The following is a 72,089-nucleotide window of genomic DNA, read 5'->3' as shown; positions in this document are numbered from 1 at the left end:
CCTAGTGTACTATGGACTACGGTGCGTCTCCCGGCATTGAGAACCGGAAAGCAGGAACGCCGCGGGGCCTGGCGTGGGAGAAGCCCCACCTTCAATCGGCCGGGAAAGGAGCAACCCCGGCTTCAATCGTTCGTGCCGAGCTTCTGCGCACAAGCATGCACGTCTGTGGCGCGTTAGCAGGCAGGGGACTCTTCTGGAGACCATGCTGCGGCGACGCCTGGGTGTCACCCGCGCCTCTCTTAACCCCAAGAGCAGAAGTTGCTCCCCCACCCCGCCCAGCGCAAGGGTGCAGGGCGCAGGCGAGGCTTGGTCCTACTCCCGCAGGCCACACTACGCAAATTCGGCTCTGTGACTCGGAAGGAGTGAAGTCACTTGCTCTCTCCAATTTCCATTCCTTTAAAACCGGGCTTAGAGCGGAACTCTCTAAGCTGGCTGTGAAGCTGCGGGAGCACAGGAGAAAGAACGGGATGAGTTTGCTGGCTAACCGCTCTGCGGATCGGCGGTGCTCATCTGCAGGAGCCCCGGGTGCTCTCCAGGCAGCTGCAGTACACCGGGGGTCCAGAGGCTGGGCTCCTCAGTGCCCAAGTCAATCCGCCCCCAGCAGAGCTTTTCACTCACAGCTTCTAGTTTATCTGACAGCAGAGGCAAACGGACCCAGGCCAGGGTGTGGTCAACACTCAAGAAGTCGGAAACCGCTTCATGCAAAGTAACCCCCCCCACAGCCCCTGGGGTGTTGTGATGAGCGGAAAATCACTCCTGCTTTACCCAGGAGAAGCAGACTCAAGGCTGTCAGTGGGTGACTCAATTAGGATTCAAAATTGTCTACTCAATGCCAACCAAGTTGAATCTCCCCAATCTAGCTGGTTGCTCCCCTTAACCTGCATTTTTGCATGTGTTTTTCCTCGCTAAACGTTTCCTTACTCGTTTCTGATGATGTATTCATTCTAAAAATAGCTTCTCTGAACCCAGAGAAGTCAAAGAAAGTACGCAAACCTAGTGATGTTCTGGAGGGTTGACAATGCAGCAGACACACTCAGGCCACTCAGTTGAAACTAAACCTAGTGAAGAAAAGATAATAATAATAATCAACGAACTTTGTGTGCTTACACATAGGAAGGGAAGGCAAGGTGGTAGAGGCCCACTAGGTTCAGAGATAAAATAGTGCTCTTCAGTCTGAGATGCAAAGAAACGACCCCAAGGAAAACACTTTCCCTCCAGGTTTAGCTTTCACAAGTGTGAAAAAGAAACCAGCGCTCAACTACCTGCACAGTGGAGGACGAGCGCCACCTAGTGAGCATCCTTCCTAGATGCCGAAGTACCCACAGGACAGGTATCTATCTACCTGACTTAAGGAGAGCCCCACAGAAAAGATCCATTTGTTGGCAAATTAATTTAGACTGCCCTGGTCTCTCGTTCAGTAGCGGAGACATTCTATTTTTAAAGTGATTCGAGACACGTCAACATCCTGCTTGAATACATACATATATTCAGAAACAAGAATTTTGAGATTCTGTAATTATTATTTTTTTTAATTTTAAAGAAACCTCAATGCCAATTTTCAAAATGGCTACACCATTTTACATTCCTACCTACAGAACATTAAAATTCGAATTTTCGTTGTTTTCTGTCTTTGTGATAGTAGCCATTCTAATGAGCAAGTCCTGGCAGAATGCTGTTACAGTGCTTTGCATTTCTTTAGGAATGGATGATGTGATTACTGCTCACATGTAATCTTGGAGAAATGCTTTTTTATGTTTTTGCTTCATTTGGAAGTGGGCTGTTACTTTGTGGCTGAATTCCTGAAGTTCTTTATACATTGTAGATACTGGCTGCTTTATAGGACAGGTGATTTGCCACCACCTTTTCCCATCCCATCTGTCAGCATTCTCCAAGGACCCAATGGATTGGATGGAGTTGCAAAGGGGAAGTAATCCCAGGCGTGTTCCGGATCTAACCTCAGGGAGCTAAGAGGAGGTGGCAAGGAAGTCATTCAGTTTCAGATGTATTACATCTTACATAACTTTTAGAAATTCAGGCCCCAAATACTGAGGGAATGGGTGACTGTCTTAGTGTTCTAATGCTATGAAGAGACACCATGACCTTGGCAACTCTTATAAAAGAAAGGGGCTTGCTTACAGTTTCAGAGGTTAATCCATTATTATTATTGCAGGGAGCATGCAGTCACATGTGTTTGAGAGCTCTGCATCCGGATCCACAGGCACCAGGAAGAAAGAGCCACTGGGCCTGGCTTGGGTTTTTGAAACCTCCAGGCCCACTCCCAGTGACATACTTCCTCCAACAAGGCCTCTCTCCTAATGCTTTTAAGTAGGGCCATTCCATAAGCATTCAAATAGATGAACCTGTGGAGGCCATTCCTATCCGAAGCGCCACAGTGATAATATTTGTAAGTCATGTACTGAGAAGGGCCAATGGGCTGGTGTGAAATGAGCAGTGAAGAGAGCATTTCAAGAACACACTGAAGTAGAAACAGAGTACAGGGAACAGTCAGTTGGAGGGAGGTATTGGCAGAGCTGGAGGGAGTAAACTAGAAAGTAATGAACGCCACAACAAACACCATGGGCTTCACCAATACACTCAAATGGAACTGTGGAGAGACAGAGTCCCCCAGAGAAACTGGGACGAACCAAGGAAGGGTGGTACTTGAGAAATGAAGAAAATAATACATTGTCGCCGTCAAGTCAAGCAATATGAGTCGGAGATACTGCCCTTGAGCTTGGCCACATGCAGACATGAGCCTCCTCCATAAGGAGCCGTGCTGCAGGGTGACTGGCAAAGGCCAGGAGGTTTTACACTTTGTGGTACTGGGAATGGAGCCCCAGGCCTATCACATGCTAGATAAGCATTCTACAACCTTGGCCTGGGAAGAAACCAGTTGGAATTTTTATTAGATATGTTTCTGTTCCTGTGATAAGATACTCTGACAAAACAAACAAAACAAAAAAACAAGTTAAGCAAGAAAGGGTTTATTTTGGCTTTGCGTCCCAGAGGAGACAAAGCCCAGGGTGGTAGAAAAGGTGTGCAGCAGGAATGTGAGGCCCGCCCGGCATGGCACTCAGGATGCACAGCGATCACACGTCATCTGCACAGAAGAAGCAGGAGGGCTAGAAAACCCAAAGGCACCTTCTTCCAGTGCTGTACTTCCTCCAGGAACGTTCATCTTCCTAAAGGTCCCATTGCCTGTCACCAACTGGGGATCGAGTGTTCAAATATATGAGCCTAGGGTGGACGTTTAAACTACCACAGAACTCATGGTGGAGGGAAGAAGCAGAGATGATGAACACAGTCCTGTTCTAAGAAGCCTGGCACACCGGGTCCTCTTCCGTCCCCTCCACTTGCCTTCCTGGCTCCCCAGTGCACTCTGCAGCTGGTTCCTTTTCCTCCTCCTCCGGTCAGTTGTCCCCATTGTCCTCCCATCTCCTTCCACCCCTGTCTACTGTCCTATGGCACATATTCCGTTACACTCTCTACTTGCTGTTTTAGGACTTCTGTGTACCTATATGTACACCTACATAGATACCAAGAAGTGCAAATGTGAGACCTGGGAGCTGGAGCTCAGTGATAAAGTGCCTGACTAGCATGCATGGGGTCCAAAGTTCAGTTCCCAGGACTGACAGGAAAATAAAAAAGGAAACCATTGTCTTTTTTTTTTTCCTTATTTTTATTTTTTGATAATTCTCTAAATTTAAATTTGAAACAAGCTTGTTTTAGTTGTCAATCCCAATTTTCTCACCCTCCCCTCTTCTCCTATCACCCCCCCCACCAACCCCCATCCCTTTTCTGCTCCCCAGGGAGGGTGAGGCCTTCCATGGGGGATCTTTAAAGTCTATCATATCCTTTGGAGCAGGGCCTTGGCCCTCCCCCATGTGTCTAGGCTGAGAGAGCATCCTCTGTGTGGAATGGGCTCCCAAACACCATTCGAAACCATTGTCTTGATGTTGCCTTGACAATACTTTAAAGCTCAGTGGTTCAGCAGTTGCCTAAATAAGTACACATGTATGTATGTACGAATGTATGTATGTATATATGTATAATTTTAAATCTAGGTTCTTCATATGGAGGAAAACAGTGTTTGATGAGGTGATAACAGGTGTGGTTGGTGCGTACTGAGTATTAAAGTAGGTACCATTCAAGGTCTTTAGACATGTTAAATGCTCTTCATTACCATTCTTTCAACAAATATGAGGCAGCTGGGCATGAAGGACAGGCAGGCAGAACTAAAGGTAGCACATATTTCAACAATATGAAAGATGAGGAAGGAAGGATTAGGGGAATACAGTGTGGGTTTGCGTGCAGGGTACACCTGTAATCCCTGAACTGACTCGAGGACATTCACTTGTACTCTAGTTATAGTTCACTCTAGGTAAGGCCCACGTTTAGTGCTCCCCCCAGGGGAGCTGGCCTCCCAAAGTTGGACCTTACAGAGAACAAAAACTCCCTGGGATTTAAGGCTGTGTGAGAGGGATTTGTAAGCATAGACCTGTGGTCCATAAAATAGGTCTGTGCAAGACATAGCAGCCCGAGAAGCAGGACTGATAGTTTCAGGTTGATAGTGGGTTAGTTTTTCTGGAGGAAGAAGAAAAGGAGGAGGAGGAGGAGAAATCACCATTGGAGCATAAATACTGGGGAGGTGAATAGGAAGTAGGATGTTCAGAGAGCTGGGAACTTAGTGGTGGGTACAGAGGGCTCTCAAGGTGTCATTGATACTGAAGCCAAGGTTGACAGACTGCTGGCGCTGTCCTGTCTCCTGCTGCCCGGTTCCTTACACAGCCAGTGATTCCTGGTGCTTATGTGAAACCCCTCACAGCCTTATTATGGTCTATTCCTGCCATGTATCCACTCCATTATTCCTCCTCTGGGGTCTCACTGACTCAAGGTCTGGCCAACTGCAATGGATGCTTGAAAATGTGATGCTTTAAAAAGTCACAGAGGGGGTTGAGAGATGGCTCAATGGTCAAGAGCACTGGCTGCTCTTCCAGAGGTCCCGAGTTCGATTCCTGGCAACCATCTATAATGAGATCTGGTGCCTTCTTCTGGCATGCAGGCAGAACACTATACACATAATAAGTAAATAAATCTTTTTAGAAAACAGTCCCTGTGTCCCCCTTGCCATCTCCTTTCCTGCACTACCGTTTGGACTCTCCCGTCCCTCCTTTCATATTTAACCCGTTCTTTTGGAAAGGAAGGAAGTCATAGCTTCACAGCTGCACACAGCCGGATCACTGTCTTCAACTGACTAGTGCATGTAGTGAGATATTCACTTTGCCTGCATCTGTGGCACTGACCACGCCCATTGGAGGTGGGGACAGAGGCTGACCTTACCTGGGGGGAACTAAGTCTGAGGAGGGGGCCCCAGAGCTCTCTTACTGGCAGCACAGGGGCAGAAGAGGATTCGGAGGCATCCTTGGGACCAGGAACCTGCTGGTGTTCATCTGTCTATGTTGTGAGTTATTTCTCCTTGAATAAACATTTGGCCTATTTCTCCTGATCCTAATTAAACCACGATATGATACGTGCGGGCAAGTTTCTCTTCATGATAACAAAGATGCTTTCAATCAAAAGGGTGACTTTTTCAGAGTAGATCACCTTGGATTTTAGTCTTCACATATCCCCTTTTACATCTTTACCGCCTGTATGTTTCTACCTATTATCACAATTAATTTAATAACTTTACTTAAATGACTTATGTCTAACTCAAAACGCTTTACACCCAAATCTTTTGTATTAGAAATGTACAAGCAATATCAATCAATGTATTTACAAATATTTAAGTTAAAGACTAGTAACATTGTGGTGGTTTGGAAGAAAATGGTTCCCAAAAGGTGTGGCACTATTAGGAGGTGTGGCTTTGTTGGAGGAAGTGTGTCACTGTGGGGCGGGCTTTGAGGTCTCTTCTCAGGTGTCACTCAGCGTGACAGCCCGTGAACTTCCTGTTGCCTGAAAGATGTAGAGCTCTCAGCTCCAGCACAGTCTGCCTGCCTGCTGCCCACGCCCCCTTAGTGGTCATGACGGAACTGAATCTTTGAAACTGTAAGCGAGCCTCCCTCAATTAAATGTTTTCTTTATAATAGTTTCTGTTGTCATGTATAGCCCTTCCTTACATAAACACACACACACACACACACACACACACACACACACACACACACACACGCACGCAGATAAAACAATGAAAGCTCACAATGGGATGAAGGTGTCTCCTGTTCTGAGGACTCCTTAACAAGGCTACAGAGTTGCAACATCCTACCAGCACCAACCTAAGACTTTCTGGCATAGTTAGACATACTAAAACTACTGGATGGAAATGCCTACATACAGCTGCCAAGGCATGCCATAGTGTTTACATCTTTATTATTGATTTTTGCAACGACGAATCTTACAAACTGTGATGGCTAATATTCATTGCTCAATTCCCTGGAATTAAAATCACATAGGAGAAAGGAAGAAATCTCCAGAGATGGATCTTATACACTCAATGCTTTCCACGAGTCGCTACCACACCCCCGCGTGCTGAGTGGTCCCGGTGCATGTAGGCTCTTAGCGAATGTTTATTGGATGAATGGTCTCATTTAACCCTCAGTTCAGCCCTTTGAGGCCAGCAGGGCAAGCATCAGGTTTCTTTTCCCAGATGAGGAACTTAAGACAGAGAAAAGCCACATGATTTGTTCCAGGTCATCCGGATCATGGGTGCTCACCAGGATGTCTGTCACAGAGCCTGCCTAGTGAAATGTGTGTTAGCTCAACGTCACGCCAAGTCACCCAACTCTTCCCTTAGCCTTTTTAGCACAAATAACATATTTCAGTTTCTTTTGTTGTTGTTAAATCATCTTCTGCGATCTAACTTGGAGATGTTTATTTCCATGATGGGACATTTTGGACCAGGTTCCGAAAGGGAAAAGGCTGGAGGGCCATGCCTTAAGAGAATGAGGTTTAAGGTAGGGAGAAAGCTCATCTGAGAGATTTATGGCTAGGAATTACGGCAAGCGCTGTCATTTGGTCTGAGTAAGTGTGACTAGCAACAGGAAGGGGAAAACAGGATCCTGTGGTAGAACAAGGCTTAATGGAATGTCAGAGGAACAGATGGGAAGGAGCTGTCCTGGGAACTATCAAAGGAAGCAGTTGGAAGAGGCTTTGGAGGAATCCCTGTGACATGCAGGTGAACCAGGATGGTGACACATGCTTCCTGTAAATGAGAAATGGAAAAGGCAGACATAGGTATCTTCTGCAAGCTGCTTCTAGAAAAAGTCTGTACCAGGTCAGAATAGATGGGGGCCCAGGTATGGAGGGCAGACAAATCTCCCAGATATGCCTGGAGAGATGACTCCTCAGTTAGAAGCACTTACAGAGGATCTGGGTTCAATTTCCAACCTCTACCTTGGGTGGTTAACTCTAGTTCCAGTGTGAGCACTGAACATGTGTGGTACACACACGAGCAGGCACACAAATGTACACAGATGAAAAGAAAAAGAAATAAATTGAAAGTGGGCTGGAGAGATGGTTTAGTGGTTAGGGGCACTGACTGCTCTTCTGGCTTCAATACCCAACATCCAGGTGGGAGCTCACAACTATCTGTAGCTCCCAACTCCAATTCCAGATGATCTTACATCTTCATAGACATACATGCAGGCAAAATACTAATGCGCATAAAATAATCATAAAAACCCCGATCATCGGTTATCTCCTTTTAAATTCTAACAATCTTTGCTGGAGAAAGAAGTTCCTGAAGGGCCAGAGAGCAACTTTTGGGAGTTGGTTCTCTCCTTGCATTGTGGGTTCTAGAGACTGAACCAGGCTTGCACACCAAGTCCTTCTACCCGTGGAGCCATCTGCATGGCCTGAAGTTTGAATATCAATGGAGATGAGTTAGATGTAGAGCCAGGATATGGCTTGTTCTAATTCTTAAACCATTATATCTGAGACTCAATCTTTAGTCTTTCTTTCTATATTCTGCCTTGGGTATGAGGCCAAGGGCACTAAAACCCACCTCTCTCTTTTGCTAGCAGGCTTCCAGTAAGCTCCATCTAGGGAGGATTATTAAACTGACTTCTCCATCCCTGCTTATGGAAGTTGGTGCCAAACAAACTGTTGGCTGAAGAACTTGCCATGACGATAGCCTGGCTTAGTGCAAGCCCATAGGCATTTAGTAAATAAGGAAGCTGATGGGCAGCTCTCACTGAAGACCTGAGAACTCTGTGAGAGGCCGATGGAGTCTTAGAGCCAAGGACATGTACTTTTTCATTTTTTTCTCCCTACCTTGCTAACTGGATGGTACCTGCCCACATGGAGGACAAATGTTCTCTGTGTAGTCCACTCAAACTTACACAATAATCTCTTCGCAGACAAATGCAAAATTTGCTTCACCAAGTTTCTAGGGATGTCTACATCCAGTGAGCAGGACATCTAAACACTGTGACTTCCCTGTTATGAACACCGCTTTAATCTTCACAGTATACAAATGAAAGGATGACAGGCAACAGCCCCACCAAGTACGTTGCCAACCATTCCAACCATCAAAGTGAACCAGTCTAACCCCCAGAACAGGAGACAGGTGTTGACTGTTCCTTGATACCTTGTGACTAAAATGTTAATTATATAAATTAATAATGCTTAAGTAGTGATAGGAAGTCCACCTGCCTTATAACAATTAAGAGCAGAGGGAATGCTCGGGGAATTGCTTAACATACATACATGGATGTGTTCTTAACAAAATAGGGAGGGAATATTCATGACTGCCCTCACTTCTGTGACTGGTTATGAGCCCACAGTTCATATTTATGAGTACATTTTCCCCACTTATTCTATAATCTGTGCCTACAGTGAGTATCTTGGCTCATCACTGCTCTTACCTTGACAGTTGACTCAAACCTTCCTTCCTTCCTTCCATCCTTCCTTCTTTCTGTCCTTCTTCCTTCTCTCCCTCCCTTCATCCCTCTCTCCCTCCATTCTTTTTCTTTTCTTTTTTTTTTTTTTGTTTTTGATTTTGTTTTTGTTTTTCAAGATAGGGTTTCTCTGTAGCTTCAGATCCTGTCCTGGAACTTGCTCTGTAGACTAGGCTGGCCTAGAACTCACAGAGATCATTGCCTCCCTGGTACTGGAACTAATGATTTGAACCACCATCACCTGGCTCAGACCTTCATTAGTGAAGTGTCTCTAAGCCTTAGTAGTTGTGTTTAAATTGGATTGTTATAGTTTCCCACTGGACTTAATCAGCAGGTATGGGATATTAAGGGATATCCTAGGGAATAGCTTGTATCCTAGACATACTCTCTCTTATATTCTTATATAGGGTAGTAGAATAGTTCTAAGTAGTCTTGATCAGTTACCCCAAGTAATACACTACTCCTTTAGCCAGTTGCTAGGTAGGATAGGATCCTCAGGTTACCTTGTCTTCTAGCTCAATGCAAATTCAATGGGTTTCATAGAGGTATAAACCCACAGAAGCTGGAATCAAAACTTCTACTAATGGGTCATTAGCAGTAAAGTTCAATGATAGTTCTTCTAGAAACACCAAGAAAAATAAAACAAAACCCAAAAACCAGTTATCAGTGGGTAATGGTGCCATGGCTTTGAAAATCTCAAGTGCCTATGCTATATGCCTGCCAAAGCCTCCAGGTAGCATTCCTGTCTACCAAAGTTCTTCCAAAACAACAGACTACTGATCATCATATTTCTCAAGTAGCACAGCAGCCTGTACAGTCACAGGATTTGTGAGTCTTCCTTCTGTTCTAGGCTTCACTCAAAGCAAGAAGCTTAGGTCACTTGTACTGTGGGCAGATGAAAATGCCACAGTAGGCCTAAATCCAAAACCGAAAGAGGCCTACCAGGCATTATCTATGTTTCTTGGTTGTTGTGGAATAATCTTTTTGTACACTGTGAAGATGTGTCTTTGCCAACATGTCTCTGATTGGTTTAATAAAGACCTGAATGACCAATAGCTAGGCAGGAAGAAGTCAGGTGGGACTCCAGGCAGAGAGAGATGGAGAGGAGATGAATCCAGGTGCAAGAGACACTCCAGAGAGCATGGAGAAGAAATAGGAGGTGCAAGGTGAAAGAGACGTAAAAAGCCATGAGGCAAAACATAGATTAATATAAACAGGTTAATTTAAGGTATAAGAGAGAATGGGAGAAGCCCAAGCTACAAGTTAAGATTTTAATAATAATTAAGAATAAGTCTCCATGTTGTTGTTGTTTGTTTGTTTGTTTTTTGAGCTGGTGACCCAAAGAAAATCCATTTGGTTTTCTTGTCAGATGTATCAGGGTATCCTCTACCTTACATGGCATATCTTCACATATCTACATCACTAGATCCTAGAAATTTCACTGAGGGAAAAAGACCCTGCTTATTCCCTAGCTTCTGACGTAACAAAACCTCACCAAAATCCAGGATACTCACCACTTCTTATCATTAGGCCTCAGTGCCATGATGTTATTGATACAACAGAACGGTGTGTTGTCTTGTGGAAGGGAAGAATGAGCAAGGTACAAGCAAAGCAAATAGTGCATAGGGATGAAATGTTGGTGCACTATTGTGACACCATGCTCCTGGCCTCAACAGATGAGAGCAAGCTGCTATGGGTGGGTCACAGGCGAAGTGATGAAAGAAGGGCATGGTCCAGGTCAATGGCTGCATATGGATCGGGCGCCAGCACTGAAGTAGTGAAAGTATATCAAGTATTGTCACAGGCTCCTAGACCTTAGCAGGTCCCCAGATGCTGTGATAGAAACACCATTCTGACTCCTGGAACGTAGCAATAGGCCCCCAACATGGCATGCATGGACAATACTAACCACACAAGTATAAGGTGGAGTAATAAGCTTGATTGTGGTCATTTTACAATGAATGCATGTACCAAATCATTTTATGGTATCTCTCAAAGCTACAGTCTTTATTTATAACTTCAATTTAAAAAAGCATAATTTTCCCGAAGAACAAAAAACAATACCGTGGTCAGGTGGCTTGCCATTGTGGCTAATAAGGTGATCAGTCAGCAGACAATATAGTTCTCAGTGTGCCTGCAGATGTGACTGCATGTGAGGGGGTGCAGGAGAGAAACTGTCATGACCGCTCCATTATTGGGGAGAAGGTTTTCACCGTGAATGAGAGAGAGAAAACATCCAGAGGCATCTAGAGACGCCTCAAGCAGAGACAGAAAGCAGGGCTAGGGAAGCAGGGGAGTGAGCCAGAATAGTGGGGACAGTGATATAGCAATATCTACAGAGAGGTAGAGAGAGAGAGAGAGAGGGAGAGAGAGAGAGAGAGAGAGGGAGAGAGAGAGAGGAGTGCAAACGTATATCAAGACCTAGAGTATACCAAGAGGGAGAGAATAGCAAGGGATTGAGGGAGGGACAGACTAATGGGGTGGAAATCTCATGCGGACTATGAGGAGCTGGGGGGAGGGAAGGGCCTAGATGCCAGTGTGGAGATTAAAATGTATAACAGGCACTCGTGGTACTGAGGGAGCCTAGAGGCCAGTGTGGGCTCTGATATGCCAATATCACACGTGCATATGTCAATGGAGAATTAAGGACCTGAGGAATACTGGCTTTTATCTAACCACCAAAAATCCTTCTATAGTCCAGCTTCAGCTTATTTCCGGATATATGAACAGCTTGCGATCTAACAATTATACACAAATTATATTAGGACACTAGTGAGTTTGGAAAGCTCTGCCTTGAAAAAAATTCAAACACACACACACACACACACACACACACACACACACACACAACTCCCCCCCCCCTTTGTAATACACAGGGTTCTCTGTATAGCCTTGGTTGTCCTGGAACTTGCTTTGTAGACTAGGTTGGACTTAAATGCATAGAGATCTGCCTCTGCCTCCCCAGTGCTGGGATTAAAGGCATGTGGTCCCCCTCACTAAATGTTTATTCTTTAACTGGGGAACAACCTAAGGACTAATGTACTAACTAATTTTATGTGTATTTTTCACAAGCTAAAGTCTCCAGAAAGGAAGGTGCCTCAATTGAGGGAATGACTCCATAAGATCTGGCTGTAAAGCATTTTTTTTTAGTATCAGTGTGGGAGGGACCACACCAATGTGGGTGGTGCCATCCTGGGTTCTATGTGAAAGCAGGCTTAGCAAGCCATGGGCAGCAAGCAAGAAAGCAGCGTCCCTCCACGCTTCTGCATCAGCTTCGGCCTCCAGGATCCTGTCCTGTTTGAGTTGCAGCCCTGGCTTCCATCGATGATGAACAACAATGTGGAAGTATACGTCAAATAAATTACTCTTCCCTCCACAATTTGATTTTTGGTCATGGTGTTTCATGGCAGCTATAGAAGTCCCAAGTAAGACAGTTAATAACAGGCAAATGACCCAGAATGCATGACGAATTGTAATGGGATACCTAACTGGGGCTACATATAGTTAACATAAATTAATGATGCCACACAATGCAAATACTCCAAAGTTAGAATATGATATAGGGAATGTATATATGTGTAGCGAAGTGAGTTGACACCATTTGCCTTTGAGGACTGCTTGGAGTGACTTTCTTCTTTGCTTGCTGACCTCTACTTTTTTCCAATTCAGACACAACTTGATGCTTTAAGTACTTAAATGTTAACATTCTATAAAAGCCGTTTTCTTAAAAAAAAAAAAAAAAGTCAAGCCCATTGCAAGAGAATGAAAGAAATACTATATAGTTCATTGTGGGCACTGGTTGGATGAGATGGAGGAAGCCCTAAACACAACAGAGACGATGTTGATGCTAGGCCCACTCATGCGAGCAAGCTATTTGATCACCATGCATCCCAGTTCTTCCTACTGCGAAATGTGGAATCTGCTAACCATCCACAGGGGCTACTGTGAGTCTCTGTATTGAGGGTTTTCAAGGCGATACACTGTATTGATTGAATGTTGTCAGGTTCCCTGGGTGTTAGGGAAGAATGCTGTGTTAACCAGATTCCTCTTAGGGATTTAAAAAAATTATTTTTAATTATGCATATCTGTGTGGGTATTTGCCATAAATGCAGTGCTTATAGAGGCTAGAGGTGTTGAAGTTACCAGGAGCTGGAGGTAGATGATTGTGAGCTACCTGACATGGTGTTGAGAGCCAAATTCTGGTCCTTATATTCACTCTTGAGCCCTTCAGCCTGTCACATTTTGTTCTTGTTTCTGAAACAGGGTCTATTTATGTAGCCCTGGCTATCCTGGAACTCCCTATGTAGACCACGCTGACCTCAAACTAACAGACCTGCCTGTTTCTGCTGCTGAGTACTAGGATTAAAGGTGTACGCTATTATTTCATGTAACTTTGAAGTGGAGGGACTCTTGAAAGCATTATCTCCTGGAACCAGTGTTTTATGCTATTATTCTCTGCCTCCTCCAGCAAGTTTTCTAAAAAGTTGATGTGGTGATAAACGCAGCACCTTCGTCTCATCTCCCAGCTCAACTTCCAAAATGCTCTTTTCTCTGGGTCCAAATTTGCTTAAAGCATTTTATACTGAAAACCTGAACTGCATAGTTGGCCAAGAGTTAATCCTTTGCCCCTTGCTGTGTTCTACAGATGTATCTGTACCAACAGTTGTGGCTCATCCTTGCCACTCCCTAAGCCACGAGTTCATGATGCATCTCTGGTGTGGGCAAAGTCCTGGAAAGACATCTACTTCCCCGAACGGCAGTTTCGGTGGAAAGATACCTGCTGTAATATTTCCTTATCCTGAGCGTGTTAATGTAGGTTTAAAGCCGACTGAGCAATTATTTTTAGAAAACGTGGTGTGTGCTTTCTTCAGGATGAACAATTAAACACAAACAAAGCAAACTTTTTTTTAGTCTTTCTATCAGTTAATACTTTCTCTTGGGCTCTCATGTTGAGTTGGGTTTCCATCTTTTGCAAGGATGTCAGAAGAAAGCTCAGCCACAGCTGGACCTCCTGACATAAGGGAATCCACATCAAGTTTAGCACCTCCTTCCTACGGGCAAAGGAAACAACCTTCTGGACAGGGGCTTGGAGACAAATGTGACTTCCAGTTTGCAAAAGCTCACTATGAGAGATCCCATTAGGAGAGTGGTGCTTCCTGCTGGCCATGCCTTCTGTGACTGGGGTCTGCTATTCAGGAACCCTGAATGGTGGGAGCTAAGTGTGAGAATCTCAGGAGAGGCCAGAAGCAGAGATGGAGAATTGTGGAAGGTCAAGAGAAAGCAGGTGTCCTCAGCAGGCCACAGCACCCTGGCATCTTCAGTCATAGGGTAACTCCATTAAGTTTGACTCATTACAGTTGTGATGGAGAAGCTGATGGATAAGGCTTCTCAAGTAGTGGGATGGTGGCAACATTAAGGCCAGGAAAGTGACAACTGGAGACAGTCTGTGTTTCGTAGTAGGTTAGTAGGAGAAAGCCACAGGCATTTTGAGTTGGGTGTTTTTTTTTAGTGTGTATGAGTGTTTTGCTTGCATTTATATGTGTATGCATGTTCACCATGAGCAATTCCCATGAATGAGCACCAGATCCCTGGAACTGGAGGATGGATGGAGACTGGGGCTTCTGAAAGAACAAGTAGTCTTAACCGCTGATGTATCTATCCAGCCTGAGCCAGGTGGCCCTTAGGATTCTGGGGTTACTGATGTGAACTAGCATGTCTCATGCTCTGAGTTCCTCCATTCTGCTAATTCTTTCATTATCAAATCATGACTGAGACCTGCTTCTTCATAGCTGCAGTATCTCTCACCCCAGGGCCGTTTCTCTACTCAACATGGGCTTCTGAACCCAGCTCACTACCCCCCCCCCCCCAGAGCACGGCTGATACAGTTCTACTGCTCGGCTCCACATTCATTAGGAGGCAGCTTTTCCTTATGGATCCAACTCAGTCCCCAGGCATCTCTAAACTAGTGAGTGCTGGCTTCACAAAGGGATTGTGTTCAGGTGTGCACTGCTAATGAACCCATGAACTTAATACTAATACTCTAGGAAGCAGGACTGTTGGAATCCATGCTCACTTCTAATTGGCTTTTAACAATAAGGAAAAAAAAATCTTGTCACTCAAGTTGTAGGGAAACATTTTATAATTTATATATAAAATTTCAGTAAGAAACAATGTAAAATGACAAGAATATCCACCTTACAGTAAGAGTCAAAGCAATAAAATAAACCCAAATTTAAAAAAAAAAAGACAAAAAAAAAAAGAACCCCCCCAAACAAACCCCAAAACAATGAAAAACCCACACACAATGAATGTAAATTTTAATTATAAAACAAGAGTATGAACAGAGCATTTAAAATGATCTCAATCATTTGGCAACTCATCATATCATTGCAAGAAACAGATCTGATCTTAAGAAAACGTTATTTTATGAAAAACTTAAGTTGGACAGTTTGTTCATTATGGGAGTTAAAACATGTTTAAAAAAGAACCTGGTGATAAGCCAGTTTCTACCCTGAAATAACTGTATAAAACAACATGACATCTTGAAGCTGAACAGACTGGTGCAATCCCATCTTCAAGCGTTTCTCTTCACTGAAACTGGACAGCATGGAGATGGTGGCAGAGGCGTGGGAACAGCACACAGGAGAGGGATGAACCCGCAGACGGTGCAGGGTGCAACTTTACGTTAATGGAGCTCATGGGAAAGCCACGGAGGCAAGCGTTATGAAAAACAAGTTACATTCTTAAAAAACAGTCACGACTGTGGACGGAAAGCAGCGCAGTCCGTTCTTCACCTAAACTACTTTACTTGGATGCATGCGTGAATTTCTGTTTCCTGCCAGGCCGTATGCAGATAGTTACAGGGCAGGCAGAGTCCTAGAACTCTTCTACTAATGACTGCATAGCATTTAAAACCCTCTTTGCATTTAAAAAAAATAATAAAATAAAATAAACAGATATATAGTAAAGTTCACAGATAAGATTTCTCTGTAAAATAAATAAAGTGTTCATTGATTAGCATCATACATTGAGTAAAATACAGCCTATTTTTTACATGTTTATATACTATACACAGATCTCCAGGGGGCAGCCTGGTGTCTGATGGGCTGGAAGGATTGCATTAGTGATGTGTCACATTGGGAAACCCCAATTTCCACTGTTAAAATATACACCTACTTTGCTGAGTTCAGATACAAAGTAAACTTATTTTCCTTTACCTGAAGTGAATGTACATTAATACCGTCTATGAACAATAGTTTATAAAGCTGTTTAAAACATAATAAGAACAAGCTTGCACCTAGGAACTTACAGCACATGCAAATCCTTTTCTTGTTTAAAAAAGAAAAGCCCATGGGGTGAGGCTTGTCCCTTATCTCTCCACTGGGTTGTTCATCAGGAACAGGTCAGGGCAGTCAGCATTATCGCTTTGCCTTTTTCAGAGGGGTTTCGTCCACTCTCTGCTGGCCTCTTGTTCGAGCTCCAGGTGGGCTGACTTCTCTCTTGCGTTTGACAGATGGGGAGAGCTGTGCCTTTGATCTGTATTGAACAAAAGCCAAGACAATAAAGAGAGGTAAAATCAGTTGCTTCAAGTAACATGGGAGTTCTCTGAAACATGACACCAGAGAACACCCACAGTATTTAACACTAGAAGTTGCTGGGAAGGTCTGGTTCTTTACCAACAACCTTGAACAGAACACAGAAGCCTGCACTCTGTCCCAGCCCTACCTAAGGTGCTGACCGTAGTCTTGTTAGCATCCTTTCCTAGACCCTTGTTCTGCTGATAAACACACAGTCTCCACTTGAAACAATGAGCAAGAACACAGCAGGACTTCAACCCAGCATCTGACAGAGTCAAAACCATGCTGCAGAGTAGTTTTAGAGAAGCCAGATGAATGTAGGAGGTTTACAGGAGGATGGTACCCGACCTCAATCACGTCACCATGCTCAGACATGTACAGCTCTTGTTGGCTCTCTGAAGCTTCTGGGACAAATGGTCTGGAGCACAGTGCACGTCTTTACACCCCAGCTCTCTACTTTCAGCACTCTGGACTGCAATGCTGTACAAATACTGCTATGCTCAAAAAATAACTCATCTCTCTCTCCATGTTTTGGCAAGTGATTTCTTTTTCCTTTTTGAGATAAAGTGTCATGCAGCCTAGGCGGACTTTGAACTCCCTATGTAGCATAGGATGACTTTGAACTTCTGATCTTCCAGCCTCTGATGGTGATATGGTTGCATGCACACACCATCATGCCCAGTTTATGCAGTGCTGGGAATTTAACCAAGGACTTCATGCCCTCCAGGCAAGCACTCCACCAAGTGAGCTACATGCCCAGTTCTTCCTTTTTTCTACTCACCCTATCTGACCAAATTTCTTCCTTTCTTCCTTCCTTCCTTCCTTCCTTTTTTTTTTTTTTTTCCCAGCACCAGTTCAAAAGCCTCCTCTGGGAAGCCTCCTATAACACAAAGCAAGTGGCTTGCTCCCTAGAAACTATACAGTGTTTTAGACTTTTACCATAGCACTTACCCATTTTAACTTAACCACTATGCTTTTTCAGACTGCAGGTTACAATCAATATTTTAAAGCAATGTGGTAACAGATGATGACAGAATATGTCACTGTCACCATACCTATAAAGTTTTATTAGTGAAGATTTTGTCTGTTACAACAGCTAGAATTTGAGCACCAGTTGTATTATGAAACATTAACTGTAGGTTGCTATCAAAACTTTGAAATTCTTATGCACATTCACTTCTGTCATTAGAAGGATATTTCTCTATGCAGCTGCTATGATTAATCATGTTATTTAGATATATTACCAATATCTGTTCAACATATGGTAAGCAAGCAGCAAAATTTTATAGGTGAATTAAAGAGTTGGAAAACTAAAGCTGCAGGATAGGAAAGCTGCAAAGACATGCTTATAGTCCTTCTGACAGCAAACGAAAACACACTGAGTTGGATAGTGTTGCAGATGATATGGTTCTTACAGGTTACCTAGGAATGAGCTGAGAACAGCTAAGGAAGATGTCTGTTAATAACTCATTCCAAGTTGTGCTATGGACAGCCACTGGCCACAGGGAGCATTAAGTTACTGTAGAATGCTGTGCAACAGGAGTCAGTGTTGTGCTATGAGCTGTTAGCAAGGAGCAGACTTCAGTCAGGCTCCTCCTCTCTTATGTGGGAGCTTGGTAGCTTGACCAAGTCCCTTCCTTATACCCAGAAGCCTCCTGGGAGTACAGACTCCATCTACCATGCAATTCCTCTGCACATTCAATTCTGTGAAACATGCATCCGGACTGTCCTGATACTGTGACACACACATAGAAAACAAGGATGACTATTTCATCTCACCAAACAAGGATGAAAGAATTTTCTTCCTTCCTAAGATTGGTGGATAAGAGTACACACATATTACAAGTAGAGTGCAGAACAATCTTTGTATTCATAGAATCATATTTTGCTTATGCATGTTACCATAAACAAAGAGCAAGACAAGTTCCTGACATCAAGGAAGAAACTTAACAGTTCAGGGGGAGAAGCAAAATTAGGCTACCTACACCACCGCCACCTGCCATTACCCACTGTTTAGTGCTGATTGCAGATGCAATAGGAAGGAGATGAGAACGGGCTGCAGCACAGAGGAGGCCCTGCAGGAGAGGGGCTTGAAGAAAGGAAGGACTTTGACTCACCGAGGCAGGTGGTGAGCACCCACTGCCATAGCACAGCAGAGGCAAAGGAGGAGGACTGTGGGAGCACAGGTGAATGAGGCTGCAGTGGAAGGTGCAAGCTGCAGGTGGCTGTCTGAGAGTGCTCTTGTTCTGTACTCGAAACTAGGAAAGGACTCCAAGCTGTGACATGCTTCACCACACTGTGCAGAATGAACTACGCATTCAGACATGCAATCACTTGAGAAGAAACATGACTGACTTCACCAGTCCTTGTACGTGAGAGTTGGCCTGAAGGCTCACAAGAGTTAAGGACAAGTTTGTATGGCTGGGCTACATGGCAAAGCCACTGATGACTTATTTTAGGCCTTCCTGTTCCTAGAAACCCATGATTCCCCCAAGACAGCTTTTTGGTGACAGATAGTCTTAAGAAAATAGGAAAAGCATTACTTGGGAGTTAAACAACTTGAAGCACAGGCAGGGACTTACCTTCCTAATGGGGGAGATTTACTAACTTTTTCGCTGGTAGGTAACTTCTCTTTTGCTAACTTTTGGCGATTTCTAGGAGAAACTGTTTCTGGGATGCCAAGTTTGGATGTTGCACGTGTAGATGGCTTGCTATGATGCTTTCTGAAACACATTATAGAGACACTGGGCAATGGTAGCACTGGATTTTCTAGGCCACGGGACCACTGGAAAAGAAGAGACTTCTCATGGGCAAGACAGCTATTACTACTCAAAGAATAAAGGGGCTGGGTCTCTTGATCATTGCTAGTAAAGACTTGTGTCAGCCAGTGCTAACTCTACCTCCAGGATACTGTCTCTGTGTTTCCTATGCAGTTTACCACAACTGAGAAGATAACTCTGAAAAGAGCAAATATATTGGCTGACAAGGATACCAGTTTATCAAAACAGAGTAAGAAATGGAAGTTACTGAAGGCATGACTCAGTGCTAAATGCTGATGCTCCAAGTAGTCATTTACACAAGAAAGAAATCAGATTAGAAAGAGATGACTTCCAGAGAAAGGAAGAAAAAAAGACTTATTTAGTATATGATGTGGCACAGGAGTCAGTGTGAAACAACTCTAATTTGGATGCATAGTGAAAATGAATATTTATAGGATACATACAGAACAACATTCTTGATTATTCGGTCCATACCTGGTGTGGCACATTTGTTTCTTAGAGAGGGTATAGACTAGAGAGCAAACAATGATAAGATCACAGGGAAGCTCAGGATAAGAAGACCTGGAAACTGCCCTCAAATACTTCAGGGAATTATTATGAGGTACCAAGAGATGAATGTGAAACAAGAGCAAAGTCATAGAGAGGCTGGCTTCTATAGCGCACAGGAAGAGAAGGCCAGGGAGGGAGAGGTTCGCCTACCCCGGAGGTCTGTATAAGAACAGGCCCATATAGAAGAGCTGCTGTGGCTTAAGGTGCCCGAGGTTAGCAGTATTAGGATCACAGAGTGCACATCCAACACCGAGGACCTAGGACACCACACAGATACCAGAGCCCTCGGACCAATCAACAAATGTTGAGAAATTTAAACCAAACAGAAAGGCATCTGTTAGAAACAGCTGACCTGAGCAAATGGGAGCTCATCGATCCCAGTTTGGCATCTGGGAAGCCAGCATAGGACAGAACCAGGCCCCCTGAATGTGGGTTTCAGTTGGGGAGGGGGGGCCTGGGCAGGCTACTGGGCCTCCGGAAGTGGAAACAGTATTTATCCCTAGTGCATGCATGGGCTTTGGGAGCCCATTCCCTATGGAGGGATACTCTCTCAATCTAGACACGCAGGGGAGAGCCTAGGTCCTGCCCCAAATGACTTCGGAGGCCTCATTCTTCTTGGGGAGTGGATAGAGGGTGGGAGGGGGGATGGAGGAGGGAAACTGGAGGACAGGAGGGACGAGAACTGGGATTGGTATATAAAATAGAATTGTTTTTAATTTAAATAAAAATTGAAAAATAAAAAGCATCTGTTAATAAATCACATGTTCAAGTACATTGACAACACAGATAACTCAAGTGATGACTAACCTATAAATTACATGTCTTATTCTTTTAAAAATGTATTTTCCTTATTCTTACACAACACTATACATGTATGTAATCCATTTTGGCTATTATTTTGAAAGGCAAGCCTGCTTGTGATTGTTGGATCCACTCTGGAAGACAGAGAGTCCAAGGAACTTTCTGTAGCTGAGCCCCACTACACAGGGTTTCTAGGACTGTGTGGAGGGAAGCAGAGGTACTAAGGAGGTAGGGAGCTGCACGCTGGCATGCTCACTCTCTCTGCAGGACTCCTGGCTCAGTGGCTCAATCATCTCAGCTGTCCCTCCTCTCCAACTCCTCTCCTCCAAAGCCCAAACTTTGGGTGAGCTTCTTGATTTTGTCTTTTGTCTTTAAATAATCTCACTCTTCTGAGAAATCAAACGATGTCACCGAAGGCTAGTAATGTCTGAGTTTGGATGCTGTAGAAATGTGTTGAATTTAAACTTTTCGTAAACACGATACAATATTATTATTTTATTATGGGGAGAGGTATTAATGGTAATACTTTCAAAGTAAATATTTTGGACCCCTTTGATTAACTTTGCGGAATGAAAATTACAGAGGATTATGTCAAGATAAACAGTGTGTGAATGGCACCGACCACGGGAAGTACTCCTGCTCTGGAAAACGTTGGTGGGCGCTAGGGAGACCTGTGCAGTGCAGCCACACACCATCTCTCAAAGTACACACAAGAAGGGACCTGCTGGTGTTAACAGGTGCAGTGACATGGGGGGAGTGAGGGAGGAGTCTCGTGGGCAAATACTACAACAAGTTTCCTTCCTTTAGGACTTTGCCAAGCCTAAACTATTTCAAAGGGAACTTACTGCTTTCTTCAAGCTCATGTGACCACAGGCCCAGTCCCCGCCTCCCGCTCCCCCACCCTCAAAGTTTTGTGCCTCTACTAGGGTTTTTGAGAACATACTTTAGGGGACATATACATGCAGGCAGTTCATCAGGATCAGCACAGGTGGTGGCTGTGTGTGAGCCTCTGGGCTCTCCCATGGTCCTGAGCACACAGTGTCTGAGAAAAGAGATGCTTAAACATGTCTGGAGAGAGCTGATAGGTTTCATCAAATGAGCACTTAAACCAGGCAAAGACTTTGAAGTAATCTCCCAGGAACTGAGACAGAAAACGTATTCAGAGAGGACACAGTCAAGGAGAGAACATGGGAAGGAAATGGCTTCAAGAGAGTCCCCTGACACCCAGAGCTGCTTCCAGACGGAGCAGCTGCTCCAGGCCTCTGGAGCCTCTTGGTTGTTCCCGTTACCTCTGTGCCTCCGATCTGGTGGTGGATCTCGTGGTGGCTCCCAAGGGCTCATCCTCCTCCTCCTCTTCCTCTTCCTCATCAGACTCCTGATCTTTTTTGTCCTCAGACGTTTCAGAAACTGATTTCTGGCGCTTTCTTTCTGGCTCTGAGGACTCTGTCGAGACAGAAGGATAACACCTGGACTATACAATTCCCAAAGACACTTCCAAAGGACAGTCAGGGAGGAGAACTTAGGACGTTAGCAACTTGGAAGCAGAAGAAGCGCTTTTCCACTTCCTTTTGGTTTCAGTACTTGCAATTCACAACTGTTTACCCTAATCTCAAACACATCTGGGATAGTTTACTTATGCAGTTCACAGCCAGCATTTGCAAAAAATTCACACGAGCTCACAAAAGCATCTGGGATGTGCCATTTCTGGCAGGGATTAGAGCAATTTCACACACATTTATGCAACATTAATTCTAGTTACACCCGGCTACATTTTTCTTCATCCAAAAAAAGATTCTTTAGAAAAGTGTAATTTTTGAAATAATAAGGCTGTAATTAAGAATGTACAGATGTTTCTTCTGCTTTTCATTCCCCCCCTATTTGTTTTGTTCCATTTTTTAAAATAAATAAGCTTATTTATTTATTTTATATCCCAAAGTTTCCCGTCCCTCCTCTCCTCTCCCTCCTCTCCTCCTCTCCCTCCTCTCCCCCTCCCTCCTCTCAGCTCCTTCCGCCTCTGTCCCCACCTCGCATCCCACTCCTCCTCCACTCTGTTCAGGAAAGCACAGGCCTCCCACAGCTGTCAACCAAACATGGCATACCAAGTGGCAGTAAGACTAAGCACTCCCCAGGCTGGCTTGTTTTGTTTTTGCTTTAAAGTGACCTGTTTTCTAAAGAGAGACAGACGGACAGACAGACAGACTGACTCATACCGGCATCATCTGATGACGTCAACGAGCGCTTGGCCTTTCTCCCTCTCAGACGCATACTTGCTATTTTGTCTTCACTATCATCCTAGGAGCAACAGAATTCAAGATAAAAGGCCGGGTAGCTGAGCACCGATTACGTTCATTTCTAGAAGATACAGCTTAATAAGAAAACTAGCACTTACATTGCTTTCACTTTTTTCTTGTGGGTCAGCCGTTTCTTTATTGGACTCATCTTAAAAAAAAAAAACAAAAAACAAACAGAAATTAAACTTCCATAGTAGGTCTGGCCTGTTTTATCTGTCATTACTCCAGTGCTAAAACAGTGCTATATACTTAGTTAGTTTGGATTTTTTTTTTTTTTCCCCACCCAGATTTGGGACTATCAGCAAATACTATAATGAAAGATCTTAGGAAGGTGATGCACATGTAAACATAAACCTTGGGGTTTGGGGACACAGCTAACTCAGTCAGTGAAAGGCCTGACTTGAGAGCATGAGAATCCAATTTCAGACCCTTGAATCAACATGCTGCTGAGGTGGGAATCACGGCCAGCAGTCTATCCCAGCTGATGATTTCCAAGCTGATGAGAGCCTGTCTCAAAGGAGGCAGATGACATTCCTGACAATGACCCCCGAGGCTTTCCTGTGACCTCCACATGCAGGTGCAGACATACATGCACACACGCTTATCACCTGTCCTACTCTCACATATACATATTACAAAAACAGACATAAAATACACCTGTATTTCATGTATACCTCATTCACATGGCCAGGAGGTAATATAATGCAATATTTTTAGTGCATCTGTATTCTGAGAGCAATCCACAGGGCAGCTATGGAAATTTCCACTTTATCATGTCAACACTGGAAAAGTTTGGATTCTGAAGCTTTTCAGATTTTTGAACAGAGATGCTTCTTTTAAATCTCTGCACTGCTCTATAAATACTTCAACCTCAGTTTACAGTTTGGAAAAAGCAGCTTGAATAACTTCATTTCTACAATTTGTTTGGTCACATGATGACTGAACAGAGTGGTATTTGGACTCTTTTCACTCCAGATACACTATCAGTGAAACAAGCAACAAACAAATACATTATAAGTCTGTTGATAGACTTACATTTTATTTTTGTAACATCTATAAATGTTACAATTTTCTGAGAACATGTTGTGGTAAGGAAAATAAAGACAACATAATATATTATTTAAATATAAAATTATGGGCAAGTACTCAAAAAACTCAAGAGTATTTTTTTGGGGGGTGGGGGGATCTAATTTTGTACCCTAGACCACACACTGGGCTTCAAAGGTTATCAGAGATGAAGAGGGCAGTATTTTCTCTTTTCTGAAGGATCACTACAGTAATGAACATGGAAAAGTTAATCCAACAAATTCAAAGCTGTCTGTCCTAAGCTGGTCATCATTACCCAGACTCAAAAAATAACCAAAAGCAAAACCACCACATAATTACATAGATTACAATCTTTACAGTGAGTTCAAAAAAGCAGGCTAAAGATCAGGCAGAAACAGATTCTTCCTTGATGAGCAAAATAAAAACATCAAAAGCCCCCAGCCAAAGAACCCCAAACAACAAAACAACCTTAACTTCCTAAGAGACAAGAAAAAATATGAAGCTCAAAAGCTTCTAGATAGTTACATGTGTAAACACTGTATACAAGTTTGTATACTTCTCTATCTTGCTGACCAGAACATATGCTTTCCCAAGTTATATAAACAGCTGTCATATTCATCCTTTTCTCATATTTTCAATCTTTTAAGTCTGCTAATAGTTTTTTCTTTCATTTAAATAGCCTTAAGCTAGGAGGTTAAAATGTACAAACCATTAAAAGTCTGGAAAAGGCAGACTAAATGATAAGGCAACCATTATCAGAGTTCCCCCCCCCCCCCCTTTGGAATGAGGACAAAATACTTGAAATGACTTCATCTTTTTAAGACTCAGGGTAGGGTAAGAGGGTTCTTTCACAGAGCAAGGTCTTGGGATGAGCCTCTGCTTCCATTTCACCTAACACAAACGCAACAGTCCACAGACTGGACACTGCAGGGACTTATCTCCAGCCTCCACTATTCTGCTTTCTACTGCCTTGTTCTTTTGTGATGACAGTATCCTGCACCGAAACTCAGACTAAAGAAAAAAAAAAAAAAAAAAAAAAAAAACAGTAAATATATGCAACTTTCTTTTTTAACCAAAAGCCAATTAATTCATTTCATGGAGAAACAAAAAATTCTAAGATCTCCCCTAACATCCAGGCTAGGTTCCCTGCTCAATTAGGAAAAACCTTTTATTTAGAAAACCACTCTGGACAGTTAAGTGTATTAACTGAAAACACAGCAACTCCTGAGATCATAGGCAGAGGAATTCTTCGTACATACCCGCTTGGATGGCTTTCAGTTTGCTGCTAGGTGAAGACTGTTCTACCTAAGTTTAAATGAGCAGAAATTAAAATGAACAGTTTGTCATTATCATACATTAAGGCAACCAGGAATTTTAGGATCTTTACTTAATACATAATTAGAACAATGGGGACCTATTTTCTGTGGTTGGTTAAGCACAGCCAGCAGGTGTGGGTGCCTGTCCATGCTTCTGAACCGTCTCTGACGAGTATCTTCCCATAACTGTGCTGCAATTTTGGAGACTGAATGCCAGGGCAGTGAAACTTCAAAGCTGTCAGTTTTCGCTGAGGCCAACAAGCCCTTTCACATGTGGTTCTCTGACTTTGCAGTGTTACAGTACTGGGGGGAAGTACTTTAGGTACTATGGCACAGTGCTTCTTCACAGACAAGAAAGCAGGCTCGAAGGGTTACAGGACTGGCTACAGGCCATAGGTCTGGGAGGAAGTGACAAAGCTCAGGTTTAAATCCAAGTGAAGTTTTCTAGGCCACTGCTCACTGCCAGTGAAGTATGTGGAATGAAACCCTCATATGATGATTTCACTGGGTAGGTTCTTCAGAGTCAAAGTAGCAGTACTGGGAGATGGATCATTTAATAAAAGCCTGCTCCATCGCTTGGGATCCTAGCACCTGTGTAAAAAGCTAGGTACAGTGTGAATACTTGAAACCCAGAGTTGGTGGGAGAGGCAAGTGGATGTAGAGTTCACTGGTCAGCTAACCCATCTGAATCATGAGCTACATACAGGTTAACGGAGAGACCCTGCCTCAAAAAATAAAGTGGAGAGTTATAAGGAAGGCACATGATATCAACCTCTGGCCTTCATGTGCATATGCACACAGATGAACACCCACACCCACACAAATGGCACTGATGATTCCCCTGCTCTGGAAGCAGTGTATGACTGAGTATAAAAACAACTCAAAAGAAAATCACAAGGCAGCAAAGGTCATCAGAAGCTTCACTTTGCAAGTCACTACTCAAAAATCACACAACTCAGAGAACTTCTGCATTGTAACCAAGGCTCTCTAATTTTACATAACTCAACATCTAGGTATGGATGGAACAGGCTTAGTAAGTTATTAAAACTCTGTCCATAGGAAGATACTACTAATCAAGGCAGTTTCAAATGGCTAGCTCATATTTTAAGAAAGTCTTCTGAAGTACTTAAATAAAACAGAGTAGTTTGCAACATTAGATGCTGCTCAGAGGCCAAGAGCACATATCTGAATGGTTCTTTTCTCGTCACTTGCAATTACTTACAGTGCTAATGTCAGTCTCTGTTTTGAAGTCTTCTTCTAAAAAACAATAATAAAAAATTACTTATATAGTCAATTCAGAAAGTTCTTGAGTATGACTTGAAAATGAGCCAAACACCTACTTGTTTTCAAGGCAGTTTCTGTAGGGTATTTGCGAGGTCTTCCTCTTTTCCTTTTAATAATGATTGGCTGATCGTCCTGAGAAGGTAATGAAAGAAAATACCCAACAATACTGAATAATGTACCTCCGACAGTTCAGTTCCCTTACTAATAGGAATGAATCCAGCTTAGGCATGATGATGGAAATCTTGCATTGATTCTCACTGCGGTCCCCTTGCTTAGTGATATTCACAGTCCCAAGAGTCTGGAGTTCCATGGGGGTAAAATGGCTTACTGAATCTTGTCTCAGAGAAGAACTACATCTGCCCATTCAAATTGGGATTTGATTTGAGCTACTTGTGGCCAAATGTTATCTCCTACAAAAACTAAATAAATTTAGTGAATTTCTCCCAGGAAACCGTTAAAACCTTGCATTTAGAGGGCTGGGCTGTTTGGGCCACTGTCATTCTCTGCCCCAGAAGCCCCCTGTGGATGACTGGGCTGGAAGCAGGCATGGCTGGTGAAAATGCAGCCTCCTGCAAACCCTTGACTTTGCCCCCCCAAGCTGGGTCTCCCCGGGCCCTCCTGCTGCGGCTTCCACATCCTCACTTTCTCTTGCAGTGCTACAGCTGCTAGGCCAGGTACCTGACCGACGGTGCCCCTGCTGAGCAGAGCGCTGGACTGACCCTATGCGATGATGACATAGGTAGGTTTCAGATAAATACTTGACAAAATTAATCAGAATGACATTAATAAAGCATACTGTTTAGAACAGTGTCCCACTGCACTAAAATTGGCTAAAAAGTACTTAGGGAAAACTCTTGTAGAGGCACAGAAGATACAAGTGGAAGTTATTTTGAGAGAATCAATGGGAAAACCAATTCTCACCTCCTGTGACTTGACACTGTCATCTTCATTCAGCTCAGTCCTTTCGCCTGTACCCTCACTGCTGCTGAAGTCATCTGGGGAAAAGACAGAGCTCAATGAATGCTGGTGACCAGATAAGCTGCCATCATGCACCAGAGGATGTGCAGTCCCAGGCATGCAACATGCACACTTCATTTGCATGCCTTTTTTATTAAAACCAATGAGCCTGATTATAGTTAACTAAGAAATAGCGTATTTTGAGAGGAGAATCCAGCTTAAAAATAATCTCCAACTTTACCCACTTAAAGCAGAATGTACTGTGCTATATGGGGAGCAAATGGGCAAAAGGACATTCCAGCAGGTGAAGCTTAGTGTTGACTCAGCCCCCAACACCCACATGCAGGGCTGTCCTTCACCTCTGTCGTCCAGGGCAATGCTGTCTGTCCTTGACCTTGTTTTACAGTACTCCTCCAGATCTCCAAAGTTTTCTTCCTGTGGAGAAGTTGAACAAGACCAGAGGCTTAATTTTCAAATTTAACTTTGCGTCCATTCATACTCCCCTGAGTTTCTCTCAGTAACAATTACCTAGTTGTTATTTAGAATAGTTTGATAAATGTTTTTTAATTTTTCTTTTTGATGTTTTTAAAAACAACCATTATTGCAGTTAGTGGAATTGTTAAACAGAGATAAAAAAAAAAAAATTGAAGGCAGAAAAGCAAGTTTAGATATAAAACACCAAGGTCACCGTTATTTTATTTTCTTCCTCCAAAATGTTTCTTTTTAAGAGAAACTTCAAAAGAAGAATTATTCTAAATTACATTTCTTTATGGAGCAGTAGAGGAGAGAGGTATAGGGAAGGAATAAGAGGGAATACACCAAAAAGAACATCTGGGGATCCAGAGGAGCTAATTTAGAGTAGTAATTCCTAACAGTTAAATTATTAACCATTAGTTAATAATTTTGAGTATGAAACATCAAGTAAACCCTGCCAGCTACAATAATGACAAGTCGTGGCAAGACATGGCCATGACTTTAACAGTGGCATGAACATCATGGAAGCAATCAACCAAGTTCTGATTAAAATTCCACTCTACAGGATGAAACTCATAACTATTGCTGGGCCAAGAACCTGTCACTGCAGAACCCATTATGTCAGCTGAATGGACACAGTATTAAAGTGACTTTCAGTGACTTATTGTTACACCCATAGATGCATCTCTTAACACACGCCAGAGAAGCTTCTATTTGTAGTAGACGGAGATTAGCCCAGAGATCCACAACTGGTCAAGATGCAGAAAATAAAAGACTGCTGACTGCTCAGGGTTAAATGGGACGTCTACATCACATCCCCTCCTCCCAAGGCCAGGGGTCTTCACCAAAGAAGGGGCAGAAAGACTAAGCCAGAGGTGGTGGATGACTACAGGAAACAGTGTCCATTGGACACAGCAGGTAAGCGTCACATATAAACTCACAGTGACTGTGACAGTACGTACAAGCCCTGTGGTGCAAATTCAGGCCAGACCGAATCTCACCATAGAGAAGGTAGATGGATCTGAAGTCTCAACGCTAGCGGAGGAGTTAGTGGTAACTGAAAGTTACTGGGAGAGGGAGAGTCAGTTTCCTTTAAAGTGTTTCGCCTGGTAAGTTTATCACACTCCAGTGGAAGGGCACACATCCAAGAATATACGGGTAGTACAAACTTAACTTGACGGGTGAAGAAAATAGTTGTGTCTGGTGAGTATGAAAGGGAGAGGAACAAAAAAATATATTTCTAACATGTGTTTTGAAAATGTCTTCTGTCTGATTAGTCAATGATTCTGGTGTTATACTGCACAGTAGCATGACTACAGATAGTGGCAATATATTATAGTAAAAATTGGAAGACAGAATGTTGTGTTTTCTACCACAATGAAGCAATAATATTTAAAGAAACAAATAAGCTTATTTTTATTTGAACACTGCATTTATATATGTACCATGATATATACATATGAATATTATATATATTATATCCTACCATATATATGATGCATATATTATATATATTATTTATATATACACACACATAGTTTTTGTCAACTAAAACCTAAATTAAAGTTAAAAAAGCAAAAAAATTTCATAAAATGTTTATAACACTAACATACTTAATAAAACAGATGAAGTAGGAGACCAAGATACAAAAATTTGTTTCAATTTTATTGCTTTAATTATCTTTTTATATACTACAAGTAATTTCCATTATTTTAAATTTTACTTAAATTACTTTTTAATGGCCATTATAATCCTTATCTATTTCCTTTCTTTTCCTTTGTGATAATAACGGGCCTAGGATTGCCTTCAGTGTCCCCTCGCCAGTGCCCCTGGGTGTTTTATCTTAGTGATTTACTTTTAGCATGTGCTTGAGTGCATGCCATGGCACATGTATGGAGGTCAGAGGACTTATCAGGAATCACTTCTTCCCTTCCACTGTGTGGGTCCCAGGATTTGAACTCAGGCTGTCAGACTGGCCAGCAGTGCCTTTATCTACTAAACCATCTTTTTGGCCCACTTTTCAGGGACTTAAGGAGGTATAAATATAAAGCAAAAATATCAACATCACATCACTTTTTGGCCTACTTTGAGGCAGATTCTCTCTGTAATGAGGTTGCCGAGGAGCTTATGTTATCTTCTAGTATTAGTGGTGTGAGCTCAGGCATTTCTCATTAGTCTGTGACTGCGTAATGAATGCTTTCTCTGTAGGAGCCCCTAGCATCCAGTGCAGAAGGTAACTCCAGTTAACACAAAGCTAACAGATTCTGTAAGCTCACTGAACTGATTTTCTGTAAACTCTGATCACATGAAGCTGAAACCCAGGGGTCATTCTCAAGTCCTCTCATCTGCGGGACTCCCAGCTTTACCTAGGCTATCTTGAAAGCACTACACAACCAGGACCATGTAATTCTGCAGATACCAGGACTAGTTTCTATATTATTTATAGAGAACTTTAGAACGATTTTAAGAGTCTCATGCTCTACTGACTAAACTTGCCGGGCTTTTAGAATAATTTTAAATAAAACGTAGAATTTAAAAGTAGTTTTGCCATTTAATTAATATTCTAGAGCAGTAATTCTCAACCTTCCTAATGCTGTGACCCTTATGTGTTCCTTATGTGGTGACCTCAACCACAAAATTATTTTCATTGCTACTTCATAACTGTAATTTTGCTACTGTTATGAATCATAATGCTACTATCTGTGTCTCTGATGGTCTTAGGCGACCCCTGTGAAAGGGCTGTTTGACACCCCACAAGGTTGGGAACTGCTGTTCTAGTGGCTTTTCACTCTTCCAGCTTGGGAGGGCACAGGCTTAGAATATAGGTCAGCCCACCAGAGAAAGCCTAACAGCTGTCTCTAAAGCAAGCTATATAATCTGCCCTCATTAATATATGGGTTCATGTACATAGTGACTTCCAACCTAGAGCCTTTTCATGTGATGGAGGGTGGAAGTATAGAGGTGCGCCTGTGTTAGCATTTGCTCAAGTTCACATGTGGATGAAGACGCTGTCCAGTCTTCATGTCTAGGACAGACTATATTTCTGGTTAAGGGAACAATTCTTACAGAACAAGCACTGGGTCCCTCAAGAAGTCTGCCAGCTCCCAATGACATGCATGAACTCCTTTTCATTCTGTTTTTCATTTTCCCAATGCCTGGAGTTTTTCCAAATTCAATTTTCAACTTCTTTTAGTCTTGCCATACCAATCTGACAATGACTTCACTGCTTCTAAAAGGGATAACATCTTTACTTCACAAGCTGTGATAGGAACGCTAAAATGGCTTCCAACCTAGTAGACTGGTCTACAGGTTGGCATGACTGTAAAATGGGACATTAAATTGCTTCTGAATACAGCATCTGTGCAGGAAAATACTATTTCATAATTTTGAAAGTATTACCTATGGATGCTTTTTCATACTGAAGGACTAAAGATGGAGCCCTATGTATTCTAAGCAAATGCTTTACCTCTGAACTATCAGATTTTACTTAAATTCATTACTTTTAAGTTACTTTTTAAATTACATGAAGTTGAGGGGAAATAAAAATCTCCTTCAAACCACTGAACAGTATTACTATCTTATGATTCTAGTTGCGGATAGGGCAATGAGTAATGAGTGAAAAACCTATTCCTCTCCTAGGTACAAACTCACTGAAATTCTTGGTACTACACTACTTTTCCTTCTTTGGCTGTTAAAAGTCCTTTCTTTTTATTTAGTTCACCAGTTGTTGGGGACACAAGGACTGCTTTAGTGAGCTGGAAGCCGGCTATTGTATTTACACAAAACTAGAGCTAGGTGGAGAAAAATAAGGTGCGTTAAGAGAGACAGGAAGATATTACTCAAGGGGTTCCCAGCAGGAAGTGTGCAAATCTGGGACAAGCAGGAAGGGGAACAGGGGGAAGGCCAGGCCCCACCGGCTGCTTCTCTGAATCCTCAGACAAATATAAGAGCCATGGGAAAAGCCAGGTCTGGGGCTGCTGGATGCGGGGCAGATAGTGTTGAGAAGCAGCATATCAGCCTTTCTAAGTAACACTTGTCACAGGTGCAAGTACATTCACGATAAAAGACTTCAGAGACGGAAGAAAGCATTGCAAACCCCGAGAAACAAGCAAGACCACTGAGTACAAATGTAAGCAAGCATTACCTCTACCGGTCATGCACTAAAATCCTGCAGTCTATAAGTACTACATTTACATGTCTTTTATAACAAGCTGATTATTGTTACATACATGAGTTAAAGATAATAAAATAAAAATTGTAAGTATTCACAGTGATACAAATAGGTTACTCCCCTCCCCCCCAACTTAAAACTAATCAGTAGAAAAAAATACCTTTGTGTCATGCGGCTCAGTTTCAGAATACTGTCTCTGTGCTGTTTCTATTCTGGAAATCAGGACATCTGGGCTATCATCTGTAAATCAGTTTGGACAGAATCACAAAAGAACAAAAACTAACTGAAAATGAAATACAGTTCTATTTTAGGGCAGTTGAAGATTTCTTTTTTGGTCTGTTATTCTAAATATATTTAAAATGTCTGGAATTTAAACACTCAACATTGGTCTTCGGCTTGCTGAAGAAAGAGAGCATAAAACCATTCCCTACGAAGAGACACCTTGCTCAGCCTAGACACAGGAAAGAGGGCCTTGGTCCTGCCTCAGTGTGATGGGACTCCCCATCGGAGGCCTCCCCCTCTCTGAGGAGTAGATGTGGAGTGTGGGAGCGGAGGAGGAAGAGGGGAGTAGAAAGGAGGGGAGGCAGGGGGAACTGGGATTGGTATGTAAAATTAAAAAGATTGTTTTTTTGAACCTTTAAACCTATCACTGGAGAGCATTTTGGATGGTCTTCTTCTTGCCTGTGTTCTTCTCTAATAAAGACAGGTACCCCCCCCAATAAAAAAATCTTCAGATGTTATCAGGGCATGATTGTTTACTCTAAAACTCAGGAATGGAGGCAGGAAGGAGTACTGTCAGTTCACGGCCAATGTAGGCTACATCTCAAGACTCTAAAATAAAAAACAAAACAATCACCCATCCACCCACCCAAAAGCTCCCATGACTCCCTGAGGTGGGAAGGGCTGGGCACACGGGGTCCCAGAGACACTGGAACATCACCTCTCTGAGTAAGTTCTATCCGAGAAGCAAAGCCTTGATCTGGGACCTGGGCTGTGGGAGCAGGCTGCTTGGGGAAGTAAGGGAAACCTCTCAGAGCTTTAGCCTATATTCACTAGATGCTATGAGGATACACTGAAGCTGTACATAAAGAACAATGTATACAATCTGAAGGTAAAATATGAACAATTTCTTCACATGCTTTTACTTAAAAAGGAGAAAAAAATGTATCTTTTTCATATGTTCACTGACTACAATATTTAATGAATTTCTACTTTGTGCCTGGTGCTGTCTGGCATGGCAGTCACTAGCAACATGTGTTTTAATCTTACTCAGTAGCTCAGCAAGGCCTGGACCAGTGTCTTGATGTTCAGTCTCTTGAGAAGCTGAGAGCTCAGGTCCATGGCTAGCAGTAAGACAGAGCTTCATGGTGCTGCTCTATTATGTATTTAGATTCATTCCTACGGTCCATAATAACTAATACACTGATGGAAATAGCAATGAAAAAGTTCAGTCTTTCACCCACACCGACCTTATCTAAATGCCCAACACCCTCTAGTACTCACTAGATATTATACTGATAACTATGGGACATCCACTACTCTAGAAAGGTCTATCATATAGATGTGTTACAGGACACAATACCAACAGGATGACACAGAGGAATTATTACATGTGCCTTGGCTAACATGCCCAGTATCTGCTCATAACAAAATCACAGCACTCAGTGGCAGCTGGCTCAGTCATAGGCCCCCCGTTATAGAGATCTGTGAGATGTTCGTAAGTTGGGTTTTCTGTAGGAAATAGCCTAATTTCTGGATTTATGTCTGAAAAGATCCTATTGGTGACTCAAATTAGTCTCAAAAGTTATAAAGTAAATAATTACTATCTTCATGAATTGTATTTATCCCACATCATTAAATATGAGTCTTTTTGGACATCTAACATAGAAACACATATGAATACCTAGTTCATCTTCTGAGGAGGGATAATGCTGTCTTCTGTCTCTTTTAGACATGTGCCTTTCTTCCTCTTCAACCTGGAATTAACAATAACCATGTTATAGGCAGCAGGATCCGGATCTGATCAGTAAGTAGGGAAGCATAGTAATAGCATAGTAATAACTTCTATGATTTACAGTAAGTAGGTACATTAACTAAAAAAAAAAAAAAAATATCAGAAACTCTGGACTTTGGCACCTGCTGGGTGGTGGTGGCACGTGCCTTTCATCTCAGCACTGAGGAGTGATGGGAGATGTCATTCTGTAAATATGTTTCTCATACTGGTTAATGAATAAAGCACTGTTGGCCAATAGGAAAGGAACATAGGAGGGACTAGGAGACAAGGTGGAAAGAGGAAGTAGGAAGGAGGAGTCAAGATGGAGAGTCTGGAGAGAGCAGAACTGCCAGCCGCCTCTCCCTGGTAAGACAAGACCACATGGAAATACATAGAAATGGGTTAATAGCCGATAAAAAACTAGTACCTGGCCAACAGTATTATATCAAATACAGAGTCTCTGTGTGTTAATTGGGGCCTACTCCTTACAGGTTTGGAAGAGGCAGGCAGACATCTATGAGTTTGAAGCCTGGTCTACAAAGTGAACTCCACGACAGCCAAGGCTACACAGAGAAACCTGTCTCAAAAAACCAAAACAACATACACAAAAAAACAAAACAGGGGAGAAATAGAAGAGAGAAGAGAGAGAGAGAAAACATAAAAGAAGGAACCATTATAGGATTGAAGAGAAAACTGAACCTAAAGAAATGTTCAGAGACTTACATGACTGACCCCAACTAACAATTTGAGCAACAGTGGAAAGGCTACCATAAATGCCCTTCCCTGATAATGAGATTGATGACTAACTTATCCACCATCATAGAGCCTTCATCTAGTAGCTGATGGAAACAGAAACAGACACCCACAGCTAAACACTGAGATGAACTAGAATCTAGATGCAGAGAGGGAGGACAAGACCAGGCTGCAGAAAGACATAGAGACAGCTGACCTGAACAAGGAGAAGCTCATGGGTCCCCAGACCGATAGCTGGGAATCCAGTGTGGGACTGACTCAGACCCTCTGAACATGGGTCTCAGCTACAAGGCCTCAGACAGTGGAACCAGGATATAATATCCCTGGTGCACAAAAGGACCTTGTGGACACATCCTCCATGGAGGGACACTGCCTTAACCTAGAGACAGGAGAGACGTCCTGTCCCTACTCTAAATGACTTGACAGATTTAGATGACTCCTCTAGGAGGGCAACACCCTCATGTGGAGTGGGGTGGGGGGGATGGGAAGGGAGGGTGGTCAGTGTGCATGTGAGGATGGGAGAGAGGGAAAGAGGGAGGGAGAGGGAACTGGGATCGATATGTAAAATAAAAATAAAAAAATATTTAAAAAAAAAACAAAGAACAAAGAACAAAAAGAAAAAAGAAAGGAAGGAAGAAAGAAGGAAGGAAAGAAGGAAAGAAAGAAAGAGAAATTTTGGCACCTTCACTTAGACTGAGCTAATCATGGTCAATGAAAGGTAGTGCAAAACAATACATTTTGAACACAAAAACACAGACACAGTACCTAAGCATTACAACATTGAAAGCAGGTACAAACAAATGATATATGACACATATTACTTTAACATCTATTTAATTTGTATAAAGAAATAATATTTGGGCAGCACAAATTGGTTTTGAAGAACTTTTTAAAAAAGACACAGAGCAGGGAGGTGATGGCGCTTGCCTTTAATCCCAGCACTCAGGAGGCAGAGACAGGTGGCTCTGAGTTTCAGACCATCCTGGTCTACAGAGTTCCAGGAGAGGCTCTAAAGCTACACAGAGCAAACCTGTCAAAAACAAAAACAACTCCCCCAAAACAAACAACCACATACAGAGTTGGATGGTAGGAAAATACAGGTAAGTAGTGAAGAATTGGGGAAGGGCAAATATGATAAAAACATACATGAAGCTTTCAAAGAAAACAAAGAGAACCTTTCTAACACCTTTCTTCTCATAGAGGTGAAAACCCTTTATAAAACAAGAACACTTAAGCAAAGTATGCAACATACCTCTTCAGGATCTGCCTCAACGCTGCAACTGCTTAGGGCTTCCGTGTGGTCCTTTTTAGCACTGAGTATTTCTGAATAGTAAATATAACAAAAGAATCTTAAATCTTTGAAATAAAACATTTGGGTGTTTGTGCATGAGGTTAGGAAACACTGTCTAATCATCCCTTTTCAGAGCAATTACGTATAGTATATGTATAGTGGATGACAGTTTAGTTAGTTCTTGATGTAGTCTTCCAAGAATGCTGTTAGGAAGTTCCATTGTTTGTCAATGTTAAATGTGAACAAACAGGGCTCAAGCAAGAAAGGACTATGCTAGTGCCACAAAACTGAACTTTGCACAGCAGACTTTCTTCCTTTAGCTAACAGTGTTATGAGTATGCAAAGAATCTCCATGAAGTACTGCACAGCAGCCATCAGATTAGCAAGCAGCATAGCCTAACCAGGCTAGGCATAACACAAGTGTGAAGTGACAACTATGCCACCCAAGGAAAAGCTAGCATTTCTGTATACTGAAGAGGCATTGTAACCAAGCAAATCTAGAGACACAGGACACTGCTCATGCATGAAGGACAGGGACATGCAAAGTAGTATTCTTTGATTAGGAAAAACTGCCAAAAAAAAAAAAAAAAAAAAAAAAAAAAACCGGAATGTTCACCAATAACAGAAGCAAAAATAACCACAGCATATTCATACAATGGAATACTAACTAGCATTATAGTAAAGTAACTGGAATTATATAAAATAAAGAGGACAGAACCCCAGAACATACTGCAAAGTAGGCAAATAGGGGGAAAGTCGAAATGTTAGTTACCATTCACCTAAACCTGGCAATATATGCCATGTATCTTTATGAAACTAAAACCATACCTAGTAAATGAAGAACAGTGGTTCCTTTGGGTGGGATAAAAGAGAAAGAGATTGTGACTAGGACACCCTACTATGGGGACTCACTACATTTGTAATGTTTTAATAGATGAGTGAGACAAATAAGCTAAATTTTAAGGTATAATAAATGAGGTGGTGGGCGTATGAGTGACTATCAATCAATGTCATTGTTTTATTGTTGTCTAAAACACAATTCAACGTGTATGCCATATAAATCTTCCTCATGCTGGTTGAGAATGGAATTCTCTCTTCGGAGTTAGTGGCCGTCAAAGTATATGTGTAACAAGGGCTGACACATAAATGCAGCTTCCTGACCTGGTGTCACATGGACTGTGAGAAGTTAACAAATGCTTGGCTAGCAGCATGGCACAGCATTTCTTGTTTCTACCATAGAAACCACAGGAGATGACGTATTTTAACACAGGATTGAACCTGCTGTGAGAGTTACTGGTAAAGTTCTTGTAGTTAGTTGAGGTCAAATACCACTTCTTAGCTGTATGGCCAAATGACTAAACCTCTCTAAGCCATTTCTTTAACCAAAAATGTGATGCTTAGTGTTCAGGCCATTGGATTACATAAGCTACATGAGAACATCTGTGAAGTAATACAAGCAGAGCATAGAAGACTCTCAACCAATGGTAATTATAATTAGTACTAAAATTACTACTGTGGAATTCATTAACTTACCTCCTTTGTTTTCAGACTCATAGTGAATTTCTTCATTGATTCTTGAGTCTGAATTTTCAACCTAAACATAGAATGAAAGGGTTCTTTATGGAGTCTCATCACACAAACTTAACGACAGGTAAAAAGGTGTGGGTATAACCTGGCTGTTTACACAACTGCTCCCAGGACTAGTGCGCACATTTTCTTCAGTTTACCCAGAAGACAAGGGTACAGAGGGCCTTCTTCATGAACAAATTCTAACTAATGTAGTAAGCTATCATGCTTCAATGTTATTCTCCTTGTTTTTAAAACAATTTGAAAAAAGCACAGTAAGAAAAAAAAAAAGTTCAAGTTCTGAATTTTCTTCCATTCAAAGAGCTCTTACAAGTCCTCTTTTTATCTTCAAAAACTCTTGAGTTGGGTGTAGTGCACACATGTGCAATCCTGGCATTGGGGAGAGGGAGGCAGAAGGATTGCTATACGCTTGAGGAGAGCTCGTCTACACAGGAAGCATCAGGCTGTATAGCAAGACCTTGTCTCAAAAGTTACAAAACCCCAAACAACAAGATCCATCAGAACTCTAAAGTATTTTTGTAATAAACTTACCTGCTTGGCTAATTTTGCTAATCATACTTTATTTAAAACTACACTGTCTCGATGTCCTACAAGGTTTTACAACCCCAGCTTCAGGCCCTCATGACTACTGGAGGTTGCACTCCGCTGGGGACTTAGGGTGACAGGATGGCACACACTGGTGCTGTAGGTTTCAGCTCGAAGGCAAATCAGAGTCCCCCCTCCTCCGCCTGGGTGTGTGTGTGTGTTGCTTCTTCTCCTTTACAATATAGTCTGTGAGCTTCTAGGTACAAAACTGGGCAGTTCAATAACTTGAGGTAAGGTCTCTGACGCCACAATGCCTAGAAGTAAGCAAAGCTCTCCGGTTTTCTCCAGTATACCTGGATGTTCTGGAAAGCATGGCTAATGGAGATTCTTGAGCATTTTATAAAATGTTATGTTCCCTACATAAATACTGAGACAAAACCAAACAAAACTTTCAAGGGAGTCAAAGCAATTATGAGAATCACTGGTGGGAAAAAATATTTATTACAATCAGAGCAGCCTCTTCAGACAAGCTTTCTACCAGCATAAAGTGAGTCCAAGCTTCACACTAAAAACTATTTTTTGTCTATATTTCCAGGAAGACTTAAGATATTACAACTGAATTTACAATTCTATCATAATAAAAACCAAAAAGCTCAGAGTTCTTTATCACAGTATGTAGGTGAATATGGAAGGGGTTGAGCAAAAGATGCTACCAGATGGCTTCCTGTACAGACACCTCCTCACAGACTAGTTCTCTTCTCTCCTCATCCTCAAATAACAACCAACCACCACCCACAGATCAAACTATTACAGTTACTTACATTTTGTGATTTACTCACCAATGAAGCTTCCATCACCTGTTCACCTGTTCAAAAACAAAATGAGACAAAAGAAAACAACACTGTGTTTGAAATGTAGAGCAACACATTTACAAATTTCCAGAGCAGAGGAATAGAACAAGACACTATCAAGTGACCCGTATTTTTGTTAATCATAAAACTCTAACCAGTTTTTTACAATCCGTGTTCTGCATATTATCAGAAAAACAGCTTGTATGTTTATAATAATGTCTGTAGCACATTAAGTCATGCAGTGACTTAACTATTTCAGTCATCTGGAGCTAAGGGAAAGGTGAAAGACCTTAACGTTATCTGCTAAGCTGCAGTTAACACTGGCTCATTTAAAACTAATGACATCAGATGAAAGGTTAGAGCCTTTCCCTACACTGGTTCATTTAAAACTAATGCCATCAGATGAAAGGTTAAAGCCTTTCCCCTCACATAGCAATGGTGTGTTTATAGTCTTTGGAACTTCAAGTATAAACCCTACTGTTTCTCCTCAAGAATGACAGAACATACATTTTTCTTTTTAAACAGCTTCCTTCTATATAAATAGATCTCTTATTGCATTGTACCTAAACACAGTAAAACAGTCTAAAGCTAGCTATGGGATCCAAAGACTGAGGATACACAAATATTTCCTTCTAGACAGTGAACATACTATTCAAACACCCAAAGGTATTTAACTAACTTATTCATGTTTTGGATTATTTAACTTCAGCATGAATGACTCAGCATCTGCTGCAGTCTTTGAGGATTGTGTGGATTTCTTAGGAAGCTCCTAAGGCCATTTCTTTTTTTAATTCTGAGACTTTCTCCTAAAAGTATTGTGTTGTAGACTGAAAGATGGCACTCAGTTTTATGTTGTCTCTAAGGCAAAAGTTAATGTTCTAGGGCTGAGAGCCAGGGTGGTCAAGCGGGCACATGATTGGTTGTTGGGAACAAGCTGCAACAATCCTCAGAAGGGCAGTAAGGGCATGGAGAAACATGCAGGGAATAAAGCATCTGTCCCCAAATGATTATTTGGAAAGGTTATATTTAAACAATGGCCCTATATAAAACAGAGTAAGAAAAGTGCATGTTACAAAATGAAATAATGTGTGACTCAAAGAAGAGGCATATTGTTTTTTTTCAGAGGACTGAAGTTCAGTTCCCAGTGCATTTATAAAATGCTTTACAAGTGCCCCTAACTCTAGCTGCAGGAGATCTGACAGCTTTGGTTTCCCGGGTCATCTGAATGCATTCATGTGCACACTACTCACCCATCCATATCAACAAAATTTTAAATAAATCTTTAACAAAAAGGGAAAAGAAATGAAGATTTTTCTCTGAACTATTTTAAAAAGTGAGAGGCAAATTCACAGTCTGTCAGTGTTTTACTATAAACCATCCACCAACTTTAAGTTGCAATGAAAGATAAAAATACATTCAGGGACAGACAGTGCGAACAATTGCTAAAAGCAGCCTACCTGATACACTCGGTCTTCCAACACAGGGGTTTTCAGATGCTGCTGCAACTCCATGATTTGTACCTTCCTCTGAATGCACAGATGTCTATAAAAATCCAAAGCACAACAAAAATACGTGAGGGGAGTCTAGCTGGTAAGTGTGGTGAATTAGAACACCTGCTAGTATATAGAAGCAATTTAAAAATCTATCTTCAAATGAATTGAAAAATGAGCACATCAACATCTAAAAAAATACAGGAATGTATTCACATTTCAATCATCAACATTTCTCTTAAAGCAAAAGGTTAAAACTATAGTTTAGCACAATTCACATGGTCCTTTCTGATTGGTCCCACTACCTTGCCAGACTGGTTTCACCGCTGGGAGCCTGGTATACCACAGTATCACTTCACCCCATCTCCTTGCCCATTTTTCTCTCCCTTCTCTTCCAATAAACTTATGAATTCTGCACCAAAGTCCTTGTGCAATGCTCTTTTGGGGTAACCCCCCTCCCCATTCACTGCCAGCTTGGCACACATAATTGGCAAGTGCTGAGGAATTAGTCTAGAAACAAGATTCTAAACTGTGTATGGTACACATCTAATAAAAAGAACAATTTTATCCAAAATACAAAACCATGCAAAATTTAAGCAGAGCTACAAGACCCAACTTCTGCTTTAAAAGACACTGGGCATGGTGATGCCAACCATAAGATGGACTGGAACAGAAGTCCAAGTGTAGCTATGGGAAGAGAAGTCAAGGACTCATGTTTTGTTGACAGCAGATTAAACACAGGTGAGACAAATGGAAGGTGACTCCTTGTTTGCCTCGAGGAGCTGGAATGACAATGGCACTTTTTAACTAAGATTACTGAAGTTCCTAGACTTTTATCCTAGGGTGACAATAACAACATCATGTGTCCCCAGTATGAGTAAAGGCCACACACTGCTTATGTGTGTATGGCCACCAGCACACACCACTCCCAGTCAAGACTTACTGAATACTGGTCTTACCTCAGTTGTCACGTTGGCTGACACTCCTGATTCTCCTATGCCCTTTGGTGGTGAGTCCACATTGCCTAATGAAACATCAATAATTATCATAATATAAAAATCTGAATACAAAGTTAAGTTCATCTCACACAGAAAAGTAATGACACATTATTTAGCACTCAGAGCCACCTACCCTTGCTGATTTAGTTCACTGTAAGCAAAAAAAAAAAAAAGCTGAAAAAGGAGTGCACTCTGTGGGTAAAAAAAAAAGGCTGGAAAAAGGCAGTGGCCATTTGTTCATTTGCGGGAAATGGAAATGCATAAAAAGCTAGCTGCCTAGAAAAGGAGATAAATTATTATTATTGTGGAGATAACTTATTTTCTAGTATTGTTCTACAACCATCAGATTTGTCCCCAAAAACTACATATACAACATTCTGAACGGAGATTTATAAATGACTGATCAAGAGGTGATTTATAGTAGACCCATTTCACTTCCTGGTACAGTGAAAGTGAACACAAAATTAAAACCTGTCAGGTAGACCCAAAGAAAATGGCAGCTTCTCAGGTGGGCAATTTTATCATGTCCCTTTATAGCTGTGGCTTCTTGCTTCAGTCACCTCACACAGAAGCTGACAAAGAAAAGCCTTCATTTCTCCAAGAGCCTGCAGTTTTTTTCTTATTAAAAGCCCTTTTATTGTCCTTCCAGGGGACAGAAAAGGGGATAAAGGAATAACAGAGTGCAATAAAACTGAGTCACAAAAGACATCAGCACATTCAATTCATTTCTATGCTAAAAGCAATGGGAAAAGTTATTTATCTCAACCCAAGGATACTTCTTTTCTTCCATTTTTTCCCTTTATTCTTGAGATTATAAGTACATCATTTTCTCTCCCCCCAAACCTCCCATATACCCCTACTTGCTCTTTCAAATTCAAGAACTTTTTGTCATTAATTGCTGTTACATATGTGTGTGTAACACACACACACACACAAACACACACCCCTACATATATTTCTAAATATATAATCTGCTCAGTATGTATAACATTACTTGTACATTTTCAGGGCTGGTAATTTGGTTCTGGACGACCAACTGGTGTGCTCCCCTCCCTGGAGAAGACTCCTTAGGACATTTCTTAATGCTGCTTCTCTAAGTATCTATAACAGGGCTAAATCTACTTGTGTCAGTTTTCTGAAGATAGACTAAGTGCAAGTAATGTTGGTTCCACTTTAAAGGTTCAGGATGCCATAGTTTATAAAGCTAGAATAGAGATGAATCAAGGTTCACTGGCCCCTGCAAGTCTTACTCAGAAACTATTGGAATCACTGGCAATTAGTGTTACATGAGGCAGAACTCATAATTGCCTTCCCACTGATTTTCTGTACCCCTAGACCCTACCATAGTAGTGTCAGTACAAAGCATCTGAAACTGGATAGTGTAACTACAACGATACTAATTTCTACAAGATGAGAACTCTCTGAAATCTCTCAAAAAGGAATATGTACCCCCTCACCCAAATCTTCTAAATCGGAAATTGATGCATCTTACTTGAACAGCAAACTCAGTTAAGAATAAATATAGGAGCTGGAAGTGTATGTAGCTCAGGGGTAAGAGTATGCAAGAGGCCCTGTGTACCGTCGTCCCCAGGATACTGCAAACCAAACCGACCCAAGCACAAATAAGAAACCTGAAGATGGCTCAGAAACTTGCCAGTCATGAAGATTAACATGTTTTAGGCACCTGCCCTCAGCCTCCTGCCTCTTCTATACTGACACATGAGCAATGGGTCCAGTTTTAATGCTTAAAACACAGGACGTTAGAAAATCACCTAGGTAAAGTGTGAGATGCATAATTACAAATGGACTCTCACCTACGCCACACACATTCTCCTCAGGAGGAACAGTGGCATCAAGGTTTCCTTCCCCGTGCAGTGACTGCCTTGTCCCAGGAACATGTGTCGTTTTCTCAGCAGACCTTCCACTAGTCCATGTGTCACTGTGATCACGATCACTTTTTGCAGTCAAGTTGCCCTCCCGTTCCGGAGTAGATGGAGCTACAGGGCAGGTAGTTGGAAGGACTGCCGAGTGGGAGGGAGCCATTTTGGACTCTTGGCCTGTAATACATTTGGTGGTAGCTTTCAAGTTGTTCTCAGGTGCCTGCTGGTCAGAAGGATACTCCGATGCAGCATCTCTGATGGGCAGCATGTCATCAGATTTAGCACCAGTATTTACTGCTGCCAGACAGGGACTATTGCCAGAGGAGTCCTCAGCAGACATCTGTTCTGGTCCTTTCAGACAGCTGGTCTCAGACAATTTGTCAGACTCTGAGTTTGCATTCCTCTCTGAGTCTATTCTTGCTACACCACTAGCTGTGCTACTGTCCCCTGCTGCCTCTGCCTCTTTGTTCTCCCTCTGAACGGAACTCAGCAATGCATGCCTTTCTTTTGAATTGAGGTCTTGGCCAGGGCAGTCCTTGCCATGTCCCTCTTCCTCTCCTATGCATGAAGCAGTACCTGGCTGGCCTTGCCCTGCAGACGGCTCACAGGCTGGCAGCCTGCCATGCTCCCCCCTGGTGCTCACTGCCATTAAGGCGCCCACTTCTTTGACTGTGGCGAATGGCCCAGGGCACTGACAGTTACTCTCAGCCATGAGGCTAGGCATGGGTAGTTCACAATTACTTTGCTTTGTAGCTAAATGACCGCCATTTCCTTGTGGGTTGTGCATGGCTGGCTGACTCTCTTTGTGTCTGCTTAGGCTTGTGCACACGAGCACACACTCTGTTGTGCTGGTGGAGATAATGGCAGCATCACTCAAATCTTCCCCTCTCACGGTGATGGCCTGGTCTTCATCTGCAGGGACAGTACCAATCATGACTGCTTCACGTCCTTCAGAGGTGCTTGTGGAAATCATGGTGGTGTCCCCCGTCTCCTCTACTGGTATGACTGAAGGACAGACTGCTTCCTGAGGGACAGCACTGGACACAGAGCCTTCACAGTCTTCCACTGAGCTTGTTGAGATGACTGCATTCCCATCTGCAACAGACGGTGCATTTTCATTTACACCAGAGACAGAGGCCTCACATTCTTCTGCTATGCTGGTTGAAATGAGAGCACACTCATCCTTTTCTTCCTTGCTGGTTGAGGCAAGAGGACTTGCAGCTTCAGTGGGAGCACTCGGCATGGGTACCTCAGAGTCCTCGGTGCTTACCAAGATTGGACCTGTAGTGCTTTCCTCAACTGCTGCAACTGACTGCTCACTCTTAGCACATGTGATGGTAACTGCGCTGGAAATAGGAACTTCAAATTCTTCCCCTATGCTTGTGGAAATCATGGCGCACTCGTCCTTCTCTTCATTTCTGCTAGCAGAAGTGAGCTGGCTCTCATCACCTGAAATTGCACTGGGCATAGGAGCCTCAAATCCTTCCATGTGTGTTCTTGTGCCTCCCATATTTTCTTCAGTGCTCAGAGTACACAAATGCCCTCGTCTCACATCTATAATCGCACTTATCTGAAGGGTGCAATCATTTGTACTAGTAGAAATCATCAAGCCATTGCCTTGACTTTTACTCCCAGCGAAGTTGTCCTTGTTGGAAACATCAGAACTGGCTGTAGAAGCCATAAGGCCATCACACCCTTCATTTTCTACAGAAGTGATGATACCTTCATCTTTTTCCATGGGTGAGGATGTGTGGCCAACTTCACATTCTGGAACTGCACCAGATATAAGAACATCATCACTGCCCCTCACCAATCCAGTGGAAATAGTTGCATCTTCTACCGTTTCTTTCCTGGTAAGCTGACTATCATTGTGATGAGAAGTTGCACTAGCCACGGGACCTTCACTACCACCTAGAACTGGTGGCCCATCACTGTTTCCTGCAAAGGCACTGGTCACACTGCTTTCCACAATCCCTTTGGCACTGGAGCAGATATCAGTATCAGTGTCTTTGACTTCCTTCTCAGTACCACTCATACTATCAACATTACTGTCATTTGTATTCACAGTGGTTGCCCCAGCCTCAGCATCCACATGCTCCCTTGTAGGGCCAATCTGACCGCCCCCTTCTCCACTCTCACAAACTAGCATTCCCTCACTTTCTTCAATCCCTGTGCAAGTTGAAGCATGTCCAGTTTCATTTCCTCTTCCAGTACTAGTCACAACGCCCTCTCCCTCCTCATCTTCTTCTTTTGCACCCGTGCTGGTCACAATGTCTTCATCATCACAGGGACCAGCAGCCACCAAAGGTACGTTAGTACTGTCTTTGGCCTCTGTGCTGTCCATTGCACTCTCTGCATTTTCTTCTGTTTCAGAACTTATGGCACAGCCTTCACTGCTGTCTTCTGAGCCTGTGCAGTTCGCCGGCCCTTCCCCATCTTCTTCGGTAATGCCCGTGCTGGTGACTGCACTCTCACCTTCTGTTCCATCATTTCCAGAACCATCTCCTTCTTGGTTGGCACTCGCCTCTTGAGGCTTATCATCATTTATGTGGGCCACATCTGCACCGGTAACTACACGCTGCTCTTGGGATCCCACTCCAGTTACCAGGCAGAAACTGAAGTTATCACTTCTTCCTTTGGCTTCAGTACATGTCACAGTGCCTTCTGTTTCTTTTTTAGGACCAACTCGTGTCCTATTTTCTTGGGACCCAACTATATCTTCACTGCTCACAGATCCCGCTCTTATTTCTGTTCCAGCACTTGTAACAGCTCCATCACTTTCAACTTCACCAATAAAAGCAGCAGTCCCCTCAACTGGACACGAAGAACCGCCACACTTTTCCTCAGAGCCTGCACTGGTTACTGCATCATCTTTTTCCTCTGTTGTAATACTGTTCACATTGGCTTCAGTTTGAACTGTATGAACTGTCAAGGGGCCTGTTATTCTGTCTTCTGACTCAGCCACTGAACACTCTCCACTTTCTCCTTCCTTGGAACTTGTGAGCAAAGTCTCACTTTCAGCAAATCCTTCAGTAACAACACCCCTACCTTCTTCTGCTGCAGCGAAAACAGTGCACTCACTGGCTTCTGCCCCAACTTGAAGGGGATGGTTTCTAGGGCATGAGCCCATTGTGAAGCCTTCATCTGCCTCAATACTGGTGCAAGGTAAGGACATTCCCTTCTCTCCCGTTTCTGATGAAGTGGTGGTGGCATCCCCATCCTTGACTGGGTTTAACACAACGCCTTTGTCTTTCCCTTCAGTACTAGTAGCAATGAAAGCTTTGTCTCGCCTACCAGGTCCAGTTGCTACCCTCTCCATTTTCCCAGGCCTCTGCTGTGACATGGAGGCAGTGTCATGTCTAGCACTGGTGTCTACCTCATTAGTTTCAGTTTTCCTTCCAACATCAGTTGGTATTTTTTTACTTTCGTCTGAATCTCTAGTATGCTTCCGTCTGACTGTTTCAGTCTCCTTTCTTGTACTCAGGTCTACCACATTCTCAGCTGCAGCACTGTCGTGTTTAACATCAGGCTCTATGGTTGGATCACTCTCTTTTTTGGCTGTGCCCATCAAGTTCCTCTGCTTGCCAATGTTCTTATTTTCCACAGTCATGCCCGTTGACTTGCCAGCAAGAGGTATGCTTGCTTTGCCTTCTTTACTGCACAGCAATGTGGCCTGGCCATCTTCAGAAAGGTGTCTTTTGCTACTGATGTTTGCTTTTGACGGCATATCTACTGTAGAGCCATCACTACCTTCTTTGCTGCCATTTGTCTTATGGACTTCTGACTTCTTAACAGTCAAACTTTGGTTAGGGCTTTCAGAATGATTTACAAGGGAGGTGCCAGCTGTGCCACCTTCCAAAATGGTTTCTCTGTCAACTACAGGAATTGTACTTGAGTCATGTGATTCTTTCAGAGGTACAACAGCAGGGCCTGAGGATGATGAGAGGTCTGAGTCTGTAGAACATTCAAAGGAAGCATCCCTTTGAGTGCCACATTCTTCAGTGGCCTTGGATGTGCCTTTCAAATTCTTCTGTACCCTCTCACTGTCTGATGGGGCCCTAGAGGGCCCTCTCCGACTCCCTTCAGAGTCTGCATTTACGTCTTGGGCTCCTCGCTGAACTAGCTCTCTCTCCCTAGTTGGCTTTGATGGAGCACTTTGGACGTGCACTCTCTTGGTCACAGTGCTTTTATGGTCAGCATGCTTTTCAGAATTGCTAGCAAGTGCTAGTCCACGCCCTGATTTACAGGTCACAGCTGCCGGTTTTGAATCTACCATGGAAGTTCTTAACTCATCCTTTAAAACCCCAGCAGCAGCTTTCTGTTTGGTAACATTTTCAAAGTCAGTATCTTGCTGAGAACTATTACTGCTGATGTCCTGGGTTTTGGGAAGTTCAGGCACGTTCTCGACAGCTGCCTCAGAATCAATTTCCATTGGCTCTTGTTCAGGGATGGATGGGCTTTCGCTGCTTTTTTTTGGTTTCTGTAGAGAAGAACTACTGGCAGTGCCTAAGGTGGTCACCGCTAACTTATCTTCCTTGGTCATTTCCTGTGACATGCTTCCTCTTCGGTTCTCACACAGCCTTCTACTCAGCTTCTTTTCCATGACTGGGCCATTCCCTCTGCCCCTTTCATGGCTGCTGTCAACTTCTTTAGCATCCTTGTCATCTGGTTTATTTTCTTCTTTCTTTTTCATGTCTTTATTACTGTGCTTTACGCTTCTGCTTCTGTGCCCATCTGAGAACTTCCTCTCAGGTTTGGAGGAAGTTGAGTCTTTATCGGCTTTATGCTTCTCTTTTACCAGTGGTAACTTAGCTTTGTGACCAGAGTCCTTCTGGGCACCATGTGCGGCAGGCACAGCATTGTCTAAGGCAGGTTCAGTGACAGGTTCTTCTAAAGATCTGTCTTCAGGTTTGGACTTGCGCTGCCTTTCGGGGTCATTGTCTTCTGTATTCTTCTCCTTATCAAGCTTTGGTGTTGTCACCTGTTTCGTGACACCTTCTTGTGAGTCCGATTCGGCAACTTTTATTTGTTTGCCTTGACCTTTTGATTTAGACTTTACCATCGGTTTCTCTTCCAACAAGCTCTTCATTTTCCGCCTCTCTTTATGAAGCTCTTCAGGCTTTAAACTGCTCTCGGCATTAGTGGGGTCTGACTCACACTTCTCTTCAGAACAGCTCTCGCTTCTTTTCTGCAATGTAGCACTGTGCTGCTTGGAGCTTACATCTTTCTGAAGTTTGGAGTCACTTGACCTTCTTGACTTGTGCTCTGCCTTGGCTTTTTCAGACGGCAGGTGCTTCTCCTTTTTGTTATCTTTACGTGCATGCTCATCTGTTTTTATAGTATATTCTGAAACTGGCCTTCCATCTCTACCCAACACTGACAATTTCCTTTCATTCCTGTGTTTACTTTTACGTTCACTTTTATCATCTGAAGAAAGTTTGGTTTGTTGGCTTTGTTTCTGAGCATTTTCCTCTATTTTTAAACTTTTCTCAGAAGAGTGAAGTTCAGTCTCATCACCTATCTTATGCACAACATCACCTTTGTATTTGTGTTTCGAAGACAATTTCTCTTCTGTTTGAGCTTTCTCTTTCTCAGGTTTCTCCTTGGTGGACTTTGCCTCTTTTTTAGGCAGGCCTTTCCCGTGTGTTTCCGGTTCATCTTTCTTTTGATACTTTTCATTTTTAAGGGTGCTTTTCTGTTTCTGGGGTTCATCCATGTTAACCTCTGAGCGTTCTGCTTGCCTTTTCCCATCTCTCATATCCGCTTCTTCCTGAGCCCCTTCCATTACAACAGGGGTAGATGTCCGTCGCTTATGTTCTCTTTCTACTTTCGGTTCAGTTTTATTTTCGTCAGCTGAATGCAGAGATTCTGAAAGCCTCCGGGGAGGTTTATTTGGTTCGCCTTTTCCATGAGTATGCTTCAGGTCCTTGGAGGAGGCCTTTTCTTTTTCACAGTGCTGTCAGAAAACAAAGGGTTCTTATGAGACACATTTTTCTAAACAGACTTACTTTTTGGGTATATTTAATATGAGATCTCTGGAATATCTAAGTCACTTCATCTGCCCCATGGATGATGTAGCCCATGGTAGGGATCAGACACCAGTAAGCTCATTGCAGTGTGTCTATATGATCACACCAAGTCTCGCATTCTTCCCACCTTTACAGAACAAATTTCATGTAACTGGCCAATCATTTAGAAGTCTTCAATTCTATAAATGACTATAGCTCACTAACACCTAATAATTCTTAATAATGCAAGTAAGGGACAGCCTAGTGTTCTTTTTAGTATAAAATACACATGCTGATAAAGAAGTGAAGGATAATTTTTAAATCTAGAAGTCAAAATCACTTACAGAAACGATGTGAATTTAGACTATTTGTATAATCCTCTATTTATAAAATTCCAAATGTTTACATATTAACAGAGTAACAGTGTAAGCATATACATGTGACATAAGCATATACACACACATATGTTCTTGTGTTCTGGGGAGATGTTGGGGATGTATGCACAGTACCCAAATTTTCCTCTCCACCCCAGTTTTGACACCTAGTACATTACTGTGTAAAACTTCATGAGATAATTTTCACAAAAAACTATCACAAAACAAAGTTTAAATATTTAAATATACACAGTAACATATCAGGATGTATGCCTAACTATGACTATAGTTTGAGTAAAGAAATTTACTGGCTGTTAACAATATTAAGTTATTAGTATTGGAAACATCATGAATTGGTTAGCTATAGAACTATGAATATGTTTATACAAATACAGATTTGAACTCAGTTAAAGCCAAAATCTGTCCCAGGAAAATAATCCAACATAGGGAAGAAATACATTCACTATATATGTATTTTCACATTTTTTAACCCCAAGACAAGGTTTATCTGTATAGAACTGGCTATCCTGGAACTCACTTGGTAGACCAGGCTGTCCTTGAACTCTGAGATCTGCCTGCCTCTGCCTATTGGGATTAAAGTGTTAGATAGAGTACTAGGATTAAAGGTGTACACCACCACAACCTGGCTTGTTTTCACAATTTAAAAGGAGCACATTTTGGATATAACTTTAATGTCAAGTGAGGGTTTAAGTAAACAAGCATGTATCCACTCACTATGACAACAGTCAATCGTTACATAATTGAGAAGTCTAGGGAACACAGAGTGAACCACCTCTCAAAATTCTTTCTTTTGTTAGAGTCACTCCCCTCCAAAACACTATGTGCATGTGGACAGGAAACCAAAGAGATAAAGTAGAGGACCTGTTAATGGGGATTTTAGTTTTCTCTCTTCTTTCTTCTTATTAACAATTTTGTTATTGTTATATGTAAGAAACAGGGTGAAGAGGGTACAGAAGACAGCTTCCTACCTAGACGAAACAAAATCATATGCATCAACTCATACAACAAGGAATTCAGGCCAGAATGAGACGAGGCTTAAGAGTGCTGAACAGAGTGGTTTTTTGAGACATAATACATAAAAGATCCTACTATGCCATTTCACTGCAAAGGAAAAGGAACTACCCATGCTCAACAAAAGGGCACAATGTTTCCTTAAGACATACCTCATTTGTTCTGAGGACTTCTTTGGACTCTTCCTCAGTCTGCTGTTTCTTTTTGGAATTCTCATCAACATTCCTGAGAGGGGAGGTGAATCAAATATGAATTTCCAATCTTAACCTAAGAATCTCACAGGAAAGTTGAAAGAATGTCTTTCCTTAACTGTGACTTCTCACTTCATTTGTGGAGGATGGTTACACTTTACTTAGATCTTACTCTTAGTCATCAGAGAGCATAATCCAATCCAATTGTGGCATGAACTGCTCCTTGTGCTTAACAGAAAACATGCTACAAGGAGAATCCCTAATGTGCTGCATTATATCTGCTATGCAGACATGTGAAAGCTTCACTAACTTTTGAGTAAGCAGGGAGGCCTTTTTGATTCAGAGCAAGATGAACAGCATACAATAAACCTGAGAACTGACTCCTCTATCTGAGTGCTGTAAATCTGCTTATCTTGAAGTTTATGATTAATTTACACAATTGCAATACTAGGCCGGAAAGAGAACTCAACCACTAAAAGAGACTGCTGCTCATTAGAGGACCTGGGTTCAGGTCCCAGCATCCACATGGCAGCTCCCAATCACTTTTAACTTCACTTCCAGAGGACTCAATACCATCTCCTAGCCTCTATAGGCTCCTGCATACAGGTGGTAAACACTTAAATGCATGTGTATACACATACACATAAAATAATTTAAAAAAATACGTAAACTAAAAATATAAGACTTGTAATTTAATAGAACGGTAAAATGGTAGACCTTGGTTCTTATTATATCATAGCTACTTTCAAGAGTCTCTTTGCTTTTGTAACTTTTAAACAATTAGCAATGACAATACGGTGCTTAAGAAATTAAAAGAACCAGACTTTATGTGAAAGGGAAGAATGATGGCATGATGTTAAAAAACAGGTGTTGAAAAAACTGGTCAACAGATGCAACCACTGTTAGTAAGTGGTTACCATATGCACAGATGGGATACTTCCCCAAGTACTTCCAAGGGCCCAGAAACTCAACTCTCTGATACTCAGGGGATACTTCATAGGGTAGAATCTAAAGTCTCTATCAGATTTTCACAAAATTAATTAAAACATTACTTTAAAATGCTATATTCCAAACACAATGAAAGAACATAAAAACAAACACCAAGGCCATTATAAACACACAGCAACATCTATATTCAAGGTGAAATTTCCATTTTTTTTTTTTTTTTTTAATTTTTCAAGACAGGATTTTTCTGTGTAGCTTTGTAGACCAGGCTGGCCTCGATCTCAGAGATCTGTCTGCCTCTCTCTTCCGAGTGCTGGGGTCAAAGGTATGCGGTATGCCTCACCACCCCCGGGCTCAAGGTGAGACTTTTATGATCACTTTCTTTATTTCCCCATCAGATTGTTTGCTTTATTCTGTTTTTCAGCTAGTCTTTTTTGCCCCCACTATAATTATTTTTTATCACAAAGTGGTACATATCATTCCCATGGGTGCATGCTCATAGTTACAATAGTGGCATGCATGTTAGGGTTTAGCTAATCACATTCTGCTGGTTTTAAGAACTAATCTACAAAATGAAACACAATGCCTGGTACTGTAAATCTGACTAAAAAAAATACATGGTTGAGGAGCTCATGGGAACCAGGGGTGAACACACTACCATTATTTTTGCTAAACAGATGCAATACCAAAAGGCCCTATAAATTCTTAGCTCTAAAAAATCCAGGTGTGATGATACACACCTGTAATTCCAGCACTGGAGAGACTGAGGCAAGAAAGACCTCTGTGAGTTCAAGGCCAGCCTGGTCCACACACACAGTTCCAGGGTTATTTCTACACCTATAGATTAGTGTAGCTTTCAGACCCCAAAAGAGACATTTCTTTGCACAAAAGAGGGTAGTTAACACAAAAATTCATAACTCATCAAAGTGCAGAGATTAAATGAAAGGGACTTTTTTTTTTTTTTAATGGGAGACAGGGTCTCTTTCTGCAGCCTTGGTTGTCTGGAAACTCTCTATGAAGACACTGCCTCTGCCTCCTAAGTGCTGGAATTAAAGGTGTACACCTGGCTACTTTTTAAGACAGCCTATGACCACTTTCAATGCCCCCTTCCAGAAGCACACCACTCATGTGACAATTAGGACACAGTACCTTGAATCTTTTCTTCTTCTTTTGCTTAAGGCTACTTTTTTCTCTAACACTTTTCGTTCTTTAAGGACTTCTTTAATTCTTGGGGTTTTCAGTTCCAAACTCTTGGCTGATGACTCTTCCACTTCCACACTACTTTTGCCTAGAAAGAGAAAAATAAAAATAAGTAAGTACACAGATAAATAAATAAGCTTTATTTTCGAAGATAGTTTTGCAATAGTGCTATATTTACTTTTCATTACGGTTTTGTAATCATTATAAAACACAAAATAGCTTTGAATGGGTTTCAATTTCTGCTAGGAGAAACGGATCTCAATTTTGTTGTATTTATTCTGCCAGATAAAAATGTCAGCATAAGGGTTGTAAGTACAGCTCAAGCAAGTTTGTGGTCTTGAGTTCAATGACCAGCATCAAAGACGGGAACACAAAAGGAAAGAGAAAAAGCAAAGATGACAGAAGGCACAGGTGACTGTCACCAGAAATGCTCAACTATTTCTATCCGAAATCCATTCAAATACTACTGCAGGACAAATCGCTTCCACACTTCGGAACAGATGACTTTATTCTATAAGCATATGCCACAGTGAGACTAACTAGAAGATGATGGCGTGCATAAGGTACTCTCAGCAGCAACATCTGCTATACCTTGGCTCTTCGTCTTGGAAGACTTCGTCTTCTCTGCTTTCTGTTTCCGTTTTTCTTCAAGTTTCTCTCTATTGATTCTTCTTCTTAAAAGTCTCTCTTCTTTTTCTTTAGCCTAAAACCATAGAATTGCCTGACATATTATCAGGTAAAATAAAGGTATTTCGAAACAACACATATGGAAAAAACTGAGAGTGCATCTCTGAGGTTGTGCTCTGGCCCAGCAAATGAGGCCTTGGGTGCAACCACCAAGAATTCAAGTTGCCTTTGCTCTTCTGATGTTCTTACATATCACGGGATATGCACAGATACATAAGGCTAAAGAGATGGCTCAGTGGTTAAAAGCGCTTGTTCTTACAGAGGACCCAGGATCCCAGCACCCACATGATAGCTAACAACCATCACTAACTCCAGTGACACAGGATCTAACACCTTCTTCTAAACTCTATAGCCACTAGGTACACACATATACATGAAAGCAAAACATACACATAAATCTTAAAAACAAAAACAAACACTATGTATATGTAGGTATGGGTATGACTACTCTATTTTGGAAGCTACCAGATGATTGAAGGCACAGATAAGAATTTAACTTTTAATTACTGTTTCAGAATGCCATTGGTTTGAAAAAGTCATAATTTTGGGAAAAGACGATTTAACAAACTAGTTGTTACAATTAAAAAAAGAAATATGACTATCAAGCTTAAATGGGTATGCCTTCTTGACTTTTCATAACTTACTCTTAAAAGAACAGTTGAAATGCAGATAAGTGGCAGGTTAAACAATCTGACTTGGTGGCCTGAACTGTGTCCTTGGGACTTTCTACTGGCAGAATCTCAACCAGGGAGAGTTCACAATCATTTTGTTATTCTCACCATCCCTTTCTGGCTCAGAGATCAAAGCCAAAATTTCAAAAAATCCCAAACAGGCGCACAATTCCTATCCAATATCCTCTCTTAGAAATAAGCCTAGAAGGAAAACTAGCTTCACACTTCGCTGTGTTTTCTGCAATATCTCCCCTAACCTTGAAATAAGAAACTTTTCATGACATTTTACTGTTTCTTAAATTGTAAGCCATTTAAAAACCAATGAATTTTGTTTAAAAAAGCTTCCACTAATTGAATGATACTTGGTAGCTGGAAGCATTTTCCAAACCCTGGGAATCAGTGGACTGCATTTCCCTCAATACTACACTGGTTGTACATTGTACACATGGTGTCTTTATTATGAATGGAGCCACATGGATGCAAGCATTTTCATAATATAAAACAGACTGGTGCTTTTTTTTCACTTTTGCTAGTAACAATGATACAATCTCCTTTGTGTCTAGTCTATGTAGTTCCACCGCAAGCTCCCTGAGGGCAAGGCCGTGTCTGCTCTGTGCACACTGTGCCTGGTGCAGCAGGGTAAATCTCAGCAGTTATCAACCTGGGCATTACAATCCCTTTGAGGACCAAACAACCCTTTCACAGGGGTCTCATATCAGATATTCTGCATATTAGACATTTACATTACAATTCCTAACAGTAGCAAGATTACAGATATGAAATAGTAATGAAATAATCTTATGGCTGGGAGTCACCACAACATGAGGAACTGTATTAAACGGTTATGTAGCATTAAGAAGGTTGAGAATCACCACTAAATCGGCAAGGGATCAACTGGACTTACAATGGACTGCCGCCGTTGTTCTACCGTGAGTTCATCATCAGAATCACTGTAGTACTTTGAGTAAAGATAAGGTTTGTGAACATATGCATGCCGTCCACTTCTGGCTTTTCCATCACTAGAGTCACTGGTTTGACTTTTTGTTTTACTCTGTTTGTTTTTCTCTTCATCTGGAAAGAAGTCAATAAAAAGAGTGAATATTAATGTAAACTCTCAACAGCATCAACATGTCACATAAGCAGCTTGAAAAAGAAAAACAGCAAAAAGACACAATATACTTCAAGCATATTTAAAAGTCCAAAGGGGTGTCTGTATGAGAAAAGTCAGAAACTGATATTTAAAAAACCTACAATACAATTCACCTCACATATAGAGTCAGACCAAGAAAAATTAGACGCTGTAAGTACGCATGTTATTAAAAGAAAAACGAAGTGTAGAGGAAAGTTGCCCAAACCGATCTGAAAGAAGATCAAGTCACAAGTAGGGCATGGGCAGAACTGAAGGCTCCTCTGTCCCTGGAGCTTCTGCAGCCTCAACATGGAAGGCAAGTAAGCACTTTATTGGACTGAATACTGCTAGACCTTCGCCTGATTATGATCTGATGGGAAGCATCCACTCAGAGCTTAGGGAATGGTTTCTGCTGGTCTAAGCTGAAGTTTCCCCCTTACTCTTTATGGCATTTTGTTTTAAAAGCTGCAGAAGCTACCTCAGTCTTTTGCTCCTCCCAGTAATTTTAGACACTGTATTTTTGACACATAGTTAATTCTTGTTTGTCAGCGGACTGGATATGAGTGTCTGTCACCGTCAAGGAGATTCACTGAAAGCTATAATTTAAAGCACACTTGAGATTTTATCTGTTTATTTACAAGTTTTTTGAGGAGGGGTCTCCTGGCTATCCTGGAATTCATTATGTAGACTAGGCTGGCCATAGTCTCATAGATATCCACCTGCCTCCACCTCCCAAGTGCTGGAATTGAAGCTGTGCACCACCTCACTCAGCTCACACTTGAGCTCTTAATGCCTACTTGTAAATTCAGGGAAAAGGAGAAAATCAGTTACAGTTCCTACACCTTAAAGTAAACTTCTACATTAGGAAGGGGATCCTTTCATTTGACATAGTAGCATACGCCTTTAATCCCAGCACAGGGGAGGCAGAGGCAGGTAGTGCTCTGTGAGTTTGTGGCCAGACTGGACTCCCCCCTCCCCCCCAAAAAAGTGGGGGAAAATATTTTAATTTCCCTATTGCTTACTGATCTTAGTTTCTTTTATTTAGAACCTGCAAATATAAAATCTAGCCCCAACCAAGAAAGCACAATCTCTGGAATTCACTGAGCACTTAGAAAAGGTTAGCTGACAAGCAACTGCATATTAAAGACTTCAGCTTTGCCCAGAGAAGTCTGACATTTGTCCAAGGCTTCTGAGAGGACATCTCTATGCCCTCATGATGCTATACATGACTGGTGTGTTTCTGCTTGCCTGGATTTCCTGAGTCAAATCAAAGTCTACTATGGTTAGAATGGGGAAAGGGGGTTTGGTCCTGCAGCAAGATCTCCTGAGGGTCTAGAGACACAAGGACAAGTAGCTCATTATGACTCTACTCTGGAGCCCAAGTAAGAATTTCAGACCAAAGTTATGCTGAACTTCTGTGGTTGATCACAATCTATCCCGATTATAGAAATGCATATCAAGGAAGCAAAATTGCCCACAGTTCCAGAGAGGATATACAGAAGGTTCCTATTTGGGACATTTCTTGACCAATGCACTCCATCCTTCTCTGATTTGACGGCATTCCTTAGCTGGGTCAACTATAACTACAATACATCAGTATTTGTTGCTATTTGAGACAGGGTCTCACACTAGTAGGATATCCTACAACTCCCTATATAGTCCCAGCTAGTTTTGAACTTGCAGTTATCCTCCTGCCTTAGCCTCCCAAGTGCTGGTATCCTAAGCCAAGCCAACGTGCATGATTACTATACCAGTGTTTGGTGTGCTCTGTGAGCCCTTTTAGGAAAGCAGTGTTTCCAAGGGTGCTCTTTAGGACTCTGAATTTCTAACTGGTAGTCTTCTAGCTTGTACTTCTACCAATGTCATTTACACATAACAAAAGCGACTCTGTGTGTACTGTCTACTCTCAGTCTTGCAATAGTCTCAGAAGATGGCCTTGGCCATGGTGAAAACTAAGGTTTGTACTAACATGTGCAAACAAGGTTTACTAGACAGAAACCCTACAGCTCAGTCAGAAGCCAATCTTGCAATTACAAGGTAGCAGGCCCTTGCTATGCCACACTCTGTCAAAAAGTAGTCACTGTGATGGAACACAAATAATCATCAACAGAAACATTGCAGACATTGAGAATAGCATGTTACCATCTGAGGTAATCTCTCCTTCTTCCATACTATCAGACATGACAACTTCCTCCTCTGTGTCTTCTTCAAAAGATGAAAGGTCACTGGTGTGGACAGAGCTAACTGTGATGTCAGTGAGACCATCCACATCAGAATCCATCAAAGAGCCATCTTAAAGAAGAAAATGAAGCAAAATAAACAACTGGTCATAAAAACATATTCACAACCTAAGCCCTAAGTACTTCAAATTTACTGCTTTAAATAGATGTCAGAAACTAGCTGTCAGAAAGGCAGCTATCATAATAAAATACAATGGTTAAAATAGTAACTTGCAAAACTAATTGTTAATCTGTAGTGTAAAGATATGCACAAATGTAAATTTTAAGTAACTGATTATTACTACCTAGTATTTTGAAGATTAGCTTATATAACTTAAGTTGCTTGGAACAGTGTGAATAAATGATAACACAAATTACACAGTTTATAGCTTTTCTCTTAATTGTCGCTGCAAACAGACACATCCATATAGTAAGGAAATGATGAATATTTATTGCCTCTCTTTCCCCATCCCTGGCCCAAATGGGGCCCTGTTTATTTAGCCCAGGCTGACCGGGATCCTGCAATTAGTATGCTCAGTGCTGGGATTGTTTTATTGTTTTGCACGTTTCCAGGTTTGACATGAAAGCATCAAAACAAATCATTAAAGTCTGAAACCAAGTGTGACACTGTCCCTCTGCCTGTAAGGAACATTCTGCTCCTGAAAGCAACGCGGACGCGTGCACGTACCTTCTTTGGTCCCCTCGGCAGCCCTGGCTCTGCTGTTGGTCTTTTCAGAGGGAAGCTTCGTGCTCTCCACTTCTTTGTCCTTTGCTTGTTTCTCATCCTTTGCTCTCTGGGTATCTTCACTCCTTTTGGAGTGATCAATTTTTTTTTCAGTCTTTTCCTTCTTTTCTTTCTTCCTTTCTCCTTTCTCATTGCTGTCTGGTTTCTTTTCTCCTTTGTCCACTGATTTATTTTTTTGGTCACTGCTTTCCTGCTGAGCATCCTTACTCAGGAAAAGTAAGCTATTCTCTTTCATGTGATTTCTAGTTTCTTCCACTGGACAAGGGAGATCGCCAGGCTCTTCTGACTTGGGAGCAGCTTCTATCCCCTCTGCTCCAGAATCAGGGGTAGCCTTTTCTCTGTCAGCCCCATCCTCGGAGCCTCTCTCCTTGTCAGTGCTGATATCAGTGCTGGGCTGAGATGAGAGTTTTCTGGGTACTCTCTCATTGGCCTTGGCATTTGACATTTCTGTTGAAGCTCGGGCAGCGTTAGCTTCTTGGTTAAGAGAAGTTATGGTTTCCAAGATTGACATGGCATCACTGGCGACATTAGCACTGGGCCCTGGAGCAGGAACACCTTCAAGGAGAAGACAAGACTCGGAATAAATTTAGGCAGAAAGCACAGCACACCCTTTTGCTTCATCCAGACAACACAGCACTGTTAGAAGCTGTGCAGAAATGCACGTTCCTGTAGGTTTTCAGGCACAGTGCTGGCGTACACACCCAGAAAGCTCGATTCCCTGAGTACAGTGTCTTATAAGAAGGGCACCACACACGTGGGAACATTCCAGTTGCGAGAAGAGTGTCTTCACTAACTATCTCAGTTACTTCTTCTCTTATAGTGAGCATGCACACATGAACTCATTATTAGTAAAGTGCTTTTTAAAATCAATTTCAAAAAAGAAATGTCATGAGAAGAATTTCAGCAACATTGAAAGTATATATTATTTCACTTGAGTAGCCAAGTGGATCAAGGTATTAAAAAAACCAAATATCCTTAACTTGGGCAATCAGATCAAGAAGAGCCCCGGAACTGACAGGAGTAAAACCAAAGCACCTTGGGTAATGACGGAAGAGTCTGGCTTCTCATCATCAGGAGCTGTGCTGCTAGCTGCTTCCTCTTTGTGATTCAATGTGGCCAGAAACTCATGCACAGCTTTTTCAACCTGAGGCCTGAATGTGTGGTTGATCTTTGGATCCACAACCTGAGAAATTATTCGGTCAATACCAGACTCCAGCATTCCAGATCTGAAACACAACACAGATGGTTCACAGAGGCCAAAAAACAATTTCATATTGTTCGCATAAATTATTTTTAATAAAACAGTACCTACTATAGATATGTTCAACTTTCAATAGTCTATTTGGGAAATTTAATACAGTAGTGGTTTTCGGTATGCTATACTACAAAGACACTTGCAAACCACCCACCAGTGCATTACTGGTGGGAAACTAGACCAAGGCATCTGAAGCAGCTTCAGCGCTACAGAACACAAGGGAGGGGCTTCTCTCAGTCTCTGTCCCTGAAATACAAGAGCACCTCAGGGCTGATGGACTCCATCAGTCTCTCAACTTTGAAACTTTCTTCTTTTAAAAATAGAAAACATAAACTTTTTATGAGTCTTAAAGTTTCCAGTAAAAGTGAAGGATATACACAGAAGTACAATTTCATCAAATTAAGAAACACGAAAAACAAAAACAAAACTCAAGATGTCTGGCTTTCTTTTTATTACCTCCCTGCTATAAAACAGGATGATTTAGTCACTCAAGAGGTAGGTTCTGAATGCCTTCTACATAAATGGCACCATGCTGGCCACCAGAGAGCTACAAACCAGACCTGGGCCCTATGCTGGTTAAAGATACAATCACTACTAAAATACAAGAGGCCAGGCATGAGCTCACACCATGGACTGTGTGGAAAGGGAAGAGTAAGGGATTACTGGCTATGTCCACGATAAGCTGGGAACATTCCACTAAGAGACGACATTTGAGCTGCATAGAAGAGGAAGGAGGAAAGAGGCTCCAGGTTAAAGAAACATAGAAGGCCACAGAGGATTGACAAGGACATAAGTAGCACTTCTGTAAAACGACATCTGAGCAAAGACTGAAGAACACATTCCCTCCTAGAATGCACCAGGAGGAATCAAAGTGCCCAGAACAATGTTGGGAGACTGAGGCACTAGTCACATCCTGCTTCCTGGCCTTCATCTTTCTGGCTGAGGTGTCAGTCCTTAAACTGTCGAATGCTATTTCTGAGCACAACTGTCTGAAGTGAGGGTGGACTGAATTTTCAATTCCTGAGGCACTTTGCAACCATGTGGTACCATAACTATATTTATGTGGGACATAAAGAAAAATGAGCTGACATGTAACAAAGTAGGTTACCTGCTTTTTAAAGTTCCGAGATTAAAAAACAGAACACAAACCCTGAAAACAGTGTTGTATCTTAAGGTGTCTTTTTGTCCCCATTAAAGGTGACTTGAAAATGTAGCAGAAAGAAACATTAAAAAGTTTTGCTATAAGGCATAAGTACAAGGGCATAAAATTAAAGAATAAAATTCACTGGACCCAAAAATACTGCTTCAGTTGCCTGCTGTTTGCCTATGTTTTGGCTTCTTGTCCTGTAAACAAAATACTCCTAAATGTCATCTTCCTTCTCATGGAAGACTTTTCCTAAGGAAAAGGAAAACTTTAATATGCTACTATCACTAACATAAAACTTTGCAAATGGAGCAAGCAAGACATTACAGGGTTTGTAAACACTCATGGTACAAGCCCGATGACCTCAGTTCAATTCCTGGATCCCACAGTGGAAGGAGATGACTTATTCCCAAAGTTTTTCTTTGACCACCCTACCCAGAGGACAAGAAGGGGAAAATTTACAGAAGTCTTAGGAAGAGTAGCAGCTAAGTTACCCAGAATACAGTCATTCTCCTTCCCAGTCTCTAGTCTAGAGGAAGGCAGCTCGCTACCTATGGAAGACATCAGTGTTCACTACTGCCATAATCATTGGCTTCCTTACCTTTTACCAGCCATGAAACTGTGGTAAAGGTGTCTTCTATTGGTATTGGGATTATTAGGATTGTAAGTGGTTGATTTTCACATTTCCCTTGCCTAAAGTAATATAAATGACACCTTTCTCATCTTACAGATTTTGAACACTAAAGCATAAATGAAACTCCAGAAGATTGGTTGGTCTTCTGCTTGAGTGAGACTCTCAACATGGGATAATAAAATAGTGCAAGATTTGTATATCCAGTGGACTGGATCAGCACAAAGGATGCCGAGCCATCTAAACAGATGGTAATGAAGGAATGCAATCATTTGGGAGAAGGGTGGCAACTAGAAGTGTTGGAAGAGGGCCCTGTATCAGCAGCAGCATTGCATATCAATGTGAGTCAGGCACCTCCCACCCCCACCCCAGCCCTCATTCCTGGGCTACTTTGCTGACTGTTCCACTGAAGGCCTTTGTGGAAATAAAGGGTTTTCTTGGCCTGTCACTCAATAGACTCCTTCTAACATCTTTTCAGGAAACGGCTTTGACTTTTTACCAACAGGTACTATTAAGCAGACTTCCGATGGCATCTTTTGATTCACCTATGCACAGGGAGGTCTAAGCTCCCAGGCTCCAGGTTCCTAGTATTACCTGGGGCTAAATGGACTTTTTAGTGAATTTTTATTTCTGGGGCTTCCTGGGGCTTGGAACCTATCACACTGCATAGGCTTGAGTTAGATTGCTCACCTGTTTAAAGCCATATTTTATAAATGTTCTTGAATATAAATATTTGTCAGAGCAGGAAGAATAGGAGATCTTTAAACAACTGGGATAGAAAGTCTTTTTGTCTTAGTAAATATTTACGTTCAAAAACAAGTAAAAGATTGTAAATCAAGCTTGTCCTTTTCTAAAGTAAATATTCCAGACTTTTTAAAATATTGTAGTTTTCATTCTTTGTTTCTTATGCTGATGCAAAATGACCAGACAGATCAAACATATTTTCTTTCAGCTGCATACTATATATTTAGAAGACAAAACACCTACAAACAAGGGAGTTTTTCTTTCTTTCTTTCTTTTTAATTTCAGGGTTCTGTCATGTTCTATTTGCTAAACAAGAAAACTGTCATGGATGCAAATGTCTAGGACATTACAGCATTTTCATCTATTAATAATAGTTACATAAAGATTTTTCTTGGCCAGATTTTCTTTAAGTCATCCTATTTCTTTTCTTGAACTCTTAAACAGCACTACAAGAGAAGAATAGAGTTAAACTTTATAGGCGAAATAAGAAATGACAAGGCCATCTTCCCAAACAATACTGGACCAAGTCCTACCCCCTCTACTGTCAGGAGGATGTGCTGGCCTTGACTTTCACACTGGGCCTGTGCACTCCAGTCAGACTTACTTCAGAACTTGCTGTCGGATATTGTTTCTTAGTTGGTTCTTATTAAGGTGTGGGCTCCATGTATGAGTTGCCAAGTGATTTGCGACAAAGTTGTCAACCCTCTGTCTCAGATTCTGATAGGCAGGCTAGAAAGAAAACAAAACAAAAAGCCCATAAATGCTAGAAACCTTTAATTCATACAATATTGATAACCAATTCAGTAATTTTAGATTCAACAATTTTAGTATATTTACAGACCTAAGGTTTCCTATAGTGTCGATGTAAGGTTTCTCAGTCATAACTTTCAAATACTGACTATTTTGTCTAAGACAAGCTGTTTAGAATAGAGTAAAATAAAGAAGACTTTTTTTTTTTAAAGCCATCAAAAGACTAGAAACAAGACACAAATGTTAATGTGGGAGGATTGGAAACAAAGAAAGGCAGCAAAGCCCAGAAAAAAAGTCTTGATTGAGAATGTGGCATTTGACCTGGAAAATTGGTTTCAAAGTTGCATGATGTAACTAGGGAGGAGACTGGCCTTCTTTGTGGACAGAGCCAGCGACAGAAGACAATAATAATGGGACTAGAAAAAACATAATGTCAGAATTACTGGGGAAGCCATAGACTGGACGTTTAATTTAGCTGGGAAAGAGAACACACGGGGCAGCAGAACTGAAGTTGAAAACACAGACTGGGACCTGGTGCCTGGTCAAGGCGGTTTGAGAGTGGGGATGCAGGAAACAGATGAGCACGGTGCTTCTAGACAGCCGAGCATTAACGGACACAGCAAGCACTTACCTGGCCAAGTATTCAATAACTAAAACAATGCAAGTCTCTGGTGGTAAGATAGGATATAAAAGTTATAGACTCAAGAGAAATTACTCAGGGACAGACCCTGAACTATAATCCAAATCTGATATAAAAATAGTTCCCAAGCAGGAGTGATTTTAAAGTCTCTTTCCCAAAGGGGGCATTTGAAAATGTCTAAAGCATTTTAGATCATAACTGAGGAGGAGAGGGCAAGGATGCTACTGAACATTCCGCATAGCTCAGGACAGACCTCATAAGAACTAATCTGCTCAAAAGGTGCACGGTGTCTAAGGCTCAGACACCTACCCCTGCCTCCTCCTGCCCCCTATCCCCCAAAAAAAGGGACGAGGAGGAGGATGAAAAGGAAATAAGTTATTCCTATTTAAGAAATGTCTGTGAGGGCAGTGGTGGTGGTGAGCATCTTTAATCCCAGAAGGAATTAAGAGGCAGAGGCAGTAGATGGATCTCTGAGTCTGAGGCCAGCCTGATCTACAGGGCAAGTTCAAGGACAGCGAGGTCTACAAAGAGAAACTGTCTTGAAAAACTAAAAAGAAAAAAATGAAAGGAAGAAAGAAAGACAGACTGATAGAAATGACCTTAGTCCTTTCACCTACTTATTCAGGATTATCTTTCCTGTATCTGTCTTTTTTTTTCTTCTTCAATATAGGTGGGTGACCTAGAATGATTCTAAGAAAAATAGCATAGTATCACCCTGTGTCATTCTCCCTTTATCCTTTAAAAGCATATATCCCAGCAACCAATTTTTTTTTTTATATACCCATTCCCTCTACTTGTCCATTTGACAAAGCTCTAACCTTCAGGGTTCATCCGAGCACAGGTCATACTATAAGTAGGCATACTATAGAGCCATTCTTTCCCAGCTCCTGCTGTCTTCTACACATAACCCCATCCAACAATTCTTGCATGGCACTCTATGTTGCAAAAGCAGAAAATTCTTATTTCCCTTGCAGTGTAGCTCTGCCCCTGTCCACACTGCAGCCCTGCATCAGAGGGCGTTTGGAACTCATTTCCTACTACCTTTTCCACCCTGTGCTCCAAGGCTTCTTTCTCTTTCCTGATATTCTTGCCTACCTAATCCTAAGTCACATCCATCTTCCAAGAGAGTACACTAAACTTTCTGAAGTTAGGGGTAGATTATTGATTATCACCTGATATATAAGATGTCAGGTCATGACCTTTTGTTCAAACTCACTAATAACTTCTCAGTACTAGAACTCTCCAAACAATTCTGTTGAGATCCAAAATTTTCTAGACTGGTGGGGCAGAGGACACTTTCCTCTACCAGCAGTTCTGCCTCTGGTCTTCTGCATGCCCTCTGCTCTAGGGCTGGAAGACATCCACTTTTCAAATTCTTTCAAGGACAGCTCAAATATTATCTTAACTGAAACCTTACCCAGAACAGAACAAAACAGAAAGCCCCTTTATGCTTTTCTTGCTTTATTCTTTTGTACAGGGCCGATTACACACTACTTACTGGTTTTTTTTTTTTTTTTTCCTTTTTTTCCTCTGCTAGGATAGCTGTGAAACAGAATTGTTGCTTACTGCTGTATTCCCAGCTTCTAATATATGTCTGGTACGTAAGATTTGGTCAATGCATACTTATTTAATACATGAATTAATTGATCAGGAGCCAATTGCAACTGAGAAAGTATCCAAAAAAAAAAAAAAAAAAAAAACTGCCTTTATCAGCAATAGAAAGAGAAGCTGTATTTTCTTGCTCCATTAACTCCTTGTCTAGGACAAGAATGGGCCTCTTGATCTTCCCTCCTACGCTGTGTGGTAATCAGTAAGAAGGGGGCAGAATGGTTTTCAAGCCACACACCTGGACTCAACATCTGATGGCTGGCTGTGTAGAAGGAGAGGCTAAAGTGATATAGCTGGATTTGGAGCTGCCCAATCTCCAGCTCCTTCAAGAATGACAATCAATCTGGTTTACCATAAAATAATCTTGGTTAATTAAGGAGCACCAATGACTACAGGACTATCGGGAGGACTGTATTATATGGCCCCAGGAGTGGTAGTAGACATTGGCACATCTCATCCTGGTGTAGACACATTGGGGTGGACAGTCTGTTCTTGGGCAGCACCTGGAAGCTATCAAATGTGTCTGACAATCCCCTGGCTCTTAATAGCCTATATACTACAGGTAAGACTTTTAGGCAGAAAGAAGGACAGCTTTTTGGGTTCAACTGTGAGGAATACCATATTCCATAGGAGTGGCAGATAACACTCAAAAGTTCATTCAAGTGACAGTCCTTTGTATGAATATGAACTATTATCTCTATTTGACCTACTCATCCTATTGGTATTGTTATGATTGTTACATTCCTAAGTAGTAGTCTTTTTCTTTTTACATATTAGAAAAAAATAGAAATGTGGTTTAATTACAGATCTTTTAAATTAAAACCAATACAATTGTTATTTAATGGAGGGGAGAAACGAGAGAGAGAGAGAGAAGAACACCAGGTGAGGAAGGGAAGCGAGCCCGAGTAATTACCAGAGAGTTTCAGTAACTACGCCCTCCTGTGCCCACTCTCTGGGAACAGGGTCATTTCAGTTGTTCCTAGCTTCAAGATTCTCTTAAGAACGCTCTGTGGGTCCTCAGCTCTCTATCCACAGCATAAAGTTGAACCATATGAAACTGCCTAGAGTCAATCACTGTGAAATACTGAAAACAGAACTTTAATGTATGCATTTAAAGTTTTCCTTAGACCGTCACACCAACTGCTCTTCCTCCCCACAAGAATCATTTTAATAATCTACTTTTGACACTTTTGGCAGGGTTACCACAGACACACAGCAGTAACAACGAATGGGAATGGGATAAACAAAAGGCCGAATTGGACAGACTGCACCTCCTTCATCAGTATATTAAAACTTAATTTTTATGCACAATATACATAATGACATCATAGATAAATAGGTTTCTGAGAACATCCAAGTGTAATACCCATTTGCTGGGGAAATATTCACCTGCCCATGTCTAGTATTTTCCCATAAAATGTTTTTCAAAAGGCAAGGGCAGTGACTTTAAAATATGGCTGTGATAGGCCCTAAGTAAGATTATATTTCTCATACACACCTCAATAAACTAAAGTCCCTGTGAATAAAATCTCCAGCATCTTACAAAGGCTGAAGGAATAGGCCCAGGACTAGGGTCCTTGTAGGAGAAGATAACCTCAGGTACTGAAGTGTAATTTTTCTAGAGGAAACTCTAGAAAACTGTGTGTAGTTTACCTCAGAGCCTGAGGATTTGCAGGTGCTGTGAATACCTGCCTTTTAAAGAAATTAAGTTCTACCCTGTTTCGAAAAACAAAAAAAAAAAAAAAAAAAAAAAAAGAAAAAAAAAGAAAAGAAAGAAAAAAGAAATTAGGTTCTTCAGACCTGAAAAGACCTTCCATCACCACAATTCCAATTAAATGGACGCACCCACTTTGAAGCAAAAACAAATGCGGACACCAAAACCTAAACAAAACCAAAGGAAAGCAACAAAATCCCCACACTAGGAACCAACACTTGCCCCTCACCTGCTTCCAGACACTCCCTTAGCTCTTCACCAACCTCAATGACTGCTCCTCCCTGCATTCTCGGTGCACCCTGCTAACATGACAGTTTACCTGCTCTGGCTAAAGCAACTTTCTGTGACAGTGCCGGGTTCCTCGGTTCCCTTTCTTTTTAGACAGAGAACGTTTTTGCCGGCCCTCGCCTCACCATCCTCACTCTCCCAACGCACCCCTCCTTTCATTTTAGCATTTCTTCTCCACGCTCCGCCCCCCCCCCCAAATTGAACGGCTCCATTCTCTCAACCTCCATCTCTCTCTGCCTCTTCTCATCTTAGCAAACTGACTTGACCACTAATTCGGGCAGTCACTGCTGGAGATCAAACGACAGTCCCAGGTCCAAACCCACTTTTTTTTTTTTGGTCTGCGCAGGTTTGCCTCTCAACCTGTGCGTGATTAGCTGCCTCCCACATCCAGCAAAACACATTGCAAACCACTCCGCTCCCACCGCACGATTTCTGCAAACGGCGAATTTGTGGCGTTTGCAACCGAAGAAACTTTAGGGGTGTGTGTGTGTGTGTGTGTGTGTGTGTGTGTAGTGGGGGGGGGGGGAGAGAACCTGACTCGGGTGCAAAGTTAATAGGGCGGCAAATCACGAGGAGTAAGAATGAACCGAGTCCAGCTTCCCCGAAGAACAATGACTTGGTCTGGCTCACCACAGCGCTGTTAAGGGCAAGAGAGACCAAGCTGTGCGTGGCACACAGTAGGCACTCAAGAAACACTAGCCTACGACACGAAGCCCGGGGCACGGGAATGAATGAGCAGCCCTCGCCTCGCACACTGCCTGGCTGCACGGCACACCGCCGCGGGTCGGGAAGGAAGAGGAAAGCCGCTGCGAAAGGGGCGGCCGCGAGCGAGCCGGTGTCGAGGGTCCGGCCTGGGGGAGTCGCCCCTCGGAGCACGCGGGACCCCGCTCCCCCCTCCCGCCTTCCCAGCCCCGCACCTTGGTGTCCACGTCCGCCAGGCAGTCCCGGCGGAACTGGTCGAAGAGCCCCTGGCTCTTGAGGTGGTTCACGATCATGGCAACGAGCTGCGGGTCCCCGGCGCCGGCCCCCGCGCCGCCCGCGCCGCCCGCGCCGCTCGCTCCCGGGCCAGCCCCAGGGCCCGGCGGCGGCGGCGGAGGCTGCGGCTGCGGCGGCGGTGGCGGAGGCGCGGGCGGCGGAGGCTGCGGCTGCGGGTTGGTGGCCATGGCGGCCCGGGGCCGTGGAGCGCGCGAGCCCAGGCGGGCAGGCGCGGCGCGGCGCTCGGCTCCGCTCGGCTCCGCTCCGGGGGAGGCGGCGACACAGGTCCCGCCGCCTGACGGAAGCCAACGGGATGTTGTTACGGAACCAGCGGACCTAGGGCGGCCCCGGAAGTGAAAAGGAACTGAGGGAAAGGAGGGAAGGGCGGTGGCAGCGGCAGCCAAGGCCTGGGCTACGGGGGCCGCCGTGGCCCAATCCCAGCCGCCTCGAGGCGTGAGCGCCCCCGCGAGGCCGAGCCGGGCTGGAGGAGCCGCGGCTGTGCTAGCGGCTCAGCGCTGGGTAGGAGCTTTCAGCCCGCCTGCCTAGCGCCTTCAGCGTCCGCTCAGATCAAGCAGGAGGCGCACTCTGCCCTGGCCGGACCTGTGTGGCTGCCAGCCCCCACCGCACCTGTCCCTTTTTCTCCAGGTGCTGGAGACCCGTAGGCATTGATAGTGCGAACCGTTGATGGGAGTGCGGGCGAAGTCTCCCGAGTCTGGGAGGCTGCCCCGAAGGATAGGTAACTTCAGGGTCTTTGCTCTTGGCTTCCACCCACCCATCCCATTTCTTCCTTTGGCATCCTTTGCTGTTCTCCCGGGGTGTCTCCCTCTCTTGCCCCATCCTACCCATTACTGTCTCTTAAGACAGGGTTTTAGTTACGAGGCTTTTGCTGCTCGGTGCGGTGATAGTGAGTGACACTTAGGTAGCACTGTGTCTCAAGCGTGGCATGTGCTCACATTAGGGCACTTTTGGAAGACAAGACTAGGTTTCTGTGTATTCTGATCAGCTTGACATAGACACAAATCACTGCCATCTGTGAGGAGGGCACCTCAGCTGAGAAAATTTGTCCTTAACGTCTGGCTGTAGGCACACCTGTGGAATTGGTGATGCCCACTCAGTTGTGGGTGGAGAGACTCTTGGGCTCATGATCTTGAGTTCTGTAAGGAAATAGGGATCAAGCCAATAAACAGCACTCTTCCAGGACCCTTATGTCAACTCCTGCCTCCAGGTTCTTGCCCTGTTTGAGTTCCTGCCCTGACTTCCTTTGACTATGATGAACTGCAAAGTGGAAATACAAGCCGAATAACCTGCCCCCCCCCCCCCCCCGCCAAGTTGCTTTTGGACATGGTTGCTTTTGGGCATCACAACTGTACAACTGTAGTAACCCTAACTAGGACACGCTACTAATCTCATTTTGCACATCAGGAAATCATGTAAATCGTACAAAGCTACACGGCCAGGAAAATGCCCGTCCTCGGGCTGTGAAATTATTCTTAAAATTGAGCAGTAGTGTCCCATGCCTTTAATCCCTCACGCAGGAGGCAGAGGCAGGCACATCTCTGAGTTAAAAAAAAAAAACCAAACAAACAAAAAAAGAAAGCGTAAAAAAAGTTTAAAGTGTTGTAAAGTATAATGTATAATTTCATTTTTCTTTTGTCTTTTCTTTTTTCCTTTTCCTTTCTTTCTCTTTCTTTCATTCTTTCTTCCTTCCTTCCTTCCTTCCTTCCTTCCTTCCTTCCTTCCTTCCTTTCTTTCTTTCTTTCTTTCTTTCTTTCTTTCTTTCTTTCTTTCTTTTGAACTTGGTTTAGCCATGTAGGTTTTCCTGGCTCTGAACTCACTATGTAGATTCACCTAGCTCTGCCTCCTGAATGCTGGGACTAAAGACATGTACCACCACACCTGCCTAATATATATAATATGTGTATATTATATAGTAAAGCATTTTCAAAATAAGCTTTGACAACAGATGATATTATAACTTATTTTTTGTTGTGTACCAACAGTGCAATGCAATATGTTGTTAAGTGTATGTTGTCAAGTATGTATATAATATGAAAAGGCTTAGTGTTTATTTGGTATATATGTATATAACCAATTTATCCAACTTTTCTGAAATAGCTAAGTGAGAATCATCCATAAAAGTAAAAAACTACACAATTTTAATTAGACACAATGACTAAACTTTAAAAATTAATAAAAAAGATATTTGCTGCTAAAAGAATTTGTTTAGTAGCTAATAAATGATATTACTTATATATAGTATATAAAATGTCCTAAACCTTTTCCAAAATGTTTGAAGGTATGAATTAATTATAATTTAGAAAATACACAACTGATACCCTAAAATATGTGGTGGTTGGCTGGTTACAAATCTAAGAAGTAGCATGTTTGTATACAGGAGTCCAGGTCACACTAGATACAATGTAGCTTGAGCAATGTTAGAGACTTGAAAACCCCCCTGGATACATTGAAAAGAATCCAGGTCACTGATCTGTATTGTTGGCCTGTTTCAAAAGCACTTTTCTTTCTGTTTGAGCTCAGATTCTAGTGATAGATATTGCAATTAACCTGGAGAAAAGGGAAGGGACCCATTAACAACTTTTACTTTCAGAAAGCTGTTTAAAGTAGTGTTTGTTGCCAGTGACTTCTTTTACTTTATTTGCTCTGGATTGCTTTCTTAGAAATGATAATATAATTTTAGCAATAATGCATGCAGAAAAACAAAACCAAAAAACAAAACAAAGCAAAAAAATAAACAAAAACCCCCAGCACCCCCCACCCCCCAACAAGTGAACACTGTGAACAGGCACTCCCTAAACAGCCTCTGTGGGAACACTAGAGGCACAAAGGTTCATTGTTTGCCTTTCAAGGTCAGCAAAGTCCTGTTGCAGCCATTTTTCCTTTCTGTGGAAATATGAAGCAGCCCATGGAGGTGGGCATGTCACCTGGAAAGAATGCTGTAATGTGAGAAGAGGGGTCAGTTTCCTTATGAAAGAGCTTGAGAGTTGTAAATAACTCTGTGTGAGATTCACTTGAGGAAGAGAAATGGGAAAGAATGTAAGGTGTAGACAGTGAGGCACGAGTCTGGGACAATTGCTAGGGACTACAAACCCTGCTCCCTGCCAGTCTGGAAATGCCTGAAGGCAGGATGCTGTAGAAGTGGCAACTGCGTATATGGTACCCCAAGGAGCTGTAGAGTTTACTAAGGTGGGTCAAAGGTGAGTCTGAGACAGCAAGATATCAGTCATGGCCAACAGTGACTATAACGGGTTTACAAAACTCTCAGGAAATTGGTTGGGGTAGGAGACTCAGTGCAAAGAAATCATGAAGGAGAGAGAGAGAGAGAGAGAGAGAGAGAGAGAGAGAGAGAGAGAGAGAGAAGTCACATGTATTAATCACTTTAGTTGTTAATACTGTCAATGCAAAAACATAGTTCTTCCTCCAAAGGGATTAGTTGGAGTCAAATATGGTGACTGAGGTCCAGTAACATAAATTGAGATTGTCTAGAATGACACTTTCCACTGTGAAAGTGTCACATGAATTTATAGTCAAAGGACAAAAGAGGGCAATAAACAAATGCATTTACCAAGTAGATTGATGGGGACACCAGGAAGACAAGAGGAATTTCTC

At 42.3% G+C, this 72,089-nt stretch overlaps 1 protein-coding gene across 6 annotated transcripts; it reads right to left on the bottom strand.

Moving 5' to 3' along the window:
• Positions 1–15,197: 15,197 nt before the first annotated feature.
• On the bottom strand, positions 15,198–68,724 carry Bod1l1 (biorientation of chromosomes in cell division 1 like 1). Of its 6 annotated transcripts, none has more exons than XM_051200329.1 (27): positions 68,405–68,724; positions 63,092–63,216; positions 59,749–59,939; positions 58,657–59,268; positions 57,892–58,041; positions 55,525–55,691; positions 53,854–53,965; positions 53,212–53,350; positions 51,079–51,151; positions 43,447–49,468; positions 41,594–41,658; positions 40,602–40,686; positions 39,115–39,158; positions 37,715–37,775; positions 36,143–36,213; positions 34,048–34,120; positions 32,305–32,384; positions 27,859–27,934; positions 27,464–27,537; positions 26,599–26,674; positions 26,481–26,515; positions 25,202–25,247; positions 22,994–23,043; positions 22,809–22,896; positions 21,894–22,047; positions 19,057–19,197; positions 15,198–16,433 (listed from the first exon to the last, which is right to left on the bottom strand). In XM_051200329.1, the coding sequence occupies exons 1-27, from the start codon at positions 68,648–68,650 to the stop codon at positions 16,316–16,318; spliced, it is 9,174 nt and encodes a 3,057-aa protein (XP_051056286.1). In that variant the 5' UTR covers positions 68,651–68,724; the 3' UTR covers positions 15,198–16,315. The 6 variants fall into 6 exon arrangements, with proteins under 6 accessions (XP_051056286.1, XP_051056287.1, XP_051056288.1 ...); XM_051200330.1 differs by having other exon boundaries at positions 26,481–26,512; XM_051200331.1 differs by having other exon boundaries at positions 22,815–22,896; positions 68,405–68,723.
• Between the last annotated feature and the right edge of the window lie 3,365 nt (positions 68,725–72,089).

The sequence above is a fragment of the Phodopus roborovskii genome, unplaced genomic scaffold (genome assembly GCF_943737965.1).
Source record: "Phodopus roborovskii unplaced genomic scaffold, PHOROB, whole genome shotgun sequence".
NCBI classification, from domain to species: domain Eukaryota; kingdom Metazoa; phylum Chordata; class Mammalia; order Rodentia; family Cricetidae; genus Phodopus; species Phodopus roborovskii.
The sequence above is the reverse complement of the archived record's forward strand: the minus strand, read 5'-3'. Positions and strand labels throughout refer to the sequence as shown.

What these genes read in the sequence shown, in the direction of transcription:
- Bod1l1 (XM_051200329.1), bottom strand. Translation starts at nt 68,650, where the DNA reads ATGGCCACCAACCCGCAGCCGCAGCCTCCGCCGCCCGCGCCTCCGCCA. An exon ending in AGAAGAAGAAAAGATTCAAG is followed by an intron (nt 51,152 to 53,211) that starts GTACTGTGTCCT and finishes CTCCCCTCTCAG; the next exon opens with GAATGTTGATGAGAATTCCA. An exon ending in CAGCCAACGTGACAACTGAG is followed by an intron (nt 40,687 to 41,593) that starts GTAAGACCAGTA and finishes GGATTTTTATAG; the next exon opens with ACATCTGTGCATTCAGAGGA.